Below are 72,089 nucleotides of genomic sequence, written 5' to 3'. Positions count from 1 at the left end.
CATTCAATCATTCATTCATCAATCCATTCATTCATTCATTCATTCATTCATTCATTGGTCCATTCATTCATCAATCCATCCATCCATTCAATCATTCATCCATCCATCCATTCATCCATTCATTCATTCAATCATTCGTACATCCATTCATCCATCCATCCATCCATCCATTCAATCATTCATTCAATCATTCATTCATTCATTCATTCATTCATTCATTCATTCATTCATCCATTCAATCATTCATTCAATCATTCATTTATTTATTCATTCATTCATTCATTCATTCATTCATTCATTCATTCATTCATTCATTCATTCAATAAAGGTCTATATTTTTTATAGTATGTTTTTTCAACATGCTGTAAACTTCAGTGGACTTGCAAATATTTTAAGACAACTTTTCCTTCCAATAACAAAGGGAAGACAAATCGTAAGAATGCTATGTTCAAATCTGATTACATTTACAGTCTCAGTACTTTGAACATTTGTATACAAATTAAAGATTTGGAATAAACTATGACACACTGTAATGTAGGAATTTGGAAAGCACAGACAATAAATCTTATTCAAAGTGTTCACAAACTTTTTACTATGCAAAGTCAAATAAAAATTACAGGACAAATCTATTGTAAATAAAACAGTACAAAAAAATAGAAAATGGAAACTTAAGCTTTGTTACACTGGGTCAGAAATATGATGAATCTAATGTTTTTATTAACACAATATTCACAATGTACTCTTAACTATACCTCTTACAGGAATATGACTGGAGAAAGTATGCGTCCCCTAACAGCTCACTGTCAGAATCCTTTGAAGCTAATATGCTAGCTAGTTTGAAGAGACAACAACTAGAAGAAATGTTAGAAGACGATGATGATCGCAAAGCTGATCATATTTCAAGTAATGATTTGAATCAACATAACTATGGTGATGATGATCTGAGCAGTTCAAGTGATGACACTAGTTTTAGTACATGGAGGGGACCAGTAAGTATAGAGTGTTTGTGTACATCTGTCTGTCCTGCTGTTTATCTGTCTGTCTGTCTGTCTGTCTGTATGTTATGGTTTCTGGCTGTTTGACTGTTTCTCTGTCTGGTTGTTTGACTCTGGCTGTTTGTCTGTCTTTTGTCTGATTGTTTATGTGTCTGTCTGTCTACCTACCAGCTTGTTTGTCTGTCTGTCTGTCTGTCTGTCTGACTCAACTGTAGGAGATCCATTCATTCATCCATGCATGCGTTTATGTTTGCATGCCTTTCACTTGTCTCCAGCACCAAAAATGATGATATACCGTGTGTGATATTATAGACTACAAAATATAATTTCATATCTTATGTTAGAGACACCATTCTTTGTTTTCAGAATTCTCAGTGTCTATAAAGACAAGAAAATCTGGTCTGTATATGTAGCATTTCTTAATGTTTAATGTGCAATGGTTATTTCAGGCTCCAGCCATGCTGGCACACCACTATCAAGATGAAATGCACCTGCCGTCCTCAATACAGGGGGATACTCTGTTCCAATCTAATCCAAGGTAAGTCGTTTAAATGTTGTAATCAGTAGAAAATCGTACAGAGTTTAATAGTTACCATGGTTGTTTCGTCTTTTGAATTGTGATGTTGTCACTGACATGTTTATTTTATAGTCAACTGAATTCTTACATGGGTAATACTATAATTTATAGTTACCAGTAAATGTAGGGTATTTCTAAGACATGACATATTTGTCATGAGTAGTTTCTAAATATGTATGGTCAGCTGATCTATACCTGTGTGTTAGGGGCCTTACTGCAATGTGAAATGAAGTACATGCTGTGAGCAAAATATATCTACCCTTCACTTTAGTCTAACGAGTATAAATTTATGTTTATATTTTGATTTATATAATAACATATTTCTTGAGGTCTAACCAGACAATTACTAAACTCTTCAATAGTTGAAGTTGATTCCAATATCATTAATATTAGGGTAATCCTTACAAATAAGTTTAGATCACTTGTCTGCTGATTAAAATATTTAGATCTTTGTTCTGTAAGTTATTGTAGATTGTCAAATACATATACATTGGTGCTACTGTACCAACCATAACTATACATTGACCATCAGAATGTTACTGATGACAGTATTGTAGTTTGTATATCTACAATCTAGAGTTATTATTGATTTAGGAACACAGTGCTTGAATGGTATGATGGTTTATACCAAAAAGAAAATACCAGGCTGCAAAGGCTAGGGGATTCAAGAAGTCATGAAACTGCCAAAAACATAACACTAAGAAAGTTCTTATACATGTAGTACGTATTTTCAATGGAGAATATATTGTACATGGTTCCAAGAATCAATAGGACAGTACAATATATATAGTGTAGTTACTTTGGAACGTAGTAGATGTATGGAAACGTCACATTCATTTCCAATATATATCGTTTCAAAATAGCTATGTTGTACTCTCCTACATATCTTCAATTGTTGAGAATACATTGTATAGTAGGATGCAAAATGCAAGGCCGTATACAAGAGGTTATAGTGTTGTTTTTATAAGATCCTACTGTACAGATTGTCATTTTCTATTTGCCAATCACTAATGTCATATTGTATGTTATCTTTTCATGTATAGAGAATGGAGTAATGCTTTCAGTCCACCCATTGTACTTCCCAGTGAACAAATGAAGACAGTACAACAACACAATGCTGCTTTAGCATTGAAAAGTAAGTACAACTCCCAACAAACCAAGTTGTGGTAACAGCATACACCTAAAGTTAAGTGCTGTGTAGAAGCATTTGGAGAAACTGTTATCATGTTCAAATCCTATATGTTGTTAGTTGTCTTGGTCTAGATGTATAGTTTTTTTCTTACTACAACTGCTGGCATCAGACCATGGACGAACAGAACCTGTACAAATTAACAGGGAAAGTTAACAACTGAATTGGATTAATAACACTTGGTACAGTATGTTGAAAATACAGAGACTTATATTACATTTCATCATTTGATAAGAACAGCTGTATGCCTCTTTACATAATAGTTCATGTACACAAACAAATTTGAAGTTCCCCTGACATTTCATGCACACATAAAGAGGACATAAATAAAACTGTTCTTATCAAACCATGAAATGTAATACAAGTCTCTGCTGTTCCAACCTGCTGTGCTAAGTGTTATTAATGCAATTCATTTGTTTTACTTTCCTTGTTTATAACAAGTTTTGTTTAGTTTGATGTCAGCAGTTTTAAATGGTTCACTTAGACTAAAACATTCCCATTGTTTATACTCCTGTAATCATAAGCTAAAGAGTGTACACAACAACGAATCTGATAGTTTTTAGTTCAGTCTGATTTGTCAGAAACTCTGTTAAAAGAATGACATTTGTTGCCTGTATTGGTAATGGTTAGTCTACATTGTACTTATAAACACGTACGTATGCTTTCCAATCAATGCCAACCAATGCCAACTGATGGGGTGTCGGTGGCTGAGTGGTGAAACCACTTGCCTCTTACCACTGTGGTTGGGGTTAAAACCAATTAGGGTTTGATTAAATTTACCATGCTGTAAGTAAGAAGAATGTTGTTTAGTTTGACTACCAACCAAAGCAGGTTTTCCTGGGGTACTCTGGTTTCCTCCTGTATAATAAGGGATGGCCCTCAATGGACTTCTTGGGAGACAAGTGTTTATAATACTTAAAAGAACTATCCAGTATAAATAAAGATTATCTATTTTTTATTTATTCTGATGGCTTCACATTTTCACTAACTGATGTTTGCAATAATGTTTAATCTAGCTGTGAAAGATTTTAAAGCAATTATTAACACTAATAGAGTGGTATGGAAAATGCTTAATAAACTGCAAACTTAGAGATCTTCATATTTCATATAAAAATACAGCAAAAATGGATACATTTCTTCTGTTCTTCAATCATGAAAGTGTTACTGATAATGTTAATATTTTTTCATGCTAGGTCCTTTGAAAGATGATAGCCGTAAAGATGATTCAGGAAAAGGAGAGAGTGATGGTGAAGAAGAACTTGAGTTATTGTATGATCCCTGCCTTAACTGTTACTTTGATCCAAAGAGCTGTAAATACTATGAACTTGTTTGAATTGTGACCATCATAATACTTCAAAAGACACATGGTGAAAATACAGTTGTAGCCACAGGTGGTATGTTGCCACAGTTGCAGTGTATGGCTGCATGGTTGTAACCAATCATAGCTGCCATAGCTAGCTGTTGCAGTGTATGGCTGCAGGGTTGTAACCAATCATAGCTGCCATAGCTAGTTGTTGCAGTGTATGGCTGGCTGCAGGTTGTAACCAATATAATGGCATGGTTGTAACCAAATATGTCTGCTACATGTATAGATGCTTGTGTGTGATTTCAAAGTTGCAAAAGTGTATTGTTGCCAAAGTCACTGTTCAGGGTTGAGTCATGTCATACCTATGGTGATGATGATCTGAGGAGCAGTTCTAGTGATGGCACTAGTTTTAGTACAACTTCAAATTTGTTTATGAACACGATCTATTATGTTGCAAAGTTGTAACCATAAATTGCTACCATAGTTGTCAACGTGTATGGCCGCAGAGTTTTTACTCGTGTACATGTATGGCTATCACAGTTGTTGTGCAAGGTTACAATGTATGTCTGCAATAGTTGTAATATATATGGTAAGAAAATGTTCAGACACTCACGCAAGTTGTTTATGCTTTTAAACCAGGTAGTTTGATTCATTGTATGTTTGTTTATACTCTCTAAATCATGTCCTATCAATCTGTGTACATGTATATTGTTCCCTATCTCCTCAAATGTTGGTAGTCATGTTTGTTCGGGCCCTCTGGTATTGTGAAAAAAACAAAATGTGTATCGTGTTTAAAAAAAAAAAATATATTATATATAGGGAAAAGAAACTGAAAAAAAGGACTGAAAAATTTCACACCCTGACCTTACAAAAAGGAAAATATTTTAAACAGACTGAAGCATTTAGAAATAGTAAACTTTAAGGCTTTCTTTAAACAGTTCTTAGCTGGTTCTGCAGTGTTAGGTTTAGGTGTATGAGATGAATGCTGGTATCATACCAATAATAATCATGGTATACCTGACAGAGTTTTCTACACCCTAGCTATTATTCACTGTTAAGCTGGGTTCTACACCTTGATTTGCTCCCACACTATAACTACTACTAAGTTCTTGAAATGTTTATCTATCTATGTACGTACTGAGAGTGGAATTGAAATATATAAACATAGCTATGCATAGTATTGTGTTTAATGCAGATTGTACAGAATTGTGTGAGCAGCACTTGCAGCAGTGCATGTGTACATATATTTACACAATCAAAAGAAAAAAAATGTTTGATGAAGTGCCCTACTCATCTAGACTTCTATAGCGTGACCTAGGCCAGGTCTGGATTAACATATGCCAGCCTATTGGTACCAAGACTGTGAGAAAAGACTCATTAAGATAATAAGAATGTTTTGTTGGCCAATACTAGTACTTTGGTGTGTATATTACAGACATTGCTGAATAAATGTGCTATATAATATAACTACACATTGTCAATAATTTAGGAAACTGGCCATCACATCTATGATATTGATCATACAGTCTGGTATTTCATATCAAAAGTGAAAAGTAAAAATTGTGAAGGATAAATCTTCTTGTGTATGGCTCTATAAGAATAAATAATCATGGACTCTGAGTTCATAATATCAATTGAACATTTCTACTGCCACAGTAAAAATATTTCTTGGGAGGCAAATCCCCAATATTTCAAGTTCTGTGTGACATGTGAAGCCCCGTTTTAGTACATGTACACCCATGGTGCTGCCGATGAGACATCAACAAACATAAATTTATGATTTGCTTCCAAGACATTTTTTTGGCACTGTGGCTAGAAAGTTTTGTTTGATCTATGATATAGGTTTAAAAACAAAAAAGTTTGAATGGAATGTACAACAAACTCAGACATGATGTTGATATTCAAGTATTAGATGACTCTTTATTGAAATATCACTACATGTAGTCTTCAAACTGTCTGTATTTTCACCTTTCGTAATGGGGTTGGATGGGAAATCACCATTTGTACATTATTTATTAAATTTCATGTTGCCATGATGCTTTTAATGTAATTTATCAAAAGACTGTTGAATATAGTAATAATATAATTATTTCATTGTTGCTGTGTAATAATGAAATTATAAATGCTTCTTAGTATTTGATAACTTTAATTCAGACTTTGGCCTGAAATCAATTAATTATACAATGTATATAGTAATAATAATAAAAATTGTATTTGTACATAATGTGAATTGTAGAATAATTGCTAAGTGAGACACTCTTAGAAGGGCTTTACAAGGAGTTAAATGTGTATGAGTATACATTATGTATACACATGTAATTGACTTTTTAATGAAATAAATCTTGATCTGTTTACTTTATTGTCAGAGCTGAACTGTGCTAGTTTACATTGCCTCTGAATTTTTTGGTTTCCATGTTTTTTTAAAATTATATTCAACACCTTGTAGATAGAGATTTTGGCTGCAGTAGAAGAATGGCCATTGACAAAAAAATCTAATTTTGCAATAGGTGTATATCCCTATCAAAGTATTGTAGTCAGGAGGCAATTCATCTCCTAGCAGGCAAATATAGGACTGACACTTACACTGACACAGGCACACACACACAATAGGTGCCAGGAGAAGACAATGCAGCTGTAAATTCACAATTCTCTATAGCAGTACATTGTACATGTATGGTGCTTCTTTCTTTGCTGCAGTGAAATATTTTGTGTAACCACGTCACCCAGGGCCACGTTCAATCATCTACTGCATTGCTCCATGAAAAGCAAGCATAAAATAAAGTATTGATTGTATTTTTTTACTAGGAATACACCCTCTGAGTCTGAGTAAAACTGTCTAATATACAATTAAAGACAATTTTGTGTTCTATTTCATACTTAAACAATTGTTCAACAACTCTGTATTCAAAGTTTGAAAGTATTTTTGATGTGAAAGGTGATGGTTGTTGTGGTGTGTATTGTTGACATGGCAACCGCTGTACTGTTTTTACACATACCAGTTTATAGCTTACCGGTACTATCTACAACATTATTCCAAATTCAACAATGTATATTTCATTGAGCAATTAGTATACGCTGTAGCTTCACTACAACAAAGTCCATTGTTTAATGTAACCAGGGAAACAGAACACCCACCGTACACTTACTGATGAGTACATGTAAAATACTAAAATCTACAAAACCAAAAAATGAGTATTGACATCTAAAATTATGATTAAACTTTGACCATCAGTGCTGTGCTTACTATGAAATGTCAAAAAAAAAAACCCATAAACTACAATCTGATCTTATCAGTATCCCAACATATGGTATAGTTCAGACACTTACCAATGAAGTTATACATTACTTGTTTTATTGAAGCTACAGTAGTATACATCTATTTTGAAATGGTTGAAGTACTAATACCATCTTCATGATCTCATGGTTGTCATTTTTTTCATTCCTATCATTATGTCACCATTTTGTTTCTGGATAAAACACTCAAAAGTGAACGGTTTTGCACCTTGCAATCATTTATTTTCAGTTGTGAAGGAAAGATTTTGTCATACCAAAATATGAATACATTTTCTAGGTAATATTAGAAAGGATAAATGAATTTGCACTTATCAGCATTATACAATATCAAAACCAAAATCCTCTCAAGCTTGTCCAAAGTTTTGTATCATTTTGTTGGATTAGTCTATTTTACTGAGGAATAGGGTTGTTTAACCTTGGGAAAAAGTTACGAATGACATACTGATCAGAAAATGTCCTGTTACATGTTTGTAAATAAAATTGTTTAACTGCTAACTGCAGTGAATATGTACATGTACTTAGATTTGAAATTTAAGAAATCATTACAAATATTGTGTTGCAAATAAGCACATTTTTTTGCAGCAAGTTGTGTACAAAAATATAATGAATTTATGTCAAGAATTGTCAGCAAGTTAAAATAAAGTTGGGAATACTTTTTATCAGTGAACCTGATCTGCATTGTTGTTGTTGTTGTTGACTGTCAGAGTGATTGTTCAATAGTGATAAAGGGGTGAGATCAATAGTTCAATGTAGGATAAAAAACTAAATTCTTATACTCAAGGCCTCAGTGTCCCCCCCCCCCCCAACTAAATTGGCCAAAATTGAAAATTGCTTCAAACCGCACAATCTATGTCAAATCAGTATGTAGTAGTATCATAATGCTATGAATATAAAGTCAGTATGTAGAGAGGAAAGAATAGCTTTTTTGTTGACACTTTACTTTATTTTAGTGCCATGCATTTACTTAGCAAAAATTCTTACATTTCTCAATTGTGACAAGTCACATTTTGGAAGAAGTGTTTTGTATTTAGGGGTACAAAACATCCATTAAAAGTAAAATCAATTTCATAGGATGAGAACTAAAATGGCTCAATTCCTCACCCCACCCCACCCTAAAGTAAAATAATTAATTTAGTTTTTTATCCTACAGCACCAGAATCCACATTTGTGGAGTGCAAACAACAATGAATCTTTCAGTCCATAATTTACTGCATGCTATACATGATCTTTATGAGTTTTCCCTATGAGCCATAACGAGCCCACACTTGTGTAAGTGTGGACGAAAAGATGTCTATCTTATCACCATATCCTACGTTTTCGCTTCAAGTTGCTATTCTGATATGTAGTTGCATCTATATCATTCTTCATTTCCTTCAATCATTTGAATGAAGATATTTCTCAAGGTTGAAATCTGCACAATTTCACCGCCATCAATAACAGAAAACTGGAGTCTCAGTCTGCAGAACATAATCAGAAATCACCATTTACAAATGACTGTGTACAGTATATAAATTATATACTAAAGAAAATATCATCATCTATTGGATTGACACTAGTACTGCTGTTAATGTTAGTGTCCCTGTAAATGGTGACATCTTGTGCACTATTTGCCAGGGGCTCAATCCAAAACTTTGTTGACATCTCTATGATAGTTTAATCGTACCAATTCTTTCATATGCTTCACAAATTTGGGCAACTGAAATTACAGGTCTAGAAAGATTATGTATGTCTCTTTATTACAGGTTTATTTTAGGTGTGAGTAAACATACTCAATTTGAAGGAATTAGAGCTGAGTTAGATAGACTGCCATTAAAGATTAGTCTTCATATGTCTGTGTTTAAATATTGGAGTAAATTAAATAGTTTGCCAAGTAATCACACATTCTGAAAATACTGAATATATAAATTCACCATGGGCAAATTTTATTCATCAGAAGTTACAATCATACTAAAGTGTTCAAATAATTTGGAGTTAAATCATATCATCAGTAAATAAGGAAAAAAATTATCCAATGAATATTTGATTACTTGGATTTTACACTACGTAGAAATTTGTCAAAATGGAAAAAAAAGTAAACCAAGATTACCTTTAAATGAAAGAATTTGTCACAGATGCAATAATAATGAAATAGATGATGAGTTTCACTTATTATTTTCATGTAAGGAACTCAAATCTGAAAGAATTGTAAGTTTAAAATTTCTACTTTTATCACTATATCACAAAAAGAAAAAGTGTTAAAAATGATAATGAAACACAATTATCTTAATCTTGCTTTATTTTTTAAAAACACTGCTATGTGCCGATTCTCCAGTAGATCCATGCAGTAAGTTGATTGTATACTTATCAATTGTGAACCTTTTATATTTCATTTTGTTTTTCAAAATTTGAATCACACACACACACACACACACACGCACACGCACACACACTCACACACACACACACAAACACACACACAAACACATTTCACCATGCCATGCCAATAGTACTATTGAACCTTAGCTCAGTAGTGCTAAAAATCATAACATTCACATCCTGTTCAATAGGTAGCCAATATCCTATAGACTAACACTAAAGCAAACGGATTGTTCTTAAGTAGAAAACCAAATGTAGTAATTGAAAACCAAAACATACTCAGGTAGACACACCATAGTAAACTTTACCCAGAACCTTCACGTACATTGAACATGTCAATACCATATAACAATAACAACACTATGATTATCCATTTTCAATTTATTTCTGATAAATCCTCAATTTTGTACACCTCAGAAAAATTTGATCCATAACATTTCTTTCATTCATATCGTCTCTACAGTACAAAAGTGTGATGTAAACCCTATACCTAAATGACTTGAAATATAAAACATTAATTTGTATTCAAAGACTCAACATCATAAACCAGTAAGCTGTTACTACACAGTAGAATTTAGATAGTTGATGTATATAATACATTCGTATTTGTTTATTATAGATGTTACCATGGAAATGAGGTAGGTATATAGACTCAATTACACATTATGGTATTTTTGAATTGTGTTGATAGTGACAGTGTTTGTATATAAAGTGATATATTTCATCATCATCATCATCACATAGACAACTTTCATCAAATGTCGTTTAATAGTTAATACTATACAAAGTTTGGTAGCAGTACTATGTTCACACTTTGAATTGCATAAAATTTGGTGTCGTGTCAGAAGAGTTTATCCTTTAGTGGGGGGGGGGGTGTGACGACATGGGTTAGCGTCAGTATGATGAAGACATCTGAGAGATTCAGATGACAGCTACATAGTTGCTTAATATCAGACTTCAAAAATAGCACCAATGGCATTGTAGCACAACTGTACAGTTTTCAAAATTGTTTGTCCACATGCTGATCCATGCTAGGTATAGGTGTTCATTTGCTGAATGTTTGTCCAGTTGCACATCCGACCATGTTGTTATCTTTACAATATATTATGGCTGTTGCTATGGGCATGGTCTTGTTGCTAGGCATATTTGCATACATTTTTTGAATGTTTATTCAGTAATGTCCCAACACAGACACCACACCATGCATAAGTTGTCCACACACACATGCGCCGCACCATGCCTAAAGCACTACTGAACCTTATCAGTTCAGTTGTGCTAATAAAATGTAACTTGAATCATAACAACTATTGCTGTTGGTAAAACTTTACATGGTTACAGTACATGTTGTAATCTGACTTTGGAAAAATTACAGAGATGTTTACTTGTGTCTGCAGTAAAATATCATTTGATGTGCATGTATGCTATCACTATCAATGTCTTTCTGTATCTGTCTGTCTGTGTGTGTGTTGTTGTTATTGTAAGTCACTGTGGGAAAAGAGGACATTCAACATTTTGGTGTCTAATTGACTTAATCAAAATCTACCTTATTTCTGTAATACTTCAGACAAGCTCCATGTACACTACATTGCTGACAAAACTTTGTATAATGACTGTTTAGCTTTAATTAGCCAAATGTACATCACCATTCTAAAATGAAGGCTTATAATTGTATTGTTTGTGCTCATTTTTCTGATATCACGTCCTGAGATGACACACACTGTCATATTTTCCCAACCAAAGTGTTGGTGCTGACCTTTCAGTTATTGGGATCAAAATATGAAATTCTTTGGTACATATTAATTATTGCAATGAAACAGTAAACACTGAAATTATTTTTTTGTCATGCATAAGTTGCTGTTCATAGGCGGCTATAAACAGTTGTATGAAATTATAACTAAAACAGCCAAAACATTATTATCAAATGCTGTTTAGTATATTATGGAATCCCATGATTCAAGATGGGTGCCAGTGTGGTGTACTCTGCATGGGTATTGGCATGTGTGCTTGCAGTTCTCTGCAGATGTACTTTCATAACTGTAGCTGGTGAGTGTGCAGCAGAAAACAGCACAAGTAGGAGTGCCAATACCACTGAGTACCCACACTGGCACTCTTATGGCATGAGGTTCTATTCTTATTATGTAAGTAACATATATTTATTTAAAACACCAAACTCTCTGAACAATAAGATTGCGCGTTCATGTGATTTTGTGTACATAATATACATGGAACAATCAAGCCATAATTTGCACACATGTATGCATGGCATAATAACTATATGGCATTATGACCACCTAGTACACCCATTAATTTAACTCTTAGAACGTCATGTACTCATACATGCATGAGGCTGTATGGCTACCCTATGTCCAGTATTCTTCAAAAAATCCATAGAAAAATCCACTCAAACTTGGAGGGAAAATTTGAACCTTTTAGAAACCCAATGTGATTTTCCTAATTCACACACATTTTACACTTGATATTTAATGTTTAGCTTCTTAAACTTGTGGCAAGAATATTGATAAGTAGGCATAAAGGCCTTATGTGCATATCAATAGGGGTTGGATGATAAGATGCCGCTCATTATGCTAGATGACTTTGACCATGTAACACACTCACAGAGCTCATAGAATACCTATGAAACTGCTGTTTTAAGGTGTATACTATTACTGATTTCATGTCTCCTAATATTGGACCATGGTATTATTAATATACAGGAAAGAAATCGGTCACACTGTATTTTTGAAAATAGTTGCGTTCTGGGGTCTGTTTTCGTGAAAATGTTGGTTTGATCTACATTGGAAAGTGTTGAGACACTGACCTGGGATTGAAAATTAGCCCATTAAATATAAAGTTTATAGGTGTCATGTGTTGGGGTGGTTCTTGGGCTATCACTGTCGATAGATAACACACCAGTATGTGTACACATGTCTTAGATGTAGGGACTCCAACATTATGTAAATCAAACCATAAATACATGAATTCTACATGTCCTACATGGTCAATCAGGAATGTGATGATAAAAAGACTGAATTTTCTCCAAGCTTTTTCTGTAGATAATCTGATTCAACAAATTTAAATCAATCTAAATTTTGTATTTTGGACTTGCATCAATGGGGAAAAAAGTTTTGCATTTTGTGCATAGGAAAATGTTATAAAATATCAACATATACAAGACAAGTCTAAGTCTAACTCAAGTAATCTACAAAAGGTGAACCCAGCCAGGCAACAAGGAACTGATGATTAGTCTCTAACAGGCTTCCCACAAATGCAAAATGTATTTCAGTTTTCAAATTTAAAACACTTACTAATTAAGTAGGTTTCTTAACTCAAGCAAGCTAAAAAAAGGTGAACCCATGCAAAACATAACTTAATACACTGATGTTGCTAAGAAATCTAAGAAAAGGCTTGCAGCTACAAAAATGAATCACAGTTGTCAAATTCTAAGTGAGTATATGAAATCAGCCAGAATTTCAAGCTGGTTCATGCTAGCTGCAACCAAGCAGGCTTTTTCAGTGATACATTAGATTTAGTGACGAAAACTATACAAATGAGTTGAAATAAAAAATACATGTACTACAGTTTCTGTAATTAATACATATAGTAACACCAGGTTTAAGCTAATTTTTACTTTCAAAAAATTACATGCAGAGTACTGAAAAACACAATGTAATTTACAGCTTTCTTCTATAATCAATACCAGCTGAAATATAGATATAGAGATCAAATCAAATGACACAAAATGTACATGGACTAGACTTTCATCATTACATGTACTAATTCAAGTTTCTCCGATAGTAAGTGCTTTTTATTATTCATGCATAAAAAAACAAGTATTCATTCTATGATTTGAATTGAACAAGATCTTGTAAACTATCACCAATCATATAAAACATTGAAACATAAAATATTGATTTGGTATTATATTCAGGATCAGAATCAACAAATTATGAACTTCAAATCATTCAAACATTTTCAACTGTTTCAGCTTTACCACAAAATCTGAATTTCCATCTACTGGAATGCAATTTTATCCTCCTGAGTTTTTGAGATAGTCTTAGTGAACAGGATAATGTATAGGAATCTCAATTATCAAATAAGAACTTCAACATACAATGCTTGACATTATCTTTTCACAGTATGAACACAAGATACATATAGCACTAATTCATTGTACATGTATCTGAACTTTGATATAAATTTCATAACATATTTACATATTTCTAGACTGAGCGATTTGTTGTGGGTGCTGTTTTGTACGTTAGTACTTAAAGAGAACAAAGCACAACAATGAATCAATAAATCTAACATTATTCCCTGTCACTTGGTACAGTCAAAACATTTCTCAACAATTTTGAATTAAACTGAAATCAATGCTCCCATCATGTGATAAGAAAATCTGACAAGCTTCATCAGACATAAACTTCATGAACACCTCTAAATACATAATATGATGCAAAAGTTAGCTACCAGTGAATTACGTCTTTTAACTGTTCCATTCCCTGTATGTTGCATTGTATTGTTATAGACACAGATAAGGAAAGCCAACTATGCAGATCCAGGAGTTAATAAACAGTTTGCATATGTTGCAAATATTAATCACACAATTTTTAAGTTACAAATGTAAGACGGTGCAAATTTGACACTCGGTGCACATATAGATTATCTAACTGTATTTTATATTCCTGATCTCCTTCTACTCCTAATACCATGATATAGTGTTGATGTTAGTCTGGACAGAACCCTGGCCGTGGAATAAACCACCAAACTATTGATTTTCAATATACTGTTTGTAGCTTTTTTTCCAAAGTGCATATCATGACCAAATCCGATGTTGCTTGAGTGTGGCATACTGGGGGTATTTGCACAAGTGCTTGCAGTGTTCACTGTGGTCATATTTTCATGAGCATACCAAGTGAAAATGCACCAGCAAAAAATCTACTTTGAAAACAATCAACTTAATTCTTCAATTTTATACATGTACTGTAATGTTAAAATTAATTATAACTTAATGTTCTGCATGGTTGGCTTTGATTGACTGTATCATAAGAATTCCTTCCCTGTATCAGATCCACTTTACTTTGAGTTTGTCAAGACATGATAGATGTCGTTGAGACTTGAGTCTACACACTCTAAGAAGGCACCAACATTTTGAGACTGTGGGTACGATGTAACATTACATCCTGATCTGTCATTGCCCATCTGATAGCCGACTCCTAGACCATCAGCAACAACAGGTGCAAAACCTCCAAGTAGAATAGCTGAACTAGCGACAGTGCTGGTTGACAGAATTATGTGAGTGATGTCTTTGTAAGCTGGATCTTCAAATAAGGCAGGAGTGTGACCACTTTGTTGTGCAAGCCATTTAAGTGCAAATAGATGACGGTCCCAACCTTGACCTAAAAAAGACAAAAACGTGAAACATAAATAACTTGATGAGAATTATAAAGCTTTAATCATTACACACACAACATAATTTGTTAATTCTTGTCACTTGAACTAGGTGGTGCGGTTTAATATCATATGTTACTTTCCAACCGTGGAGCATAAAATAGTTAAATGCATTCAATTATGCAACCATGTTAAACACTGGCTTATTGTAATAATAATTGTTTTAAATAATGGACAGAAAGATAGACGAATGTAAGCCAAAGTAGTAGTCCCATCAGCGCTTAGCCAGTTGGGGACTAAAAATACAGGGCTATTGCAAGCACACACAGATCAGAATTCTAATTATTACAAGGTACATATTTTTATCTTCCTTATCATATTGCTTTGTGAGAAAATTCCAACAAAGAAAGTCTTTGGAAACACATAGCTGCACACAAACTACATGTAATTTATAAAATTCAATTCACATCAGATATTACAGGAAACATCAAAGTAGTACTTGTAAGTTCGATAATCACTGTAATATCAACTCATTTGAGGGTTTAAATTATACTAAGGGTTATATGTCAAAAATTGCAAAAAATAAATGACTACTCACTACTACTTATTCGTTTTTTTTGTTTTTTTTTAAAGCACTAATTATTCCTACCAATCCTTAGAATTCAGGAACATTTATTTACAGAATAAACAATCCATAACACTGTGATACAAAAAGTGACTGTAAACTGACTTGTTCTACTCAAAGAATGAACTGACAATGGCAATGCTACCCATGATTCTTTGCAAGTTGACAGTAACCAATCATGTCATAGCATTATATACCCATCATGCATAGCTGTACAATAGAACAGACTCAATTGTTGACAAATTTCATCATTGACAAAGATTATTCCATTTAAATAGAGGGTGGACAAATAGTATGGACAATCACCATTCTTTCACTGAATTCAGAAGGAATATTCCATTTTCAATATAGTATGGACAATCACCATTCACCAATGATTCTTTTCATGGAAAGTGATTGATGATGTCATTACATTCTGTACCCATCATGCACTACAGTCCAATAGAACAGAGTTACTTGTTTACAAATTCTATCAGTGACACAGATTATTCCATTTCACTATAGGGTGGATATTTATCATTTTATCACTGAAAGAATATTTCTTTTCAAAGTAAAAGTAAAACAATTCACACCAAAGACAAAACAGTACGTCATAGCATATAATTTACTTGAATTTGTTACTGCTAAAGAATTAACTTGATTTGCAGTATAATTTGAGACGTTTTTATCTCCATTTATGGATATTAATATAATAATTTGCATGTCCAGGAACGGTGTCTTCTACTTAGTATTTTATATGTCAAGACATCGATAGCAATATCCCAAATGAGTATAAGACCAATCTACCCACAACATTCTCAGTCTAACATTTTTGTCAGAAAATTACAATTTTATGATCACTTTCCATGAAAAGAATTGGTGAATGGTGATTGTTCATACTACTATTGAAAGACAGTCAGAGAAAAACAGACAGTCAGAGAAAGGCAGACGAAAGGAAAGACACAGACACAAACAGATAAACAAACTAAGAAACAGATACTATAGTTAGAGTCAGACAGACAGACAGACAGACAGACAGACAGACAGACACGGCCAGGCAGATAGGTTGACAAATTGCTATGACAATTGTATAAACTTCTTTTCTGTTGTGCCAAGAAAACTAAAGACTTATATTAATAAAACAATTATGATGACATTGATATAAATTATAATTGATGCTAAAATTTATCAAATGTTAAAATTCATATAATATTAATATCAAATCAATCCTTAGCTAGTAGAAATTATGATGGCACTGCATAGTCATCTATTCTAAGACCTATTCTAATTTCAAAGTCTATCATTTTCTTTAGTACTCAATATATTCAGAAGAAAAGAATTCTACAAGACTATACTTACTGGTACTTGCTGTAAATTAGTCCTACTATTATCATTATAACTCACTTTTCAAGAATAAAATAGTCCCTAACACTACAAAAAGTGATGTACACTGAAGTACAAACTTGTTCTATTCAAACAAAGAATGAACTGACAATGACTATTCTACCCATGATTCTTTGCAAGTTGAAAGTGACCAATCATGTCATTGCATTCTATACCCATCATGCATAGCTGTACAATAGAACAGACTCAATTGTTGACAAATTTCATCATTGACAAAGATTATTCCATTTCAATACAGGGTGGACAAATAGTATGGACAATCACCATTCTTTCACTGAATTCAGAAGGAATATTCCATTTTCAATATAGTATGGACAATCACCATTCACCAATGATTCTTTTCATGGAAAGTGATTGATGATGTCATTACATTCTGTACCCATCATGCACTACAGTCCAATAGAACAGAGTTACTTGTATACAAATTCTATCAGTGACACAGATTATTCCATTTCATTATAGGGTGGACATTTATTATTTTATCACTGAAAGAATATTTCTTTTCAAAATAAAAGTAAAACAATTGACACCAATGACAAAACAGTACGTCATAGCATATAATTTACTTGAATTTGTTACTACTAAAGAATTAACTTGATTTACAGTATAATTTGAGACGTTTTTATCTCTATTTAATGAATTAATATAATAATTTGCATGTCGTGGAACGGTGTCTTCTATTTAATATTTTAATGTCTAGACATCGATAGCAATATCCCAAATGAGTATAAGACCAATCTACCCACAACTTTCTCAGTCTAACATTTTTGTCGGAAAATTACAATTTTATGATCACTTTCAATAAAAAGAATTGGTGAATGGTGATTCTCTATACTACTATTGAAAGTCAGTCAGAGAAAAACAGACAGCCAGAGAAAGGCAGATGAAAGGAAAGACACAGACACAAACAGATAAACAAACTAAGAAACAGATACTATAGATAGAGTCAGACAGACAGACAGACACACAGACAGACAGACAGACAGACAGACAGACAGACATGGACAGGCAGATAGGTTGACAAATTGCTATGACAATGGTATAAAGTAAACTTTTTTTCTGTTGTGCCAAGAAAACTAAAGACTTATATTAATAAAACAATTATGATGACATTGATATAAATTATAATTGATGCTAAAATTTATCAAATGTTAAAATTCATATAATATTAATATCAAATCAATCCTTAGCTAGTAGAAATTATGATGGCACTGCATAGTCATCTATTCTAAGACCTATTCTAACTTCAAAGTCTATCATTTTCGTTAGTACTCAATATATTCAGAAGAAAAGAATTCTACAAGACTATACTCACTAGTACTTGCTGTAAATTAATCCTACTAAATCATTAGAACTCACTTTTCCAGAATAAAACAGTCCATAAAACTACAAAAAGTGATGTACACTGAAGTACAAACTTGTTCTATTCAAACAAAGAATGAACTGACAATGACTATTCTACCCATCATTCTTTGCAAGTTGAAAGTGACCAATCATGTCATTACATTCTATACCCATCATGCATAGCTGTACAATAGAACAGACTTAATTGTTGACAAATTTCATCATTGACAAAGATTATTCCATTTCAATACAGGGTGGACAAATAGTATGGACAATGTCCATTCTTAATAGAGTATGGACAATCACCATTCTTTCACTGAATTCAGAAGGAATATTCCATTTTCAATATAGTATGGACAATCACCATTCACCAATGATTCTTTTCATGGAAAGTGATTGATGATGTCATTACATTCTGTACCCATCATGCACTACAGTCCAATAGAACAGAGTTACTTGTTTACAAATTCTATCAGTGACACAGATTATTCCATTTCACTATAGGGTGGATATTTATCATTTTATCACTGAAAGAATATTTCTTTTCAAAATAAAAGTAAAACAATTCACACCAATGACAAAACAGTACGTCATAGCATATAATTTACTTGAATTTGTTACTACTAAAGAATTAACTTGATTTGCAGTATAATTTGAGACGTTTTTATCTGTATTTATGGATATTAATATAATAATTTGCATGCCCAGGAACGGTGTCTTCTACTTAATATTTTAATGTCAAGACATCGATAGCAATATCCCAAATGAGTATAAGACCAATCTACCCACAACTTTCTGAGTCTAACATTTTTGTCGGAAAATTACAATTTTATGATCACTTTCAATAAAAAGAATTGGTGAATGGTGATTGTCCATACTACTATTGAAAGACAGTCAGAGAAAAACAGACAGTCAGAGAAAGGCAGATGAAAGGAAAGATGCAGACACAAACAGATAAACAAACTAAGAAACAGATACTATAGTTAGAGCCAGACAGACAGACAGACAGACAGACAGACAGACAGACAGACACGGACAGGCAGATCGGGTGACAAATTGCTATGACAATTGTATAAACTTCTTTTCTGTTGTGCCAAGAAAACTAAAGACTTATATTAATAAAACAATTATGATGACATTGATATAAATTATAATTGATGCTAAAATTTATCAAATGTTAAAATTCATATAATATTAATATCAAATCAATCCTTAGCTAGTAGAAATTATGATGGCACTGCATAGTCATCTATTCTAAGACCTATTCTAACTTCAAAGTCTATCATTTTCTTTAGTACTCAATATAAAAGAATTCTACAAGACTATACTCACTGGTACTTGCTGTAAATTACTCCTACTAAATCATTAGAACTCACTTTTCCAGAATAAAACAGTCCATAACACTACAAAAAGTGATGTACACTGAAGTACAAACTTGTTCTATTCAAACAAACAAAGAATGAACTGACAATGACTATTCTACCCATGATTCTTTGCAAGTTGAAAGTGACCAATTATGTCATTGCATTCTATACCCATCATGCATAGCTGTACAATAGAACAGACTCAATTGTTGACAAATTTCATCATTGACAAAGATTATTCCATTTCAATACAGGGTGGACAAATAGTATGGACAATCACCATTCTTTCACTGAATTCAGAAGGAATATTCCATTTTCAATATAGTATGGACAATCACCATTCACCAATGATTCTTTTCATGGAAAGTGATTGATGATGTCATTACATTCTGTACCCATCATGCACTCATTCCAATAGAACAGAGTTACTTGTATACAAATTCTATCAGTGACATAGATTATTCCATTTCATTATAGGGTGGACATTTATTATTTTATCACTGAAAGAATATTTCTTTTCAAAGTAAAAGTAAAACAATTGACACCAATGACAAAACAGTACGTCATAGCATATAATTTACTTGAATTTGTTACTACTAAAGAATTAACTTGATTTGCAGTATAATTTGAGACGTTTTTATCTCTATTTATGGAATTAATATAATAATTTGCATGTCGTGGAACGGTGTCTTCTATTTAATATTTTACTGTCAAGACATCGATAGCAATATCCCAAATGAGTATAAGACCAATCTACCCACAACTTTCTCAGTCTAACATTTTTGTCGGAAAATGACAATTTTATGATCACTTTCAATAAAAAGAATTGGTGAATGGTGATTGTCCATACTACTATTGAAAGACAGTCAGAGAAAAACAGACAGTCAGAGAAAGGCAGATGAAAGGAAAGATGCAGACACAAATAGATAAACAAACTAAGAAACAGATACTATAGTTAGAGCCAGACAGACAGACAGACAGACAGACAGACACGGACAGGCAGATCGGGTGACAAATTGCTATGACAATTGTATAAACTTCTTTTCTGTTGTGCCAAGAAAACTAAAGACTTATATTAATAAAACAATTATGATGACATTGATATAAATTATAATTGATGCTAAAATTTATCAAATGTTAAAATTCATATAATATTAATATCAAATCAATCCTTAGCTAGTAGAAATTATGATGGCACTGCATAGTCATCTATTCTAAGACCTATTCTAACTTCAAAGTCTATCATTTTCTTTAGTACTCAATATAAAAGAATTCTACAAGACTATACTCACTGGTACTTGCTGTAAATTACTCCTACTAAATCATTAGAACTCACTTTTCCAGAATAAAACAGTCCATAACACTACAAAAAGTGATGTACACTGAAGTACAAACTTGTTCTATTCAAACAAACAAAGAATGAACTGACAATGACTATTCTACCCATGATTCTTTGCAAGTTGAAAGTGACCAATTATGTCATTGCATTCTATACCCATCATGCATAGCTGTACAATAGAACAGACTCAATTGTTGACAAATTTCATCATTGACAAAGATTATTCCATTTCAATACAGGGTGGACAAATAGTATGGACAATCACCATTCTTTCACTGAATTCAGAAGGAATATTCCATTTTCAATATAGTATGGACAATCACCATTCACCAATGATTCTTTTCATGGAAAGTGATTGATGATGTCATTACATTCTGTACCCATCATGCACTCATTCCAATAGAACAGAGTTACTTGTATACAAATTCTATCAGTGACATAGATTATTCCATTTCATTATAGGGTGGACATTTATTATTTTATCACTGAAAGAATATTTCTTTTCAAAGTAAAAGTAAAACAATTGACACCAATGACAAAACAGTACGTCATAGCATATAATTTACTTGAATTTGTTACTACTAAAGAATTAACTTGATTTGCAGTATAATTTGAGACGTTTTTATCTCTATTTATGGAATTAATATAATAATTTGCATGTCTAGGAACGGTGTCTTCTACTTAATATTTTACTGTCAAGACATCGATAGCAATATCCCAAATGAGTATAAGACCAATCTACCCACAACTTTCTGAGTCTAACATTTTTGTCGGAAAATGACAATTTTATGATCACTTTCAATAAAAAGAATTGGTGAATGATGATTGTCCATACCAGCGTGCGAAATTAACGCCGGTCCTTCGGCCCGAGACCAACAGATTTCCGTTCGGACCGACAGTTTTTCAGAATTACAACAATGTATCGGTCCTTATGACCGACTGAAATTTGGAGTAAATAATAACATTTATTCAAAGATATATCCAATTTTACCTACATGAATCTGATCTTGTGTTACCTATTTTACTCTCGACATCATCTCGTTCAAGTCAAGCGACACAGAGCTAGCTCGCTACGTGTTGTTGTCAATGTTGATATCATGTCTACATATGACGTAGCATACAGCATTTACATTATGAAATTATGTTAGCAAACACATAATTGACCGAATTTCTCCAATTATTTGTGTCTTGACTGATCAGAACGTCTTAGACATCCAGACCCATTTTACGCATTCAGCACATGCGTCTTTTCCCACCATGATATAGTAATTGTTGTAAAGTTTACTGTTCTAAGTGTATGAAACTTTTAACGTGTTTGAGACAGTTCCACGTTGTATTTATAAAGTATGTGGCGATATTTAGAAGGCAGCAATGAGCTTCCGAAGAAGAAGACGAATTTAAACAGACACTGTTTTTTAAAGGCTGGTATTAAAGCTGGTAAATGTTAGCAGGTTTCCCGATCAATTTACCTGGGTTCCTCTTGTGTGTGGCCATGATCAAAACAAACTGACGGAAAACATATAAATTACTCTGAAAATGGCGTTTTAACTAATAAAGAAGGCAGGCACACTTCGTAAAATATCTTCAGTACGATAGGTTTTTTTTTGTAGAACAGTAAAAAAAATGCGTAGTCTGATTGCTTTCAATTTGATTCATATGATAATGTATGTCCTGTCATGTTGTAATCAACGTATAAACTTAGAAATGTTGCATTTTTATTTGTTGCCATTGTTTTATCTGGAAAATTACTGCATCATGCCAAACACGAGTACATATAGTTGATGACACATTATAGTACAGTTACCATATCACGCTCCCACGTCAAAAAAACTTGCATTGTAAGACATGTTTAGCCATACTTCTCTTCATCATGGTCCGATTTCTTACACAAACAGTCGAGTCAGAGACGATACTCAATACACCACTGTATGGTATACGGATAGGGCTTTATGGGGGGGGGGGGGGGGGGCTTCAGTACATATTTGAAGGAAGAAGAAACCGCTATGTGTCACTTTTGTGGATGGAAATTGAAATAAAGTGAATACACAGTTTTCAAGAGGGATAGTTATGCGACAAAACCTTCTGCCATGATGAAGTTGTGGGTCTACTTTCACTAAGAGTTGGAAAGCTACATCAGCTGTTGCCACAGACGATGAATATGACTTTGGATATGTGATTCAGAATTTAGTGAATCGTACAGAGAGGACGGAGAGGACTGTGATCTCTTAGAGATTGCAGATAATGCATATTTAATGATTCATTCACCCATATTATCTACAATCTATGGATATGTATTTCTATGGTGTAATGAATACATTCAGTCTCAGACCACTATAGTCTATAGGAACAGATTATGCGAGAATGAATATTCATAGTTTCTGGGTTCATAGTTACAAATGACAATCTCTACTCATAGAGTCAAATATTACTTGGTAGTGAATCAAAATTTACTTCCAAGTTATTTGTTGACTCTGTGAGTGGAAATTTTATGAAATAATAGTGGATAGTGAACAATTCGTTGTACTCTCTTTTACTTTAGTATATCTAAAGATATGTTGTATCATATTAAAGTTCAAAATCACTAAATCTGTAAATGGAGGGTATATAAATATAGGTCGTGAACGTGAACTGCATTGAGTATGGACCAGCAGATTTCCTTAAGGACCAGCAGTATTTGCTACATGTCGGTCCTTATGACCAGTAGTCATTTTCCCTTAAGTTCACACACTGGTCCATACTACTATTGAAAGACAGTCAGAGAAAAACAGACAGCCAGAGAAAGGCAGATGAAAGGAAAGACACAGACACAAATAGATAAACAAACTAAGATACAGATACTATAGTTAGAGCCAGACAGACAGACAGACAAACAGACAGACAGACAGACAGACAGACAGCCAGACAGACAGACAGACAGACATGGACAGGCAGATAGGTTGACAAATTGCTATGACAATGGTATAAAAATTAAACTTTTTTTATGTTGTGCCAAGAAAACTAAAGACTTATATTAATAAAACAATTATGATGACATTGATATAAATTATAATTGATGCTAAAATTTATCAAATGTTAAAATTCATATAATATTAATATCAAATCAATCCTTAGCTAGTAGAAATTATGATGGCACTGCATAGTCATCTATTCTAAGACCTATTCTAACTTCAAAGTCTATCATTTTCTTTAGTACTCAATATATTCAGAAGAAAAGAATTCTACAAGACTATACTCACTAGTACTTGCTGTAAATTATTCCTAGTAAATCATTAGAACTCACTTTTCCAGAATAAAACAGTCCATAACACTACAAAAAGTGATGTACACTGAAGTACAAACTTGTTCTATTCAAACAAAGAATGAACTGACAATGACTATTCTACCCACGATTCTTTCAAGTTGAAAGTGACCAATTATGTCATTGCATTCTATACCCATCATGCATAGCTGTACAATAGAACAGACTCAATTATTGACAAATTTCATCATTGACAAAGATTATTCCATTTCAATACAGGGTGGACAAATAGTATGGACAATCACCATTCTTTCACTGAATTCAGAAGGAATATTCCATTTTCAATATAGTATGGACAATCACCATTCACCAATGATTCTTTTCATGGAAAGTGATTGATGATGTCATTACATTCTGTACCCATCATGCACTACAGTCCAATAGAACAGAGTTACTTGTATACAAATTCTATCAGTTACACAGATTATTCCATTTCATTATAGGGTGGATATTTATCATTTTATCACTGAAAGAATATTTCTTTTCAAAGTAAAAGTAAAACAATTCACACCAAAGACAAAACAGTACGTCATAGCATATAATTTACTTGAATTTGTTACTACTAAAGAATTAACTTGATTTGCAGTATAATTTGAGACGTTTTTATCTGTATTTATGGATATTAATATAATAATTTGCATGTCCAGGAACGGTGTCTTCTACTTAATATTTTAATGTCAAGACATCGATAGCAATATCCCAAATGAGTATAAGACCAATCTACCCACAACTTTCTCAGTCTAACATTTTTGTCGGAAAATGACAATTTTATGATCACTTTCAATAAAAAGAATTGGTGAATGGTGATTGTCCATACTACTATTGAAAGACAGTCAGAGAAAAACAGACAGTCAGAGAAAGGCAGATGAAAGGAAAGATGCAGACACAAATAGATAAACAAACTAAGAAACAGATACTATAGTTAGAGCCAGACAGACAGACAGACAGACAGACAGACACGGACAGGCAGATCGGGTGACAAATTGCTATGACAATTGTATAAACTTCTTTTCTGTTGTGCCAAGAAAACTAAAGACTTATATTAATAAAACAATTATGATGACATTGATATAAATTATAATTGATGCTAAAATTTATCAAATGTTAAAATTCATATAATATTAATATCAAATCAATCCTTAGCTAGTAGAAATTATGATGGCACTGCATAGTCATCTATTCTAAGACCTATTCTAACTTCAAAGTCTATCATTTTCTTTAGTACTCAATATAAAAGAATTCTACAAGACTATACTCACTGGTACTTGCTGTAAATTACTCCTACTAAATCATTAGAACTCACTTTTCCAGAATAAAACAGTCCATAACACTACAAAAAGTGATGTACACTGAAGTACAAACTTGTTCTATTCAAACAAACAAAGAATGAACTGACAATGACTATTCTACCCATGATTCTTTGCAAGTTGAAAGTGACCAATTATGTCATTGCATTCTATACCCATCATGCATAGCTGTACAATAGAACAGACTCAATTGTTGACAAATTTCATCATTGACAAAGATTATTCCATTTCAATACAGGGTGGACAAATAGTATGGACAATCACCATTCTTTCACTGAATTCAGAAGGAATATTCCATTTTCAATATAGTATGGACAATCACCATTCACCAATGATTCTTTTCATGGAAAGTGATTGATGATGTCATTACATTCTGTACCCATCATGCACTCATTCCAATAGAACAGAGTTACTTGTATACAAATTCTATCAGTGACATAGATTATTCCATTTCATTATAGGGTGGATATTTATTATTTTATCACTGAAAGAATATTTCTTTTCAAAGTAAAAGTAAAACAATTGACACCAATGACAAAACAGTACGTCATAGCATATAATTTACTTGAATTTGTTACTACTAAAGAATTAACTTGATTTGCAGTATAATTTGAGACGTTTTTATCTCTATTTATGGAATTAATATAATAATTTGCATGTCGTGGAACGGTGTCTTCTATTTAATATTTTACTGTCAAGACATCGATAGCAATATCCCAAATGAGTATAAGACCAATCTACCCACAACTTTCTAAGTCTAACATTTTTGTCGGAAAATTACAATTTTATGATCACTTTCAATAAAAAGAATTGGTGAATGGTGATTGTCCATACTACTATTGAAAGATATTCAGAGAAAAACAGACAGCCAGAGAAAGGCAGATGAAAGGAAAGACACAGACACAAATAGATAAACAAACTAAGAAACAGATACTATAGTTAGAGCCAGACAGACAGACATTTAGACAGACAGACAGACAGACAGACAGACAGACAGACATGGACAGGCAGATAGGGTGACAAATTCCTATGACAACTGTATAAACTTCTTTTCTGTTGTGCCAAGAAAACTAAAGACTTATTTTAATAAAACAATTATGATGACATTGATGTAAATTATAATTGATGCTAAAATTTATCAAATGTTAAAATTCATATAATATTAATATCAAATCAATCCTTAGCTAGTAGAAATTATGATGGTACTGCATAGTCATCTATTCTAAGACCTATTCTAACTTCAAAATCTATCATTTTCTTTAGTACTCAATATATTCAGAAGAAAAGAATTCTACAAGTCTATACTCACTGATACTTCCTGTAAATTAGTCCTACTATTATCATTAGAAATCACTTTTCCAGAATAAAACAGTCCATAACACTACAAAAAGTGATGTACACTGAAGTACAAACTTGTTCTATTCAAACAAAGAATGAACTGACAATGACTATTCTACCCACGATTCTTTGCAAGTTGAAAGTGACCAATCATGTCATTGTATTCTATACCCAGCATGCATAGCTGTACAATAGAACAGACTCAATTGTTGACAAATTTCATCATTGACAAAGATTAATCCATTTCAATACAGGGTGGACAAATAGTATGGACAATCACCATTCTCAATCAAGTATGGACAATCACCATTCACCAATGATTCTTTTCATGGAAAGTGATTGATGATGTCATTACATTCTGTACCCATCATGCACTACAGTCCAATAGAACAGAGTTACTTGTATACAAATTCTATCAGTTACACAGATTATTCCATTTCACTATAGGGTGGACATTTATCATTTTATCACTGAAAGAATATTTCTTTTCAAACTAAAAGTAAAACAATTGACACCAATGACAAAACAGTACGTCATAGCATATAATTTACTTGAATTTGTTATTACTAAAGAATTAACTTGATTTGCAGTATAATTTGAGACGTTTTTATCTCTATTTATGGATATTAATATTATAATAATTTGCATGTCTAGGAACGGTGTCTTCTACTTAATATTTTACTGTCAAGACATGGATAGCAATATCCCAAATGAGTATAAGACCAATCTACCCACAACTTTCTGAGTCTAACTTTTTTGTCTGAAAATTACAATTTTATGATCACTTTCCATGAAAAGAATTGGTGAATGGTGATTGTCCATACTACTATTAAAAGATATTCAGAGAAAAACAGATAGCCAGAGAAAGGCAGATGAAAGGAAAGACACAGACACAAAGAGATAAACAAACCATTATAATTCTCTCCGATGCTAAAGTATGACCAATTGAGAACTTCCCAACCTCGAAAATCCGAGGTTAGTTAATATGCTAAGCTGTTAGAAATGTGTTAATTGGCCTCATCATCTATATCAACAGAAATAAAGAAGTGTCGGGTATTTGCATAATCTTCTTTTCCATCTTTTCATTGTATGCATGGTGCGCTCAGACCACTATAGAAAGAGGTTGTCTTGCTGCTAGACGTTCGGGCTTCTCCCGACGAAGTTCGCTGTGACGGCGAACGCCCATCCTTGTCGTATTGTAAATTCGGAATAACACCTGAGGTCTAGCAGCTAGACTAGGACATGAGTAGCTGTGGCCAGATTCATAGGAAGTATTTATAGTAGGAGCACAGAAACTTCAAAGGCTTATTTATTCTTTATTGTTTAGTATAATGTCGTAGCGTTATTTTACAAATTGTGACGCGAACTTGGCCGCTTTATATTGAACACGCAGGACAATAGCCACCTTAGCTCTGAAATATGATTTGAGAACTCTCTGTCAGCAGTTGTGTCGCAGTTCTCTGAGTGCACATTTCCAAACTTTGACCCGTCTTTTTTACACCTGACCCCATGAAGACGCGACATTACACAAATATCCATTATCGGATAAAATCTGATTTTAGACTCTAGGTTAGATGCTTGCTCTGATTCACTTTTTATGATATTATCCTATAAAAAGTACTCTGTACGTGCGAAGAGTAATATTAGAGTCTAAAATTCAATTTTGTTGGCGTCTGTCAAATCGCTACCTAATCTTGCTGCTAGATGTTCGTGCTTTCTTTCGATACTAATTACTATAAGCGAACGAAGTTCGCAGTTAGGGCTTGCCTTGGATGTTCCATCCTCGATAGCGATGTTCGGTCGTGTGTCGTATTGTATCGGAAAACATCCGAGGTCTAGCAGATAGACTAATCGCTACCATGAAAAGAGGCCAATGGTTTGCGTGATGTTGAAAATAAAACATCCATATGATTATTATATTGAAACGGCTTAGTGAATACACACAACTAGCACTATAAACGGAGATGTGTTCCAACTCAGACTCAGACCACTAATGAATATTTTCAGTGATCTGAGGTTACACAGACAAGGAACACAAAATTGCAGTCCCGTGCTTTTAAGTTTTATAATGTTTTGCACTCGCAAATCCGTGATCAAAGAATGTACACTTGCTATTGGATCCAGGATGAATAAAGTTTAAACGTTGTAAACCTTTCTCGAATATATTCTGACAGTGATGTTGAATTTGAGGGAAAATTCTGTTAGATTACTGACTACATAGCTCTTCAATGTAAGTGTGAGCAGTGAAGTGAAAACAGCTAGTGTACTTCCCATTTCTCGGACAAGGCAACATTATATCGCCCTTCACATGCTATTGTTTGTAATTGATAAAACAAAAGGCGTTCTATGGAATATCATATCCCTTCGTCGCTAAAATTAACAGAGACGAGAAAATGACGGAAATGCAAGTTATCGAACATTCAGGACAAACACCTTTTTCAGTTAGAAAAACTTCCCTTTTTGAAATGGAGATTATTCCCCAGCATCATTTTCACAAACATGCGAAGAGGCCTTGATTGACACAACATTGTACAGTCATGGACACAGTCTATCTGAGAGACATCCCTTACTGTTCACAAATACAGACATTTCTACTAGGCTACATCCATTTCGTAGGGTCTATGATCCATCTCAGACCGGTTGACCACTAGTGGTCTGAGGGTCATTGTCGCCCTGCTTGCATACGGAGTAAGTCGCCTACAAAGAGACAGTTGTGAAACCTGGGCTTACCTGAAATGCTAGTATAGTAGTAACTAAAGATTTAACGCATCTGTGTTCAAATATCAGCAATAAATCGACTATTTAGTAATTTTACCTCGCCTTGGCTACAAAAGTACTAGTCCCAGTCCGGAGGACCAGAAATCCCGAAATCACAAGTTCAATCGTAAAATTTATGCCCAAGCGGACGCCCGATCAAATGTGGCGGAGTTTGTAAGGCGGGACTTTGAAATCAGTCGGAACTGGAAAAGTGATCGTACCAGCGACTACTATCGTCAAAAAGATGTAAAATGAGTACATATTCGACCGATTGCTAATATTTGATAGCTTTATAAAAAAAATTATATGTAATTATTTTGTTATTGGTGCGAAAGTATTTTGTTTTCGCACTCGCTATAGGACGGTTACTTTTCGTAGGACGGTGCTGAGCGAAACGCGTGCACCGTCTGCAAGCAGGACTGTGAGCCATGGTACAACATCTGAGCACAGACAAGGAACACAGTTTCTTGTCTGTGATGTGAGGTACAACTACTGACCATTATCGGATTGAGAGGTGTCAACGAGTTCCAGCAAGATGCTTAGTTTAGACAAACAAGTTTTATTTACACATAGCCCCAAAGCATAGGCTGGTGGCGTTATTCACCATATGGGTACAGGTGTAAGAAGGTGCTAAAAGGTGTTACTTTTAGCATCGACAGAATTGTAATGCTAAGAAACAGATACTATAGTTAGAGTCAGACAGACAGACAGACAGACAGACAGACAGACACGGCCAGGCAGATAGGGTGACAAATTCCTATGACAATTGTATAAACTTCTTTTCTGTTGTGCCAAGAAAACTAAAACAATTATGATGACATTGATGTAAATTATAATTGATGCTAAAATTTATCAAATGTTAAAATTCATATAATATTAAATAATTAAATCCTTAGCTAGTAGAAATTATGATGGCACTGCATACTCATCTATTCTAAGACCTATTCTAATTTCAAAGTCTATCATTTTCTTTTAAATTACTACTCAATATATTCAGAAGAAAAGAATTCTACAAGACTATACTCACTGGTACTTGCTGTAAATTAGTCCTACTACATGTATTATCATTAGAACTCACGTTTCCAGAATAATACAGTCCATAACACTACAAAAAGTGATGTACACTGAAGTACAAACTTGTTCTATTCAAACAAAGAATGAACTGACAATGACTATTCTACCCATGATTCTTTGCAAGTTGAAAGTGACCAATCATGTCATTACATCATTTCTATACCCATCATACATTGCTGTACAGTTAGAGGATTATTCCATTTCAATGTACGTGGACAATCAGTATTCTTTCACAGAAGGAATTTCCATTTGAATAGAACAATTCACCAATGATTGTTTGCATGGAAAGTTATTGATGATATCATTACATTCTATACCCATCATGCACTGCTGTCCAATAGAACACAATTGTTTACAAATTGTATGTGTGGATTATTCCATTCAAATATAGGGTGAACAATCACCATTCTTTTTGTAATTCTGTTTATTGTAGCTGATGATGTGGTTACTTTACCCATCACCTCTTCCTCTCCAATAGCTCTTAGTTTATTATACAAGTGTCACTAATTGTACAGGTTATTACATTTGATTACATATTTTGGCAGTCATTGATCTCAATATAATTGTTTGTGAAACCAATGAAGATGTCAATACATACTTCCACTATTACCCATTAATTTCAAGTCATGATTGTGTTATAATTAATAGTACTTTCACCATGACTTCTACAACCATGATTCTTTGTTACTGCTACATATTATTAGGCTAATATAAAGGTTCATATTTTTTATGGAAACTATTATCTATTGTGCACTTAATCTCTTTTGTTAGGGGGAGGGGGTAGAAATAGAGTATTATGACCTAACTTTCTGCTGGTATGTAGTTATGTGAATGAAGCAACCAAACAACATACTTTGGTACGATTAGAGTTTGCAACTGCAACTAGTCAGTCTTATTCACGCTATAGATGGTGCTGTTTATTATACATATTATAATCATGGCATGAAGTGACATGATCAGTAATTAGGAACTAAATGAGCTTACCCATTGCAGCATCCTTTGTCAACTGGTTGTGTTTAGTAGAGCAGGCCTGTAGGAGTTTATGTTTCTCTTCATTACTAACTCCAGATTGACTGAAAGCTTCAGTACATGCCTTGGTTTCTATAGTTCCTGATCTCAGTGTCTCAGTACGTCCATGTTTAAAGGCTGCAGTACTGCATGATTCATAGGTAGCAACTGTTCTACCTGTTAGTTTGTAGTAAGCCATCTGGGTATTCAAACAAATCACACAGTTTCACAATCATATTTAAAAAAATCACAAGTCACACATCTTGTGGTGATAGACGAGTCTTCTCTAGTGTACTTGCATTTTTTTTGCTGAGGGTATTAAAAGGATTACCTGAAAATTTAGAGATTTGTGAACTTTAACTAAAATAATGTTATAAATGTTATGACATGGTTTAAAATAGATTGCTACACATCTGAATAGACTGGCATCGTGAAATTGATGTATGGTTGTACAGATTGGTATGAATACATATTATGATGAAGATTCCTTGTCAAACTACTTCCTTGAAATAGGTCATCTTTGCTCTTGGTTCAAAGATAATTTTCTTACGTTGAATATTGCAAAGAGAAAAGAATTAGTTCTTGATAATCGTAGAAAGTCAGATACAATCGTACCCATTAATATTGACGGTCAAAATGTGGAAATAGTGTCATCGTTCAAGTATTTGGGTTCTCACTTAGATCAGGACCTCAATTTCAGGATAAACACCGATAGTATATACAAAAAGGCTCATCAACGCCTTTTTCTTTTGAGGAAACTCAAGAGCTTCGATGTTAGCACACATATTCTAGTTTCTGTTTATCACTGCTGTATTGAGAGTGTTTTGACATTTAATATTGTCTCTTGGTTTGGTCACCTTTCCGTTAGAGATAAGACAAGACTTTCGAGAATTGTGAATATGTGTAGCAGACTTGTCGGGGTAAGGTTCACTGAGCTTGGAGATCTGTACAAACAGGCTCTCCGTAGGAAAGGTCTGTCAATTCTAAAAGACCCATCCCACCCACTATATGACAGATTTCAGTATCTGCCTTCAGGTCGCCGGTTGCTGGTGCCTAGGGCAAAGAAAAATATATTTAAGAAGTCGTTTGTCCCATCTGCTGTCGCTGTTTTAAACGCAAATATGCCGAAATCACTGACAAGGAGCAGGGCTCCAACACCTGTCAGTCGAGACTTTTAGTCAGTCTTGGACAGTTTATATTCAATTTGTGTGTATTCCGTCTTTTTACTCTGCTGTTTCTGTAAGTTGTTTTTGTCGTTATTGTCATTGTAGCCTGGTGCCGAAGGCAAATTTCCATTGTATTGGATAATAAAGTATATATATATAAAGTATATATATTATCTGTTCAGAAATCTAAGACCTTTTAAACATGGTATTATGGATGCGAATCCATCATAGGTACAAACCTGGAATGAAATCTGCTCAGAAAGGTAGCTACACCATGGAAAGATGGTAATACATGGTACAAACCTGGAATGAAAGTTGCATCATGGCATCAGGACTAACGTTATACTGCTTGAAGACACCTTTGTTAAGTTTTCTATTTTCCATTGCTTGAATTCCCAGTGATGATGTACTGTTGATGAATTTCTTAGTAGCTGCTTCTATCCCTTCCTTGATTGCTGGAGTCAAATTCCATTCTAACTGTGAAAAGTAAAACAATACTACATCTGTGAATATCAAAATCCATTTATTTTAAGATTTGACACAAATCAAAGATTGCTTCATTACTAAATTAATCATTAAAGAGAAAACTTTTTTTTCTTTTTTTTTAAACCTAAAAAAACCCCACTCTTTTGTACATGAAATGGTGGGCCTGGAATTAAGAACATCAATTTTAAGTTTGTTGCAAATGTCAGCTTGAAAGTAGACCTACTACTAAAATCTGTTTATTCACTGAAAATTTAGGATATCTTTGATTTATGTGGCTGTAATCATGTGAACATGTGATTTTGCATACACAGAGTGCTTGCATGCCTATTACATGTACAGGTATGCACTGTAGTACAAATACCAAATAGGTATATGCAGTATGCACGCTGATGCAAATAATCACAGGTACAAATTGATAATTTACATTTTGTTCATCATGACCACTACATGAGTTCCTCTTTTCCACCTCTCCTCAAGTTTGAATCATTCAACATCTTTAAAAAAAATTAAATCATTCTGTCAGATCTAGTGTGGACAGAAAAGACAAGTATCACTGAATAGATTGAAACTTGTCTATCTCGACAAGAAAGAAAGAACTTGGGAATTTACATCTATTAAGTTACTGTAAATAAATCTATCTATGTCATACATACTGTTTTAACAGTTTGGGAACAGTCTATTGCTGCAGGAGTGTCACCTGGTGCTAAAGCTGGTCTCTCTGTTGTGTCTTTGTAAGTTTCATTCATGAATCTGACAACAGCAACACCATCTCCCCAGGCATGTTCGAAATTCAGTGATGCTATACCATCCTTGCAGATGATGAGTTGAAATGATTTATCAAGCCACCTAACAGGAAATTTGATTTATTTAACAATTAACATCTGACTATAAGATTGCACATACAAATTGTAACTGTATGACTGATTCTGTTGACCAATGGAAGTCATCAATGTGGAATGGTACTAACAGACACAGCATTTACACCAAGTAATAGTGTACACCCATTTTTGGGGCAGACACAGTCTAAGCAGTGGATGAGACTCCATTGTGGTCATCACATCAGTGAAAGATACTGTTAAGTTAACAACAAGTAACATATCAGAAACATAAAATGTAGATAAGTTGTCTATTACTGTATCTCACCTATTCACACCATCACCATGTAACATTGCTCTTGTTAATTTAACAGGGTCTTCTAGACCAGGTTCATTGTCATCTAAACACAAACAGAAGACTGCAGAATCTACTAATTTCAGTGTCTCAGCATTGCCTGCATCCTCCAAGTTTTGTCTAAGTGATGCCCATGTGTTACGTTCCTCGGATGTTAACATTCCAACAGGATACTCAGCTGTTGGTCTGTTGTCTGATAAGATGTATTCCAGGTTGGCTTGTACTTCTGAAGCTGGTACAATGGTACCTAGGTGTATTAGGAGTAATGTACAATGTAAATAACATCAATCATGGTTAAATTTAACTCCATTTTACCCAAAAAACCATAAGATTATATTTTGAAGAAATATCTCTCTATCGTCATAACTTGCAACATTTTTCTACCAAACAGTGATTTGATTTATGTCCACTTCCTTCTTTTAATAGTTGGATATATTTTTATCGTTTTCAAGTGGGAATCTTTTCACCAATTTTACTTTAATACCATGTAATTAGTACTATTTCACTCTGTACTTTATTATTCCATAATTATACATATGTAGTTTGGAATGACTAATCCACATACCATATGTAGGTAGTCTTTGTGTTCTTTCACCTACAGTCCCTCTATCACATAGACTATGATAGAGGGACTGTGTCCAATCCAGGATATGTTGTTGTACATGCCATGTGAGTGATCTTTGATAACATAATTCATTACTACAGAATTTACCCAGAAATCTTAATAATCATGGCTGAGCAGGACAGGCATTTTTTGTGCCAAGACATCTCTCATCCTGCATAGATCTATATAACTCTACATTTGTATTATTTGGTTTTTAGTTTGAACTTGACATGGTAAACCATAACCATTACAAAATGTGGAGACATTCTTACACTGGAAAATTTACAATATTAACATTACCGTGCATTAAATTCAACTGATGTAAATCCTCAAATCCAATATCTTGATATACATGTATGTACATGGTAAAGTAATAAAGAACTCGTGAATAGCTTACCATCTTTAGCAAGTACATCAAATGTATAGAAATGACCATTCCTCATGACTAATATATGCCTAGCATCGGTATCAAGTCTCAGTTCATCTTTCCCTTGGTGAGGTATTCTAGTTGAGTTGAACAGATTCTTGTATTGACTCATATCAAGTGGAAACGCTTTATATAGATAGGCTGCATACCATGACAGTGAACTTGGTACCCACCTGCAAAAAAAACACAATCATTCAAAATGAAAATTTTTGATTACTTTTTAATGATAATTACATTATTTTGTAAAGTATTCTTCCATAATAAGTTCTTGTTTGATTTCATACAAACATGATTGAATAGGATATGATATGAAAATGCAGGAAACACTGGTTCATTTCACTTTAAATTATTGTAACCTTAGTCGACATTTTTATATATCAGTTTTCAACTACCCATACATAAAATTATGCTTCAAATGCTGCCTGTGATGCTTTTCATCAAAGCCGACATTAATTTGACAGTGATTTGCATTGACAACAGGCCAAAGCTTAAATATGTTATCATTATTACAAGCCAACCATTCAACCATCATGACTCAGAGTCTGTATTTTAGCCAAAGGTGGATTAACAACATTGAGCATTACCTACCTGACTATTTTACGGAATGACTCTGTGTCACTTTTAGCAGGGTTGAGATGATAGACTTCTGGTTCCAGTTTACCAGCCCGGATGGTTTTCAGGAATCTCATAGCTGACACTATCATATTAGTTGATTTCACAACCTGTTGACAGGGAGATATAACTTATTGGTTTACCAAATGATACCTACTTTTAATTAATAAATGACATGTTTTCTTGAATGTCAGACCATTGTTGTGGTTGTCTGCCAACTGCTGATCGCTGTCGCCTGAGTTGAGATTTGATTGACTACCTAGTCTATGGTGAAATTCACATGTCAATCACCTGGAGTGAATGGAACACTTTACAATTTTATGTAAATTACAAGCAGGTATGACTCTTAAGTTATGAATGACCTCATGTGCTCATATTTTTGATTCACTATCTTTTCAGAACAGTAGTTTTTGTCAAGTGTCACACATTGACTTTTGTTCTGAAAACTAAAAACTGGAGAGTTGACTTTTCCCCCAAATTTGGTGTAGTTAAATTTGCTTATTTTGCTGACAATTCAATTCAAAGGTTTTGAAGATCTGTTAAATAGAGATTACGACAAAATTGGTACTTGATCAATAATCAAACAGGGTACACAGGTCTGAATTATATTTCTTTGTTTGCAAAATTTAGATCTTGACATAAAACCATGACATTTTTTCAGGACTCCTCAATCTGTCCTAGACTGGAAGATACATTGTATGACTCCACCCTCACCACCAGCCTGCTCTATCCGAAAAGAATTAACCGATGAGTGAGGGCACTCCATCATGGCATACCTTACAGACTAAATCTCTCGATGGTACCTACTCACAAAACAGTGTTTTAGGTATTCAACCTAACTGTAATATTCAAGACTCCAGGGGCTGGGTGTGGCTATGGGTAAGTCCACACATGACACTTTAATAAATAAACATAACATAACATAACATAACTCTTGTCCAAAGCATCTAAACATCTGCTTTTTTTAATGCCAACTGCAAAGTTTATATTAAATAATACAGAATGTACAACAAATTTACAGCCAAGATGTATATCTGAAATGATAGTTTTTAATAGCCATGTTCCATACATATTTAAATGTAAAAGGTAAATTTTGGAAAAGATGGGTAGTTTCCTTGTCAAAAATGTTTGGTATATCTATTAACAGAAAACACATTCCTAATAGAAATTTAGACTGATTTGAGACTAACAGTTACACTAACCTGATTGTTGTACTCCGCTCTACTATCCATGTTAAAACAAATATAGGGATTAAAATTGAGAACAAGTGGATCTCTTGCTTCCAGGTACATATCGAACCAAGGTCCTGTCAAGTTACAAACAATTATAGTTATACATCATAGGTATCATAACAACTGGTGTCAAATATTTTGTACAAATCTATGTAAAAAGTCATTAGACATTTTTAAAGGAGAATGCTACTCCAGGAAATAGAGGCATTTCCATAAAATATGGGTTCTGGAGAATAATTTCATGATTGTACATCACCTACAATTACTTGAGATTTCAGAGAAACATCAATTTCATCTTGTGCATTTATAGGCTGGTTGTCTTTGCTAGGGGCTATTGAATCATGGGAAATAGTAGAAATAATGTATTCTATGGTTGAACACTGATTATTCATGCATACATAAATACTATACCCTTCAGAAAAAACTTGGGACAACTGTCAACAGTCTACAACTAGTGGAGTAGACTTGTTATCTTTAAAAATGCCATTAGTCTCTGATTTGACTATGGTTCTTTTGACAAGGTTGAATTACACTTGTGTACCACTCATTGCTGGAGACCCATGATTCAATCTCAGGTTCTCACATTAGTGCCAGCTGATCACTAGTCAAACAGATTATGCAGGATCATTTTTTTTTTTTGGGGGGGGGGGGGGCTCTTGAGCAACTTTTTTTATATAACACTTACAAAATGTATTGAGTACTAAACAAGAAATGTGAGTGTACTTTACCTGTGATATAACCAAATGTGAGTGTACTTTACCTGTGATATAACCAAATGTGAGTGTACTTTACCTGTGATATAACCAAATGTGAGTGTACTTTACCTGTGATATAACCAAATGTGAGTGTACTTTACCTGTGATATAACTTGTATGTTTATTCTTTTTGTCAATAGCAATAAGTTCATCATTCAACCCTATTAAAAATAATGAAAATAACACAAATAGCAATAATCAACTTTAATATTATCATTTTCCCATCAAAATAATAAAACAATATTTTACATTTATATGTAACTATTATGAACCATTTTTTGCACATCATAAAAGTTCAAATGAAGTGAAAACATGTCTTTACCATTCATTCAAATTTTGGAATACCAGTATTATCACTTTCACTTTTTTCTTCAAATTTAAGTTTCTAGATGTGCTCATAAGTCCCTCATACACAAGGACTTCATGAAAACTATATCAAGATATTTATTTGCTGTAATGCTTGAATGAAGAAACTGGTTGAATGTTGTGAGTGCTTTCCACCTCAGAGGATTTGAACAACAAGAAAGTAGATTCAAGGTTAACATTTCACACAAAAGACTGCACATAAAACAAAATGCATGTCCTTCAGACATCAAAAACAATCGAAAGTTAATAAACTGAAGTTTTTTATGTAGTTAATTTTAGTTTTGGAGTTACTTGAAAGAAGAAACAAAGTAATGTTCTACTTTTCCACCTCAGTGCATTTAATCTAAGAAAGATGATCCAAAGTGAATAAAATCATTTTTGTACAAAATAATGTGAATGTACACTATATCGTTGGACATCTGGAACAAAAGATAACTTCAATGACTTAAGGAAAATAATGCCCTCTGTCCAAGCCATAGGAAATTTCCCTGAACTAAAAACTGTGTTAAATAAATTACAGACTCGGAAAAAGAAAACATTGTAAAAGTATTCAAACACAATATTTCTGTTTTTAAATCAATGCTGAGAACTGAGTAATGTCAAAATATGGATTCATTTTGGATGTGTACAATTATAGTTTCCTTAGTATTACTAGGGAACATGGTGAAACTAAAATTATGAGTTTTCAAGACAGATTTCCCTATGTACAGAAGAAAAGAACTTAGAAGGTATTTCTTTCGTACTTAGAAACTTGCTGTGACAATACAAGATCCCTTTACTTACCTTTTCCTTCACCTTTGATAAATTCCTCCATTAGTTTGCTTGTTTTAGCAAACTGTTCATCATCCAGTAGCACTCTCTGTGACTGCAAGTACCTATTATGTGTGTCTTCTAGTTTAGGAATTGGTAATCTTGGAAGACTTGGTTGGAAATGCATGGTAGGCACAATACTATGATGGAGGTATTCGATTGATGGTGAGGAAGAACTAATTATAAAGTGACAAAAAAAAATTGAAGTTTATAGTATTCAAACCATTGTAGGTTTTAGAACAAAAAGTCGCACTTAGTACATGTATGTCACTATGTCAGTATACCACAATGATAAAAATGTTCAACATAACTTCAAGTTTACTTTAAATTTGTACAATTCTCCTAATATAACTAAGCTTATAGAGTAATATTTTGATTAATCAATCATGTTGCATTGACAGGCTTTGTTGAATTGTCCATCAGTGGAAATGTCAGTATTTAGATTTTTTTTGGACAGATATTGACATTTTATTTGTACTGTTTACATGTGGATGTCGAACAAGAGTTTACAGTACCATCAAAGACTACTATAAAATATACTTAGTCTAGTAAACAAGTAAATCAGTTCATCAGAAGGAAACAGTTAATGTATCCTCCCAACAACAACGAAAGCAAACCATTCTAGCTACATACATGTATATAACTAGTAGCATTACTAAGCAACATGCACATACCTGTAACACTTTCTGTCACCTTTCACTCGCTGTAAATTTCCACTGAAAGGGGTCTGTCAATAAAACATACATGTATACAGAATTTATATTTGATACAGAACACCAATTTATATACAAATTAAAGTCATTTAAATCACTTAAAACTTTGCAATATGGAAGTTCTAGTTTATATTATTTTCTAGTGCCTTTGAAATTATTACAAAAATTTGGATGTTCACTGGTTCAACACATTTCGACGAAATTGTATTTTTATCATATTTCCATGCTATATTTTAATAATACAGTACTTGGCGGCCATTTTGTAGTTGATATCGATAATATGGAATGGATTTAGAAATCTTTCTGTTCTTTATTCAAAAAAAATTGAATAATGACCTCTAAATTTTTTACGTGATTTGATGAGTTGGAGTTTTTTGTTACAAAGTAATGTTAATTTAAAATGTTTAAGACTCATGATGGAAAATATGTCGTTCATTTTTCCAAGATTTCCAAGATATGTAGATGGCAGAACATAGTCCAGCCACTTGGTATATAACAAGTTTGAACCAATCATTCAATCTGTTTAGACATTATGACTTGATTATGAAATGTGTTATGTTGTCAATGTTTTTTTAATTAATTCTATCAATGTTTGTTGATATGCTTTTATTCATATTAGGCCACCGACCTTTACATACAAAGATTATAAACTAAAATGTGTACAGTAGTTTACCATCATATCTAATTATCAATGAAGCTCTTTTTTGAAAAGCAAAGTAAACATATCATGAATTTTGTCTAATTAAATGTCCATGTTTTGCTGTTAATATATATAAAACTTATAAAGAACGGGTGGGTCGAAAAAATAATCTAGAATATACTTCCTTCTTAAGTCATCATATGTTGGACTGGCAAGACAAAAGTGATATTCATCTTCTACAAGTTTGTCTATTTTGATAGAAAGGGCACAATCGTTCACTTCTAGGGGGTTTTGATTGGTTACAGTGAATGTAATACTATTGTATGATCACGGCTCCTTTTTTAGTAAGTACACATTTCAATATGTGTAGATGTACAAATGTACATGTACGCAGACTTGCATGGACTGAAAAATACATTTTTAATTTACATATACATGTATTATTTACAAATGTACACGGATTTGTGAATGCTGAAATGTACATGTACATACATCTTCAAATGAAAATTCCCCTGTGTTAGCAAACCATAGTATTGGGTTTAACTTTTATATTACTGCATATGATACATACATTGTACATACATGTTATAATTTACAGATGTACATGTATGGTATGGTTGAAAATAAGACTTGGGGATTTCCATATATTAATGCATGTACATAAAGTACACTTAACCTTTAGCTACACAATGTCGAAATTGACTGAAAAGCTCATTTTGGGTCAAGAGGTGAAAATTTACCAACAAGTATATGCTTTCAACAGGTACTGCTACTGGTCAACTTGTTCAAACTGAAGTTACAGATTACAATTGTCAACAGAGTGTTGAGCACAAAGTACAAAGTTCCCACACCATTCACTGGGATGGATACACCATGTTTTTTTGCTAGAATCAGGTATACATTCCAAATGTTTTCAAATTATTTTGACATAGTCTTTAATCTGTACATGTTAAATCTGACCTGATATGACCTGACATGTAATTATTACTGTATTATGTGATAAAGGTCTGTTATCTGGAGATGTCATAAACTATGAAACTATGCCATGATGTAGATAAAGTTGTTTCACTGGGGAGATCATTGCTCAATGCAATATTTGTAGCAGAGCATTATTCAGATCACAGAAATGTGTACCTTGTAACTTGTGACAGTGACACACACACACCTACAGTTTTGGCTGGATTTTATTGTTTCCTTTCTTAGTTTGTTGTTGTTCAACTTGTACCATTAATTCATACAAATGTACTCCATTGATTAAATTTGTCACATTTCTGTGATCTTCAGACACATATGATGAATAATGCTCTGCTACAAATATTGCATTGAGCAATGATCTCCCCAGTGAGACAACTTTATCTACATCATGGCATAATTTCATAGTTTATGACATCTCCAGATAACAGACCTTTATCACATAATTATACAGTAATAATTACATGTCAGGTCATATCAGGTCAGATTTAACATGTACTGTACAGATTAAAGAGATTAAAGATATATATTTGTAACACAGAGTGTGTTTGTAGTGACTGGGCTTAGTGATAATTTTATTTTTACTTTGATAAAATTGTACAAAAACTTTCTGATGCCCCACAAGAAACTTTATCAAAAAAAATAAATAAACGAAATGGATATCACGAGTTCGGTGGTAGAATTGTAACTGTGTTACAAATTAAGGTCAAAATAAAATGTTAATGTCATTATAACATAGTTCAACTGACATCTCTGTATTTTACCTGACAAGCTGCTACGCCGTTCCATTTAACTGCTGCACCCAAAGATGGTTTAGCACTAACAATCCGTTGTAAACCAGCCATTTTCTCCGTTGCCGTTGCCAGTAATTTCACCACTAACACACCGGTAAATTATTGTGGAAAGTAGTTTAACCCTTGACCTTTACTCTGAACATAAAACTCTCTAACTTAGTAGGAATATTCATATGTAAATATCTTGAGTTATCGAGTACATGATAAGATATCGTGGTCTTCAAATTTTCCTTTGTACAATTTATATATCTCATTTAAGTGCAATGTAATGTGCAACGTTATATTGTTATTTGGAGCCCTATCTTTCATTACCTAGCCTGTATGAGGCTGTAAAATAAACTTTGGTAAGTTGAGGAGTATGAAGGTCATGGGTCACGATACGATCAAAATCAAGATGGCGTCGATTTCGGAATCACAAAAACTCAACTATAGTATTATAAAATGGTCAAGTTTTTCCGCCAATTATCTTCCTGAGTAAGTTAATAGTAACTTGATGTATTTGTTATTTCCACATTTAATTAACGAAGGTTGTTAGTTGTGAATGTGTACACCATGCTTGATTTTGCTTTGGAGTACTCATCTGACAGGACGATTTCGTTCTTGATTCGCAGTCCGCCATTTTCAAATTTCTGACGCATCACGACGCAATGGCCGTGAACGATAACGTCACAAATTTAAAACTGCTTTGTTGGACCGATCATATAGTGTAGCAATACATATGTCTGCTGTGTTTGACGCTGATGTCAAACTTTTTATTCTAACGACAACGTAATATTTGATAGTTCATTAAATTTTGAATTTAACATCGTTTGCTACACGCGGTCAGCGTGTTATTGAAGTCCTGCTTGCATACGGAGTCATTCGGGACGCGATTCTGACAATTGTCCATCCTTCCTCGGTCATGTTAGTAATGTAGACCCGTGCACCGTTTGCAAGCAGGAGTAGTTATTGAAAAATGTACATCGTAAAATTTAGCGTGAAGGTCTTAATCAAATTTTGCTCAATAACAACATAAACAAAAGGGTAAATCCTTAATTCGATAACTCTCTGTATGATTGTAGATTCGAGATGATTTCACGTTTTATTCACATATCTCCACAGCAACATCCTTTGCAATAAACCATCCGACCAGTCTTCAAGATGGTCATCTGAGTCCAACTACCCTCCACAGGTAATGAAACAACTTTTAAAGAAAGTGTGAATTTGTTTTTTCGCTTTCTGAAAAAACAAGCATCTTATTTTCCATATTTTAAATATTTTGCCTCAAGGTTTAATTGCATACAATGTACATTGTATGTGTAATTATAGTGGAATATATTGTTACTGTTGTATGTTCAATTTGTCACCTTTTATGAAAACTATACATGTAGTGTTGTGAATGTTGGTGCAATTTTCACATCCATGTTACTTATTGTAATTCACACAGTATTAGATGTATATGTATATGTTATGATAATGTCTTCAAGAAGTTAAATAATGGCCTTTTGAAAATTATTTGATCCCTTGAAAATTAACCCTTTAAATATGTCTACCATGTCACTATCAAACTATGTATATAATTATTGTATGATCACAGTCTGTATAAATTATACTTTTAAAAAACATGTGGTACATAGTATGCATAGTATGCTATCTAATTTGTTTGATTTTCTTGCATTTATACTATACTGCCAGTTTCTGTTGTTGAAATTGGAGCGAACTGCTATTGTGGAAAGTATAATATTTGGCAAGTATGAGAAGACACATGTGTGCAACCTGAAAAAGTTTAAAATTTATGGAGGTTTAAATGAGGACAACATGACGGAACTTTTACAAAGGTATGTAAAATAAACCAGCTGTTACTGTGTACTGAAGTCATTCCTATCTCAACTGATTTAAACATCTGCACTGACATGTTCATACATAACCTTACTTTGAATCAGGACAGATGAATTAAAAAATATATTGTATATATATTTTCAGGCAAGGATAGAGAAAGTTGGGTGACGGATCAACTCGTCCCAATTTCAACTCGTCCCATTTCAACTCGTCCAATTTTCAACTCGCCCCATTTTCAACTCGCCCCAACTCTTTACAATATAATTTACCTGTGCATATATGAAATCGAAGCTAGTAGTACTCAGTTTGGAGGGTCTGTGGTATCTCGTATTCCACTAATGAAGTACCACTTGCACTGTAAACACATACAGTGATACTACAATACTTAGTTGCGTTAACTAGGGAGAGGAGACACGTCGCCAAAACCCATATGTGCGGAGCTCGTAAGCGTGTCAGTCACTAATATTCTCCCTGGTTATTATCATTATTATTTCTTATTTGGGTTGTAAACATTAAGTCCTAATGTGAAAAGTGATATTCCATGACTGAGGAAAGTTGTTGTGCTAGTATAAGTTCTAGATCTACCAAACACTTAGCCAAAACCCACACCACTTTCTGCTACGAAATGTTACATTTGCTACGCTTCAACTGCTACGTAGGTAAAATCATGTAAATGTTTCGGTCCCCGTACTTCGAGTCCATGTATCGTTTAGATTTATAAACGTTTCCTAGTGTTGTTGGGGCGAGTTGAAAATGGGATGAGTTAAAAATGGGGCGAGTTGAAAATGGGGCAAGTTGAAATGACACAAGTTGAAAATGGGACGAAGTGAATCGCAGTCAGAAAGTTGTGATTGTTGGTAATGATGTCTGATTGGTTATTAATGTTTAGTTTGAGTGATTAATTAGTTGTTTCTTTATTTTCTTCACAGTGGTCTGAAGAATGATCATGTCAAGGAAACTTTTCAGTTGAAACATAAAGTTGAAGATCATGTCTTTCCATGTAGATACATCAAAATAGGTATGGTGTAATGTACACCACACACACTCACATTTATATTGTATATACATACCTACCTACCGGTACCTACCTGTACACACACACACACACACACACACACACACACACACACACACACACACACACACACACACACACACACGCATACATACATTCATACATGCATGCATATGTACGTACGTACGTACGTACGTACGTGCATACATAAACACACAAACATACATACATACATACATACATACATACATACATACATACATACATACATACATAAACTTAATAAACACAGAAACATTCAGAAATACCTGTTCCAAATTCAATACAGATATTTGAGAAATGAAACATTTGTGTAATTATTATATTATTTTGATTGACTGCATGTATAGAGAGTGATGGTAAACATACACAAGGATATTTTTACAGTCAACTGACATGCCGTGTGTATTTTATTTGATTTCAGTGCCTATCATGTCTTGGGGTCCAAGTTTTAATTTCAGTATTTGGTATGTAGAACTGAATGGTACAGACAATCCAGACTTTGTACAACCTTGTCTCATGTGGTATAATCAGGTAATCAACCTCAAATTTGGCATTATTTGATAATTTCACATGTAAGAATTGCATTACTATTAATAGTCTTCAATTACAAATACAGCTGCTATTTGTTTCACATTCAATGTTCTGTGGCTATCTTAGCAGTGAGTGATCCAGACCTGCCTCATGGGAGTAAGCAGACATGTATGTGTATTAGATGAACAATGCATATTCCTGACTTATCTGAAATGATTATTACTGTCAGATAAATAGTCATGAATCATGAATTGTTCATCTAATGTCTGTGCATGTCTGCTAAATCCTGTGAGGCAATGAATATGAACCAACGTTTCAAAGTAGCATTTCTAGGGCAATTGTGTGATATTTTGATATATTAAATAATAAAATGATTCTCCAGAACTCAGAGATTACAAAAATGGCTTCATTTCCAAGTCTCAAGTTATAGTGGTGCTCAAAAATATTTTGATTTCTACTTTTCTTGTTGACTAGTATCGTGAAAGGGAAGCTATAAGGCTTTGCCTGAAGCATTTCCGCCAGCATAATTACAGTGAAGCATTTGAAAGTTTACAGAAGAAAACAAAAATTTCATTAGAGGATCCGTTGTTGACAGAACTTCACAATGAATTGGTAAGTAAACACTTTTATATCCAGTCAAAGGTAATTTTTATTTTCATGTGGTTAATAACAAGTATAAGTTGTAGATTACTCAGTGGTCCTAAAGGATTGATTTCAATTATTTAAGATGAAATACAAGATGTATACACCATAAAAAGTCAATGTTAAAGTGTTTTCTTTAGATAATAATCGATAAGAGCCTAAAAGCGACCCAAATCAAAATAATGTAAATTGATACTAAAAAAAGGAAAATAAAATATTCCACAATTCATTCTGTGAAAAGAATAATATGTTCATGTGCCTAGATTTTCTCTGACCTGATTATTTGTATTTAGTATATTTGTGCTGAATTATGATATTGTGATATCCAGTCAGCCATCCATCCATCCATCTATACAAATGTAGTGTCCAATTTATTAATATTATGATAATCACCAGATTGTTGGTATGCTGTATACTTTTCAGGTTCTTCAAGGAGACTTTGATAGGTGTGAAGAGATTGTGGAGAAAGCAGTAAATGATGGTTTGTTTAATCATTACATTAATCAACTGGACTATCAGCCCAGATGGACACCCATTGTTCCATTGCATTCTGGTAATGGGGATGAAAACAGGCCTGGAATGAGAGGGGGACATCAAATGTCAATTGATGTAGAAACTGGTAAGTTTGATGACTGTTGTATTCTTGGGGAAAAGGTGGATTTGGTATTCATGGGGATGGAATATAAGCTGGGAATAATGAGAGGGGACATCAATAGTATAATTTAGGGAGAAATAGGCAAGGTTTAGTAACATTATTGTGGAAACAACTATAGTTTGTTGTTGTTGAAGGAAGAGTCTAGTAGCATTGTGTCTAGACAAATGATAATGATAAAATCCTGAAAATTTAGTGTAGATGTTATAAGACTTCACCTCTAATTTGTTGACAAGTTTGTTGAATTTTCATACATGAAGTGTTTCTTTGAGATTTGCGAGTTGAAATGGTTCCTACAGGCTACCATTGAAAATACCATCATTCATGAGTTGTATGCATTCATACTGTGGTATTTTATTTTGATACTGTTTTTTGCAAGCAAGTTATGAGCCACACTTGAATTTATGTATAACTACTAATTAAATGTGAAGTGTTTTAGTAACTTGCATTAATGCACAGTTGCCTTGCATTAAAAAAAAAATATGTTCCTTATGTACATATATGTATAATATGTAACTGTATATACATGTAGTATATTGACTGATAATTGAGTTATGCAAATTGACTTTATCTGTGTCTTAATCACACAGAAACTATTTACATGTTTGGAGGCTGGGATGGAGCACAAGACTTGGCTGATTTCTGGTCTTATAGTGTATCATCAGGACAGTGGACAAGCATTTCAAGAAATACAGAAGACGAGGTATGTACAGTTCTAATGGTCACTCAAGTTTTAACACTCAAGTTTGAAGTATTGTGGTCAATGTACGCTTGGTAATATAAAACAGTAGTCTTGTCATGACTCAGGAATTTACACATTAAAGCATGGTCATTGTAAAAGTTGGCCAGTTATAAATTGCCCCTTGACTAAAGTACAGCAAATAAATGAAAAAAAAACTATCCTTACAAAATAATTGTAATAGCAATTCTAACTAATTAACTATTTAAAACTCAATGTTTGCTTTCAATTTCTCCCAAAATGTAACCCTCTCCTCCACAATGCTGCCAATATAGAACCCAATAATTAACCTGAGAGTATTAATAGACATCAGCAAATGTTTTCAATGATTAAATGTCTAATGAACTGTCATATACATTGTTGTAACTATTTGTTTGATATGAATGTATGTATGTGTTACCAGTAACTTTTGTTATTTAATTTACAGGGAGGTCCAAGTGCCAGGTCTTGTCACAAGATGTGTCTAGATCCACTTAGAAAACAGATTTTTACTCTTGGAAGGTACCTTGACTCTGGAATGAGGAATAGTCAGTCTCTCAAGGTACAGGTTTGATTTAATCAATAACATGGAAATGTAATTTTACCTTCAAAGATTATTATACCATGGGCGAGTCAAGTTGAACAAAAAATATGGGATATACATGTATACTCTGTTTGCCCTACTTCATGACAACGCCCGTGTATGTCAATGTTCTGCTGTGTTCGAATTATGAGTCAAAATGACTCAAAACATTTAAAATTGCCATTACTTTCCCCAATTTTTCTATTAAATTACTGGCACTGATATAATTATGTTATTATCCAAACATTTTCTTCATTCAGCCAAGAAATACTCTTGACCTAGGGGGTTGTCACTACTCGTCTAGCAAATTATAGTGACAAAGACCCCTTAGGTCACTCATATTTTCCTTAGCTGAACAAAAAAATATATTGGGGAGTAACATCTAATTACGCTACAAAAGTGTTTGTTATTTAAACATAAACCTTGTGGGTAATTTGTTGCAAAATCTAGAGATCAAAGCTGACTTCAGTTTTGGTGATAAATTCAACACAAATCAGTTCTTCTAAATAATAATAATAATGATTTATGAGTGAAATTTGCTGCACAGACAGACTTATACATGTCAAATCTCCTTTTGAATATGATGCAGTCTTTTGAGTCTACTTTAATGACAACATGTGTAATAATAATTTTATAAAAAAGAGTTAGCAAAAATGTGAGTCTTTTATCGGTCTTCAGCCATTGAAAATTACCTACATTTGCAAATGCCTTTGACAAATGTTATTTTTCATTTGACTATTAATCATTGAACATCCATATATATAATTGATGGACCAGCTCTGATATACTGTATTTCTACTTGCCTTGCAGAGTGATTTTTATGTGTATGATATCCCAACAAATAAATGGACATTGATTTGTGATGACACGGGTGGTGAAGGTGGTCCTAAACTCATATTTGACCATCAGATGTGCATAGATTCTGAGAAGTCAACACTTTATGTATTTGGTGGCAGAGTACTTATGGGGTCAGTATACAGCTTTCTTTTTTTTTACTACAACAACAAAAAACCCAGATTTTTTGGGTGATTTTCTCATAAATCATTTTTGGTGATAGTTTGAACTCTGTCATTGTTCAAATGTGAGTGTAGCACTTGTGGTCATGTTCATATTATGGTAATGCCATGCATATAACCTATACAGTATCTACATTGGAAAATGTGAGTGTAGCACTTGTGGTCATGTTCATATTATGGTAATGACATGCATACAACCTATACAGTATCTACAATGGAAAATGTAATTGTTTAACAGTATAAAAGTAATTAAAGTTGTATTTGATATTATATGACATTTTCCCCTAATACTTATTACTCCCAAAGATGAGTTTACAGTGAAGACCTTAGATGGAATTTGTCCATTAAAGATTTGTTGTATACTTTTGCATGGAAATAAAAAAGAAAGAATAAATTCCAATCTACATTTCAACTTCAATAAATTGCATTCTAACAAGTTGTATGTAATCTAAGCCAATCTGACATGCCACTCATGCACAGCAATTTTGGGGGACAAACCAAAATTTGGTGTTTCCCTTTCACTTACTAGCTGTATGTTTACAAGAAAAGCCAGTTTCATCTCATTGACTCACCACAAACACTGTCTTCCATTTAGAGAGGACACTGCTCACATGCACTGAATGAAGACACAAGCAGAATGTACTATGCATGTACAATACACAATGATCATTACGATACAACTTACATATTTTATAGGTATATTATCTTTAATTGTGATATACTGTATTGTTGTTTTTGTACCATCAATGATTAGTTCTACTTCAGAAGACAGAACACAAGAACCAACTTTCAGTGGTCTCTTCTCATACCACATACCAACAAACACATGGAAAAGTCTTCGAAGTGACAGCCCAAATGGAAACAATCCCCAAGATGTTAAGTCAAGGATAGGTCATTCCATGCTGTTCCATTCTGTAAGTCACTACAAGCAGTGTTTTTTGCTAAGGCTGGTAACAGAAAGGGATAAAAATGGCAGTGTTGTCCCTATAGAGTCTATTGTAATTTTGTTTGGGAACCCAGGTAAAATGACATGGGAACCCCGGTAGATTTTACCTACTTAGCAAAAACACTGACAAGTACATTCAAATTGTCAGTTTTCTCATAAAGAAACAGAAAATTAACTAAAGCAGAATCAATTAGATTTGTTATGAATTCTAGTTACTACATTTATACATACATGTGCCTATCTTTCGTAGGAACGGTGAAATTAGACGGTCTACATGTACATGTATGTGCCTCTATGACGTCAACTAAGAAAGCATCACTGTACCATATCAAGGATGCCATCAACTTATGCAGCTGCCTACATAAGACCGTAGACAAACGGAACTTGTTACAAACAGGGAAAATAAACAAATGAATTGGACATTTGGCTAGCATGTTGGAAATACAGAGACGTGTATTCACCATGGTTTGATAAGAACAGTTTTATGGCCTCGTTATGTGTACATAAAATGCCAGGGAAACTGGGAATTTGTTTGTGAATGTGAACTATTATGTAAAGTGGCCATAAAACAGTTTTTATCAAATGATGGAATGTAATACAAGTCTCTGTATTTCCAACATGCTGTGCCAAGTGTTATAATCCAATTCTGTTGTTTACTTTTCCTGTTTGTAACAGGTTCCATTCGTCAACGGTCTGATGCCAGCAGTTGTAATATTGTACATGTAGCATGTTAATGTCATGCCTAACAAATGAATCATTTTTTTAGTTCTGATTACACAACCCTGTTGAGTTATTTTCAGTTGACCTGAAACATTTTTAGAAAAAGTTTTCAAAAATTACATGAAAATAAAAGTAATTATAAGAAGAATAACACAAAAAGTAAAGTTAACCCCAAGATGTAATTGAAAAGTAAAACTTATGCCATCACTGTCTTTTTTTTTTGAAAGGTTTATAATCAGAGCAATCTCATTAAAATCCAATGTAGTGTACATGTTGCAGTTTCTGTTTGGCTGTTTCATTTACTATCGTTTGCTCTTTTGTGAGCACTTGTTACAAACATCTGACACAATACCATAGGTAAACGTTGAAATTGAAAGAAAGAAAATGACCAAACAACAAGGATAACAGAGCGCTCTGAAGTACTGTACTTGTATGTTACGGTGTATTATTCATTTTCATTGGTTGAGTAAATTCACTCAGCACTCGCATGTGGTTCGGGAAAACCTATGCTATTGTGTCAGATGTATGTAATGAGCACTCTCAAAAGAACAAACGACTGTAAACATAACAGTCAAAAAGAAATCGCAAAGTGTACACTACACTGGATTTTAATCAGATTGTAATCGGAGCTATGTTTTATTTGACCTAACTTGATAAGTTTAATGTGGTACTCTTAAGATATTTGACATGGGTCTACCTTTCTACTGTGTGTCTAACAACACCCTATGAATATACCGGTACCATAATTCTTATAGATATGGACATTTTCTGATTTTGTTTTATGTTTATTTTATCCTTAGGGCAATCATAAATTATACATCTTTGCTGGTCAGAGATCCAAGGAGTATTTGAATGATTTCTTTACCTATAATCCAGAAACAGATGAAGTCGAGATTATATCAGATGGACATAAAAAAGATGGATCCCATGGTAAGTATTCCCTTAGGCTTTATTCCATTGCAATCCTTGCAGACACCAGTCTAATATACATGTATCATGTCATCACATGGTGGCAGTGGACAACATATTATACTATATAGAATAGCATAATATGTTGTAGAATATTGTATGGGCTTTCATTTTAAAATGACTGCATGCAGATGTATTTGTAGCAATGATGTGGCAAATATGCATGGACAGGTGCTGTGTAGAGGGAGCTCTGTGATTGGTCCAACGAGACATCACAACTTCACTAGGTCATCATAAAAGACCTTGGTTCCATTCAGAAGACATTTTTTTTAATGACAAGTCATTGAGCAACTTTATAAAATCATTATTGTAAGTCTGAAGTGAAGTAAAGCAAAGAAAATATGTGAAATTTGTCATGGAGTATAGAACATCGGTATCAAACTGTTACTGTAATAACTGGAGACTCCAAGACTGGCAAGTCATAGACACTAACTTGATTAATTAAAAAAATTATCTCTAATTCATCCAACTGTTTGTTATTGCTGCACACAATATGCTGAAAATGATGAAATAATTGTGATATTGAATGTAATACAAGTCAAATAAATATCAATGTTTTGATTTGTACAGTGCCAGCAGCTGGTTTTACACAGAGAGCTACTATAGATCCAGATATTGATGAAATTCATGTACTTTCTGTAAGTATACGATTCTCACACTATTCAAACACAATGACTTGTAAACTTTCTGTAAGTGTACGATTCTCATACCATTCAAAAACAATGACTGGTAAACTTTCTGTAAGTGTACAATTCTCATACCATTCAAAAACAATGACTGGTAAACTTTCTGTAAGTGTACGATTCTCACACTATTCAAAAACTGACTTGTGGAAAGTTTTTTTCATGGGGTTAAATGTTCAAATTCAACAGTTGATAAGCTCATTAATGTTTCTTCTGATCTGATACACACATAACTTCCCCTAATTTGACAAAGCTGTCTACACCGCAATTTTCAAAAGCTGTAGAGGGTGTTTTCAACTCATTACTTCCAAGGTCTAAACTTTGTGACATGTGAAAACACTGATTGTTTAGTGATTATGGTTTTCTCTTTGTACAACAGGGTTTAAGTAAAGACAAGGAAAAGAGGGAAGAAAATGTCAGTAATTCATTTTGGGTTTATGACATTTTGAGAAATAAATGGTGAGTATACTTCAAATCTAAACAAAACACAGAAGTAATTTGGTATAGGTCCTAAATACAAGTAGTCAGATGTAATGGAATTGTCTTTTTGATGAGGATTGTCGACCAAAACAGATCAAAAGCTCAATGTTAAAAGGCTTTGAAGTGCTTGTACATTAAAACCTGACTGTGCAAATCATTCTCAAATACTGTTTTCAGTCAATTATGGAAATGGTGCCACAACATGGTTTGAGTGAATTTTCACTTTATGTTTGTGTATCCCAGTGAACAATATATATATTTACTTTCAAAACCTTAATATAAGTTAACTACATTTTGTTGATAAGTATAGATCCTGCAATTGATGATTTCATTATCCACGTGTCTTCACATTGCATGGTTATTATATCTCTGCTGGTTGTTGATTACTTGTTGTACATACATGTATAACAAATATTCCAAGTTTGAACCTTTCAATATAACTCTCCAGACCAAAAACTGTATATCTCAAAAATTAATAGCTCTGCAATATAGACAATCCACTAGGTGTGTTATGATTCACTCCTTTGCTGTTACAGGTCATGTATATACAAGAATGAGAATAGCAGTGCTCAGTATTGGACCAAGATGCAAAATGTTGAACCATGTCCAAGATTTGCTCATCAGCTGACTTACGATCATCTCCACAAAGTTCATTATCTCTTTGGTGGAAATCCCGGAAAACCCAATCTTCCCAAAATGAGGCTTGATGATTTCTGGTCACTGAAGGTACGTACATGGATTTTTATTTCAGCGTCTGTCTGTGCCATCTTTATCACATGCAATAATGACTACAGTAGCATCATAAAGTGTGCTAAAACACCTTTATACTACATAGTAACAGTTTCCTTGTTACCATCCTACAAAATTAATTTTCAAAGTTGGCTATAAGTATAAATTAGATGATAGCAAATTCCTTTGTTACTAATTACTTAAAGTGAATATAGAATTTGAAATCATAACTGAGTGTAAGTAACAAGATGGAGGAATTGACCATCAGTACCCAAGTATCCAAACTGATTGTCATCAGAACTTCCATATATATCTACTATACAAACTGTAGATGAAAAATATGCTGTTGCCATTTGATGATTCAATATGTAAACAAGAGCACTGTATAATGTTTTACCCACAACTCCCTCTGATTTGTACTCTCACATGTAAGCTTCAATTCAGACAAATCTCACCAGTGTGCAGGGTTTTGTGAAAACACTTAATTTGTCATTTTCGAATCATACTTTTGTAAATCATGAAGTTCTATTTGTCAGATCTGCTGTATCACACACACACACACACAAACAACACACACGCACGCACACGCACACACACACACACACACACACACACACAAACAACACACACACATGCACACATGCATGCATGTATGCAAGCACAAACACACACAGGCACATACACGAGGACTACCTGATGACCTCCCTAAGGACATTCTTTGCATTTTTTCATCTACAGCTGTGCAGACCAACTAAAGAGCAGTTACTCAGGAGGTGCAAGTACTTGATAAGGAAGGACAGATTCCAAGAGATTTCAGCAAGGAATCCATTACAAGCCTTGACATATTTACAGAAAGACTTAGCTGCCACAGTTAATCACAAAGATCCAAATGAAACAAAAGAGGTAGATATGTTTTCATTCTCTTTCTTTATAACTTATACCAAACTGATTTTTTAAGTGTTAATAAGTTTTAGACCTGTATTAATTTTATCGTCGTAGTTCACAAGTTGTAGACCTTTAGTACAGCTGATTTAATCTAACCTCAAATGAAAATCCACAGAGTGGTATTGATAGATTACTAGTATTGGTTTCAAACTTAGTCTCCAAGTTTGGAAATGTACAGTAAATTAATTGCAGATATTATGATATATCACAGTTGAGTTACTGATAAGCAATCAAAGCATTTAACTGAACTTTATACTGAGAGTTTACTGGTTTTCTGTGACTAAGTATTGCAGCTTTCTTTTCAAAGATTTATCCTCATCAATTTCTTTCTTTAATAAGTCCATGTTATGATGTTAGTCAATGTAAATACAATCTACCTGCAAATTATACTTATGACATAATGCACATGTTCAAAGTAGAATTACTATCGTAGCAGCCATATCATTGAAAAATACAATGTACACTGGACTAGTATTTCCAAACAAGGCAACTACTTTTAGTGTGTACACCCTTGTGTTTAGTTTACTGCTGATATTATCTCTAAGTTTTAGTGTAACTTCTACAAATATCTGTCACTGTTGGAGTAAATGTAGAGACAAAGTTGGAAACCAGTTCTAGTAATCTAACAATATCTATGTAAACATTTTCGGTGTAGGTCAGATTAAATTAGCTGTAATTATGCTGTTTTGTTCACCTTTCAGTTCCAGTTATTGGCATCTACCTTGTTTTCCAAGACCTATGATCTTCCTGATCATCTGAGTACCGTGAAAAATAGTGAAGGTTTTGAGAACTACACTACAAGGACATTGGTATGTATTGCATGGTTGTAGCTATCAATTCCCTTTGAGTATGTTGTCAGCAGTGCGGACTCTAATAAAAGAGACAGTGTTTTAATTGTTGTTGGTCAAAATGGTAAAATCTTTGATTTCATGTGAGTCAACACATAGTTGTGAGATAGGGGAACATCAAAGTTTGGTATGTCACAAGAAATGACTGCATCAAAATGGCTTAAAGGGTACATTGCTTGTAGAGTACATGTACTATATGCTAGTGTATACAGTGTCATGCTAGAGAGGGCCTAGGTACAATGCAAGGCTTTCCATTATGATGTAAAAATTTATCACCATTTTTAAATTTATTTTCACATAACCATCTACAATGTAAGTATAAAAACAACTTGGTAACACACAACAGGAAGACTCTTTATACAACAGAATATTGCATGAAAATCAAATATGTTTTTCTTTCTGTAAATGTTAACTGTTATTCTTGTTGATTATATTTCCATGAACTCACATGTATACAAGACTTAGTATATATCCTGACATTATTATGTATATATTGCTATTTCAGCTGTTTGATACACTTGTTAGCTACTTTCCTGAAGATATGGCACAACCAAAGGGTAACCTTGTTGATCTCATCACATTCTGAACACTTTTACAGTACTTTTGACGTCAGACATGAATTACGCCAACTCAAGCCTCCAACAACATGCAAATATTGTGTTAACATCACATTCTCATCTGAAATGGACCCAACTACTGCCAACAAAAAACAACGTAAAGAGTGCCCTCACTGGCATGATGAGGAAATGATAAACAGTGCCCTCACAGTCATGGATTGGATCAGACATGTAGAGCAGCCTTGTCAGGCATGGATGTGACCTCTACAAATGGTTCACTCACAAGTCTGGTTCAGTGGATGCACATATTTGGGGTTTTGCAGCAATATATTTACAATGGGGGTTTGGCAGGAGAACTGCAAAGGGCATTCTTTTCAAAGTTCTACACATGTCTCACTGATGGAAATGATATGAGTACCTAAAACTGCAAATTCAGCAATGAATTCAAGTGGATACAAATAGTTTTTCCCCAGCATGTCTTTTTTAACAATATTTATAGTAAATCTGATTACCCACAAGATGAGTGTTACAATCGGATATTTAGTTGAAAGATAGTTGGTTTCAACACACAGGCAGATAGGCAATTATTTCATTGACCTTCACTACTGTCAAGTGTTTGACATGCAATATTGATACAGACTTATAACATACACTTACAGCCTAGGAAGTTGGCGGTAATTTGCAGGCAAATTTCTATAAATGCCTGCATTCAGCAGGTGACATTGTAAATTTACTGGCATTTATAAGGTAAAATTTCAACTTTGACAAATAAATTGAAGCTTACTTGCATATTGACTATTTGCATTAATACAAATATTATCATTCAACAAAATTGATCATTAATTTCATTCAACAGATAAACATGGTATTTGTCACAATGAATGCTGATAGGAAGTAAAATTTCATATATAAATTTCGCTTTGCGCAGTAACATTTATTTCCTTATATTTTAAATATTAGGAGCTTTTTGCTCCCAAACTTAAAAATTGAGGAGCAAATTGATCCTAAATCATCTTGGCTGAAAGTGTTAACTTCCTAGGCTGATGTATGGCCAGTATAAAATAACCATGTCAAAAGAGATAGGATACTGCAAGTGCTGATTTTACTCATTTTAAATGAGACTATATTATCTACAAATTTTGCAGGGATATTGTGCTAATAGATCATTTTACAGGGTTTGACGTTTAAACAAAGTGTTTCTTTCTCTCTGTTTATCATTATCTATGTACTTAATGGGTTACTAACATTTGCAATGCTATCAAATCATTGGACATACATGTACACAAACTGCCACAGGTGTAAGCGCCAAGTGTAGATCAAATGGCCAATCATGTCCAGTGATGCATATCATGTTTAAGTGAAGGGGTCTAACTCTATTCCTTACCTTGCACCTAACCCCCTAACTTGAAAACAAATTTACCTCTATTGTACAATTTAAACAATCCACTGTTTCATACTCTTGCCTATGGTTATGTAGACTCTAAGATATCACACTGTTCCACTGGCAATAACCTTGCCTCTGAGGAGTTGGCTGATGTCTGTTAGGGTGTCCCGACACCATGGACCTTGCAGACTATAAGGATTTTATGCTTAGATAAAACTGCAGTCACAGATTTCTTGCCAATCTTACATTAGTGTGTGAAATGTGGCTGGCAGAAATATTTGCAATGTGTTGCTAATCTCACCAGAATCACTGTGTAACCTGAAATACTTGATGTAAGGTTTTCATGATTTAATAACCCCTTAACATAATTTCAATAACATAATGAACAGAGATTGTGGACTTGAGCTATTTACTGCCTTGATCAAAAACAATTTTATTTAGTATTGGAATTTTTCAAGTCAAGGTTGTAATTTACAACCAACATTTAGAAATTTATCATTCATGTGTATGAGTTGTTTACACAACTTTATTGATGCCCATTAAGTTAAAGCATTTATCTTTCTGACACGTTTTGGACAAGTGTTGGTTTAAAATGTATGCGTTTGCATTTTGTTACTTGCAAAGTATATTCTATGTTGTCCAAGCAGAGGATAATGGGATGCGATGTAAGTGTATAACGTTGAGGGCAGTAGAGATAACAAGTGTACAAACAAAATGTGACCCATGACCTATTTGTTGATGTCAATCATGGTGCTATATTGAAAGATTTTTGTTTTTTAATTTTGAAAAGTGTATGAGTATTTATGGCTAATAATGATAAGGAGGTGAAGAGTTAGTTATGTGTGTATACTGCATTGATACAAAGGGTGTAGTTTACGAGTGTTATCTATGGTGTACATGTAATATAAGTATATTGTCCTTGATAACCTAGCTAGGACAGTCTGTAAGTCAATGGACTTACATTGTAAGTCTAGCCATAGACCCTACACATGTAGTCTATGGTCTAGCAATATCTTGACAGAGTAGGCTGGAGATTATTTACAGGCCACACCCCATTAATGATTGACACTTAATCTATTACTGACCACACCACTTGGGTGATTGACATTTTTCCCTTTATGACCACACATTTGATGATTGACAGTATGTCATTGACCACACCCCTTGTATGATTGACAGTAAATTTATTACAGACCACACCTTTTTCATGATGTGCTACTGAGTGCAGCCATATTTTAGGGAAGACATTGACACTCTTAACATTCAAGCATAGCTTAAAGCTGTTGAAGTAAACAATTCTTTTAACATCTTGATGTACCTGTTATTTTTGCAAATTCTGTGACTGATAAATGTAGAGGTTTTACTTTATTACCATTTCACATTACATGCACAGAAATATTTTTAAAATCAACACATGAATGTGACTGCTGTATGTGATGACATGGTTTGTCATAAATGTAATGACAGACAGATTTGAGTGGTATGATATACCACTACAATGAATGTTTATTGTAGGGACAGATTTAGTCTTGGGGGAGATTACACTGCATGTGTGTAAATGCCATGGTATTATTGTAATTTTTATTGACTGTAGTATAGTGTAGAGTACAGCTAGTGTATTTTCATATTTACATTTTTGTAAAGATGACACTGTATTCATAATAAATGGATAAATAAAATTGGTCTTCAATAAGACATGTACGTTTTTGAGTCTTATATGATTCATTTGAGTAGCAGGACCTGTAAATTTTTCTTAATATTTCATCAGTCTGATTTAATTGATTAATTAATTGAATTATCTCATTACAAATCATTAATGGTATTGTGTACACAGGCTTCAAGTTGATGTCTGTGTACTACCAATGAGGTGGGGGGGGGGGGGGGTTAATACTGTTATGTAACACACACGGTAGAATCAGGTATGGCCATGATTCATTAAAGATGGTTAAAAATTACAACTTTTAACTTTTACCTTTTTTACACATGCTTTAGCTAGTACAACGCATATCAAAATCCAAAAATATGATTATATTCACTGACTTCAGAAGTTGAACGTCGCCTTTAAAAGAGAAAAATAAAAGTAAGGCCTACTTATGACTGTCAAATAGAGGGCGCAATTCAGAAAACGGTAAACATCAGTACAGCGAGCATTGCGATATTAAACATTACCTGGCAGAAGTTCAGAAAGCATGGTCACGTCATGCATGCTGTGCTTGAGAAAGCCGTTTTAGTGTCCTTGCATCATGAAACCAACGCTGATGGCGCTGTCCTTACAAAAAGGATGCTGTCTTGGCATTGATGGACATCGGAATTAGGTGAATATGAGGGTGACTTTGGTATGAAATGCAAAACAATATCAAAGTCATTGGTTTGATTGTCTCTAGAGATGGCATTAACGATTTTATGTTCAATTCATCATATCACACATATAGAGGGTGTATAAACACGAATTAAATCACACATAGACAAGGTCCATAGACACATCGAAACGTCGCAAGCGTTTCAAATTTACCATAATTCCAAAGTGACGATGTATTATAATTTTGATCGTATATACGTTATTTATTGTCAAATTTATCATTAATGTCTCTTTCATTAAATTCACTTTAAAATACAGAAAATAAAACTAGTATAATATGAAAATATTCTCAAAAATTCTTCTTAAGTTAAATGCTATAAAAGTTCGTATAATTAATGTTTGAAATGAGCCTTGACAGAGGCGACTGCACTCCTAGCTCTATTGACAACTCTCCTGAACAAACCCCTACAAAAATAAAATAAAAGATTTACAGTTAGTGAGTTAAACAGGAAGAAAGAAATATTTGTTGAATGTTTAAGGGAACTGTCAGAGTTTGTTGTCAACCATTTAATAGTACGTATATTGTTACAACAGATCAAGTCTTGTCAATCATGTAAAACCTTATCTACATGTTGTCTACAAAATATACATTTTCGTGTATGGTATATATTGTATTGAGGTCAATATATAGAATGATATTTTTTTCAAAATAATAGTAGAAGAGCACATATTATATTCCTTGGATTCCTGGATGCAAACTTTTACGCCAGCTGTCAGACGGAATTTTGTTGTGGAAGTTTTGTAAAAAAAAAATCAGTCACTGTCATCGAGTCGGCGCCCTTCACCTTCGGCACCTTTGTTGAGGCAATTCTAGTCTATACTCACTTGTGTTGTCCGAGTCGGGTTTGTCGTCTTCTGATTTGAAAGCATCCATTTGTTGGTGTCAAGACAGTCTCGTTGTCAAAAAATAAGTCACCGTGAATGTCAGATCTAAGTCTTTTGGTGACAGGTGTTGATGTATGAATATCACTGAAATGAATAATAGCGATAGATAAGATTAGAATGTCACCATCGTATCACGAAGTTTCTTCTTGATGTATCTAAAATCGTCCTATGTGATGTATGAAAGACTCTCTGTCATTGGATGGAATGAAATGCTTTGTGCTTCACCGCGTACCGCTTCAAAACACATGGTTTAAAAATGTTCTCCTACCAATTTTAATTCAACTATCAGTTTCATTGCGTCCTTCTTGAGTTTTTTTTTTACAATAAGGCAACATCTTGTACATTAAATTGTTCAAGACCACAATGTTCCTTCAACCACGGATGCAGTATCCAGACTTCGTCTATGTCCGTTTACGACCTGTCCCTCACCTTCCTATATTTTCTCTTGCATTTAAAAAGAATCCTTTCAAAGTGATAACCATTTCATGATATCACCTGATTTGAATTCTAGTAAACGCATCATAATAAGATTGTTAACTTACCAATCGAGACTACGTTTTCTTGGATTAGAGCACATTGGATTTGACAATACCAATGGTCTGTATGGTAAAACTTGTGTACATGGTGCTTTGTTGTGATTGGTTGACGCTGTGTCACATGGTGTGACTACAAGAGTTGATGTTGACGGAGTGGATTGTAAGTAATATGGAGAGGTTGTAGACCAAGGGTTGTGGTATTCAAATTGTAATCTGCTAGAATGAAAGTTTATCAGTGTTATAATCTGATATATTTTGTAGTGCAAAGTATTCTCAATATCACGATGATGAGAGTAAAATTATTAATAAGTTTGACTGAAATTCATATTCTTTTCAGTAGTTGGCGTTTGTCCTGTAACAAATTAAACTATTTGGAATCGGTAATTTGGGAAAGTATCATAACATAACTAGAATTAATCGTAGACATTACTTGTACCCACCTATCACTATACTCAGCTTCATCTGATAACGAGAAATCTGGATACGTTGTACCCCATCTTGTCATGGGGGATGCAAAGTAAGTACACGGGTCATATCTACGAGGAGTCTGACAAACACTGTCATTATTTGGAGTCTGGAGAATGGAAAGATGGATGAAAACTGATATTATATTATATCTACAACAAAATACCAGGGCTCGTAAATGGGAAAACAGATTTCACCGCGTGGTATAATAGAAACAATAGATTTGGGCATTCAATATGGAAGATCTTGTAACGTGTACGGGCATTCAATATGGAAAATCTTGTAACGTGTACGGGCATTCAATATGGAAGATCTTGTAACGTGTACGGGCATTCAATATGGAAAATCTTGTAACGTGTACGGGCATTCAATATGCCGATATGGAAAATCTTGAAACGTGTACGGGCATTCAATACTAGCATGCCGATATGGAAAATCTTGTAACATGTACATGTCACTTTTATAGTTAATATTAAACAACGACATAATTAACGTGCTTGTCATAATTCATCTATTAACTTACATCAATTTCTTGATTGTTTATGAAACTTTCTGTCTGTGTGATGAATAATTCTGGTATACATTCACATCGCTGAGTAAAAGATAGCAAGAAAATAAATATCAATACTGACAACAACAACTGTAGAAATGACAGAAATAGGATATCATAGGACAGTTATAAGAATTATATTTTAAAACTATCTTTTAAACGTGTGCGGATACGATAGATGAATATCGCAAGTGTAGTAGACCTACATAACGTAGAAATGACGACAAATATCCTTCTTATAAAGGCTAATGGTTTACACAACTTCACGAAGTGCCATTTTCTGTATATATCTCACAGTTACACTGACTTCTACATAACTCGTCAATAGATTTTTTTTAAATATCAATTTGAGTTCTACAAATGTGGCCATTGGCCTAGCTATTCCTCGTAAATTGTATTGCCATCAAATTCAATTTAATCCGCCTATACTTCAAAATTACTTATTACTTGTGTGCTCCATTCTTACCAATTGTTCATACTGATTCGCCGAAAGGAGTTCACGAGGTACAATATCTGCAATTTCTGCAGCTACTCGAATGATATCTGGGGTGAAATAGATAGCAAAGGGTACACTTTTAATCAGACGTGGTTGGTATAAATCAGGACAGCGTATGATGAAATTGTTTCACCATAATATCATCGTATTGTAATCAATATTATTACTCCAAAATATGTCATTTATATATACATTCCCTTTAAACTACTCCTACCTTTAGTCTGAATCTCTGTCATCATGTGTAGTATAAATATTTCAATTTTCTTGGTAAATTAGTCGTCAAATATCGTAATATATACAGAAAACTTTGTCAGCAATCGTTAACGTTAGTACGCTGATAAAAGAACTACCCGGCATGCATTCTGGTAAACAAAGCGTCATGGCAACATGTTACCGAGCATCAGTGCAGCGGAACGCGCGACGCCCCTTCACTCCGCTCCGCGTCGCGGTCAAGAAAGATGATGAGCGCTCGTAGTAGGATTCTGTTTTCAGAAAATGTGAATGCATGTCTTTTGGACATTCCCGTGATGATGATTGTGTTCGACTATTCGTTGTTAATACATGTATGTTGCGAATGTAAAGAAATTAATGTACAAAACTAAGTGACAAGTCTTGAAAACTGTTATCTTTAGTACAATTTTTTTTATTAATTTACACAAACCTAACTGATTATAACCACTGAGACGTATTGTATGACTTGTAAATATATTTAATTTGACTGAATAATTTCTAATACTGCTACGTAACAGCATTCTTTTCTAAGTTTTTGAAATCTCTGAATATTTATTTAATAGTCAATGCATATGCACAAAACCAATAGCACTTTATTTTCCTAACAGTAACTGAGGGAGATTCCACTCTCTTTCTCATTGCAAAATAAATAATTGGGATATGGCATGTGCGTGTGCGTGTTGAACTTTCTTCAGTCCCACCACGAGTTTACACGTACACATTCCTTCTCAAGTTTTTTGTTGAGTGCACGTGGCGCGCCCTCACTGTACACTAATTATATAGAGGTCAATGTATAGGTCACCATTATTGATACATTGTCGCGAAATTTTCTACGCCGCGTAGGCTACGCGAGGCTTGGTTTATTTTCCATATTTTGACCACACACATTTGGGTATAAATTATAGATTACACTTGATAAATATGTGAGAGTGTATTTATATCCTGAGATACAGAGCTAGATAAATGATTATGTACAAGCTTTGCAACAAACAGCGGTAGTTTGTTATTGAGAGAAATCGGAAAAGAACACGGTAAAAAGGAGATGGTTCGCGGTCAATATAATACTTCCTAAACTTCTAATCGAAATCTAAAAAGACACGATTTCTCTTTATTCATCTGCGCATCAGTGTGTGAAATTTGAAAATGATAAGTCCATATTTGACGAAATTGAAACGATGATAAATATTTCACCTGTTTGTGAACTCCGCGCTCATTGTAAACCTATTTTAAGGCCAAGAAAAAACATTGTTTTCTGGTGAGTTTGAATCACTTAAATACCCTGCCTCGGTCTTCTTTTTTCTTGTGTTTGTGCAGCCAATGCAGAGTACAGATCCAAGGAAAACACAAAATAAGGTTGGCATGAAACCCCTGAAAACAGAGTCTTTCTCAGTAGTGAGTGTTGAGCTAGTGTAGAGCACAAGTATAAAGTTGGCGCCAGATTCAGATTCGGATCTGAGGCCATCTGACGCTCAGTATAACGTTCATAAGATAACGCTACCTGAATCTGAATCCTTCAAAGAGGGCTAGTCCTGACACTGCTGTGGGTAAAATAGGATAGTAAGATTATGATTATTAAATATTACCAAAATATTCAAAAGGAAATAAAGAATGCCTTGGGGTTCCATAATTGAAAGATTGACTTATAATATCATACACCCTGAGTATTGACTCACCAGTGGGTAAACGTATATGTTTATAGCCTCATAAAGTCATATCATCAAATTGAGTCCGCACCAACGACCAGCGCCCTCAACGGTGATCACAATTTCAACCTGTTTCTGCACTGCTTATGGACAATATCTACCACTGATGAACATGTACAATGTCTAATCATTGGTATTTTAACAGTTTCAGTGAATATATTGTGGTTGTCTGATCGAAAATAATACTCTAGTTAAAGCTAGTACAGTTTTAACATGTTGACAGATACAACACCTAGCTTTCTCTCAAGATTCAACTTGCCACTACCCTACCTACAGATAATATTGACCACTAATTAACAGTTACTATGTCTTGTCATAAGTATATGACCAATTTTTAGTGACTATATATTTGGTTATTTGATGAAAAGAATGCCACAGATGCAACTAGTAGTAGTGTTGGTTTAACAACACGTATAAAATAACTTAGAAAACCTCATACCTCTTCACAAAATACAACTTACACCATAGGCCTACACCTCACACTAAGACTAATATATATCTCTATCGAAACATTCTTGTGTAACATTCTTCAAAAGTTAATTATCAATATCTTTGCTATAAGATTATTGTGCCTACTTGAAAAAAAAATATTAGTGTTACTTCATTATCTTATATTTCCATTCTTACAATTGCTCATATTGATTTGCTGAAAGGAGTTCACGAGGTACAATATCTGCAATTTCTGCAGCTACTCGAATGATATCTGGGGATAAAAGGGATAACAACGGGTACATATTTAATCAGATACGTTTGTTATAAATCGGGACAATCTATATGTTGAAATGCGTTGGCCTTACCAGAATGTACAGAGTTTCATCGTTTGAACCATATTCATATTGTAATCAATATTATTACATCAAAATATGTCATTTATAGATAAATCCCCTTTAAATTACTCTTACCTTTACTCTGAATATTTGTCGTCATGTTGTAGAATAACTATTTCAACTCTCTTGGAAAGTTACTCATGAAATATCATAATAGATGCAGAAAACTTTATCAGTAATCGTTAACTTTAGTACGCTGATGAAAGAACTACACAGCATGCATTTTGGTAAACAAAGCGTCAAGCATGGCAACGTGTTACCAGGCACTACATTTTGTTAAATGACATAACCGAACATACTGAGTTATCGACTGTGCTGATTAAATTATCGATCGTGAACATTGCCTTATCAGAATGAAGTTTGGCCTAAATGACATGCCACAGATGGCGCTGTGACTAATTGTCAAGTACTAGCTATGCTTAGTCCATCATGACGACATCGTAAATACGTTAAACTGACATGACCTAAGATGACCTTAGTTATACCTCTATTATATTTTTGATTGCGAAGAGCACCATGTACATGATGTAGAATATATTGTCAAGTAAGTTCTTTACCACAATCGAACCAAATGAGCATCTTTTGTGTAACTAGTCAATCCTACCATGTGTGCAGCGGTGTTTTTAAATTTTCAGTTATGATTTTCCTCGTATTGTTCGACAATGTTTTACCACCCTCGTCGAAAGAGGGGTCATCTGGCGTAGTTATTTAACTTCGTCGCCATTTTGACTGGATTGTCTAATGGTAAACACATATTACGATGACATATTTTAATTGAAATGCTTACAACAAGATAAGGAGTTAAAATCGGTTGGTTCAGAATGAACACGATACGATGTTCAACTAAATCCAACTGAAATACTCGTACGTATGGCAAAAAAATGAACGACGAAATCACATCGGACATTTACGATCCATGTAATCATTAACTTTGACAAATGTCTACACTTTGGAAACATTTCGATGTGTTCAATCATTGATACGTATATTACGATGATTATTTTGATTGATTTTATGCAGACAAGAGATTGATGGATCCATGAAAAGTTGGCAATTAATACCCATTACACTATAACATTTTTGTAGTAATGGTAAAGTATACTACTCAACTTCTGACGGTTGTAAGGAATTTTTATGGACTGTAATATTTACAACCGTTGTACCACCACTGGTCAATATGTCCGGTAACAAATCTACTGAACCCAGAGTAAATGCAAACAGTTTGACCAAGCCACTACCAGAAGGTAAAATAATTCTATACATCTCTCATACACAGTTTTCTAGGCTCTCACACACCACTTTCAAGAGAAGATATGACATGTCAACTTATACGAGTAGTATAGGAGCACAGATTGGATCCATTTTAAAAGGACACCTTCTTCCATCTACATGTTGCTGCTGCATTTTTTCCTGGTACTATTATCTTCTGAATCTCAATGCCAAAAATCCATCTATAACTTCATTAAGTTCTTATATATTTTTTAAACCTAGGAAAGCACACGTTGGACACACTCTGGAATGACATTACAATTTCTAGACTATTGTCTTCTCTGCCAGAATCCAAATACCAAATATCATCTATCAATTCTTTCTTATACATATCTTTTTTTACACATAGGAAAGATTTTTCATACCTGTTTTAGCTATCTTTCATATATATATCTTAATACATAGGAAAGTTTTTTTGGCAATGTTTTTGGATCCCTAGATTCCCAATACCAAAACTCATCTAGGAACTTCAATGGAACGACATAAAAATACAAAATTCCAGCACCGGTCAACGTGAATTTCAGCCATAAAGTCCTTTTAATATAAATTTTATGTTGCTGACTGCTAATATTTTATTACATCAGCTACTCAATTCTCTTTCCATCTAAAGTTTCATAATTTCTCTAAAACATATTCTTATATTCAAAAGAGGTACAAGGAGGTACATAAAGTTTAATAGTAAACAGATGCATCACACCATGAAAACAATTAGGAGTATGAACCATCAGTTAGGCAGTTATGAAATTAACAATGTGTAATTGAGTTGTTTTGATGATAAAAGATATTTACTTGATGATGGCATAACATCAATGGCATATGGTCATTATACAATTTGATTAAAACATCTAGAAGGAAATTGTATTGGAAAATAGTGTCAGAAAAGATATTGACTACCAGATGGTGATTACGAATAAACTTTCTTATGCATTAAAAATACATAAGAAAACTTTTTGTATATTTATGTTGTTCCAGTGAATTCCTTGATGGGTTTTAGTATTGGGATTCTAGGGATCCAAAAGCATTGCGAAAAACTTTCCTATGTGTAAAAGAAATATCAGAAAGATAGCTAAATTTGGTACTGAGCTTCAGGCAAGGGAAAACTTCCTAATGTATAACAAAGATACATGTATATAAACATCAACATTCAATCAGGATTACCGTACCTGTATCTTCCTTCATCATATATTATCAGATATAACAGGAATGTATAATTCATCGACGGAAGATTCTGGCGTGGTTGATGTCGACGTTGAACGTTTCGGTGGGATTTCATTGCACGGTAACTAGCAACTCACTCTTGTCAAATATATGCCATTCCCCTTTATATCTTACACAATCCAAATGTAAATGTAGATACATGTTTAGGAATTTCCATATGACATTACTTGCTTATAGGTGAACGACACTCCAGCAGACAGAAGTGTTTTTTAAAAAAAATAAGTTTTAGCTTCTGGAGATAGATATCATGATTTCACATCACATGAATTTCATGCGATTACAAGAAATAGCAATTTAATTGTAAATTTGTTTCACCTCTATTGTCTAGAAGTGGTACGCTGTTGCCAAGGGTCTTAGCAGGCATGAATATGAATTCTATGAACCATGCATATATTAACTGCAGATAATACGCACTTAGGAGAATGAATACTCAGTGTTCGCATATAATACAGATTCATGTCTAATAAGGCCCATGAGATAACAGTGTTTTACTATCAATTTAGAAACGATAGCCTCCCAGTAAACAAAACTGGGTAATAATGTTGTCTGTCTATTTTCTATCAACTCAGGTAATTCGTCTACACAACCTTCGAAAGATTCTGTTCTAGCCGACGGAAATACATGCATGGACATCGACAGACACGGATCTAATGGTAAAAACTGAGTATTGTATTTTAAATGCATCACTATTAATAGTTGGCAAGTTATTAACAAATACAGACAATGTTTTTTACTATTTGTAAAGATAGATATAGTAGATATAGTAGTGATTTTTACAAATGGGTTACCTATGTCTTAAATTTATCAATATTTCTTTTCAGCAAACAAAGATGACATTTCACCTGATGACAATATTTCACTTCACGAAAATGTAAACAAGCCAGCATATAAAGGTAAAAATCGGATAATGGTGTAAGTTTCTGTCTTACATCAATGTCATGTCCTATCAAATGACAGCGAACGAGCCCAGGCTCAATGGAATACATATAACATACTTTCGCACTTCATTGTACGGAATCACTGCGGCTTTATTAAACATCAGATAATAACACCAAGTAGTCTTAGCTTGTACTACAGCTAATCAATCAAAAAATATGCGTCGAGCGACTGATATAATATCGATTTTTCCATCTTTTATGAGAACTACAAGCATTCGCCAAGTAAGTCAATAACTACTAAATCTGAAAAAAATAAAGATGGTGTTTTGTTGATTTCGTAGAACGTATTTTATAAATCCTTTTACAAGCAGGGATAACAAAAATTTACTGAATACAGGAACTGAAGACGTTAGGTTCAGAATTGACTAACTATAACTTTGCCATAACTGTGAACCGATGTTCAGTTACTGCTTTCGGCATCAGAGAGTATGTGACCTGGATATGAACAACTTTAAGTCTAAACGTGCTCGCTCGCTCGCGCGCGCACGTGTGTGTGTGTGTGTGTGTGTGTGTGTGTGTGTGTGTGTCTGTGTGTGTCTGTGTGTGTGTCTGTGTGTGTGTGTGTGTGTGTGTGTGTGTGTGAGATTGATCATTTTCTCAAAAACGGATGGCTCAATTCATACGAAATTTGAGCTTATGGTAATGGGTAGAACTGGTTAGGTTTTGGTAAACAATTCATGAATATTAATGAGCAATTTATGGTTTTCGGTAATTATGCTACATCTTAAGAATGCACACTTCAAATTCAATATAATTTGGTACATACATTGATGTTAACAAAGTGCATGTATCATATGAAGTTTGATAATATAGCTTGTAGTTTTAATGGGTCATTTGTATAATTAATCATTTTGAGTTATTAAGCTATAACTGAAAAATCATGGTACACACTTCAAATTTTAAATCATTTGGTACATACTTCAAACATAAGACAGGGCACATGTCCTGCAAAGCCTGTTGATATAGCTTTTAGTTTTAATGAGTCATTTGCATAATTAATGATTTTCAGTAATTAGGCTATATCTTAAAGCACCATTCAAATGTAAAATTATTTGGTGCATACATTGATGGTATCGGTAGCAAAGTTCCTGTACCATATACAGTTTGATAATGTAGCTTTTAGTTTTAATGACTCATTTGCATTATTAATGATTTTCAGTAATTAGACTAAATTAATTTAAGAATGCACTTTCAAATTCGATATAATTTGCTACATACATCAACCATACCAAGTGTTTACACTTCGCGGTGAGTGAACTTGCGCGATCACAGAAGTAAGTTTAATTTTACCCCTTTCATATATAGTTGGCTAAACATGTCTACATTATCGATATTATCGACATTTTATTGTATTCTGATAGACATATCTCGGGGAAACAAGTGCCTGTGGTCTAATACACTGACGTTGTTCTACCATTAGATTTAGAGTTAGTGGGTGTCAGGCACACATAGTGTGCAACATATTTATCAGTGTGGTAGATCAAACTGATTTGCACAGGTTTTAATAACACACAAGCATTTCAAAGTTTTGGGGGGTTTTTAGCGTTGCGCCCTCGATCTCTCTTGGTCGACGATCCTTATCAGAGAATGTGAACCTGTTGGCATCTACGTACACAGTTCAGGTAGTCAAGTGTATTGTTAACGGTATGCTTAAAGTAATGTTGATGAATCAGAATTTCCGTACAACTAAATCAGTATAAATGACGAAACCGATATATGGCAGGAAATTACATAAAAGCTAATTGAGTTGAGTGCAGTTTAATGTCCGTGCCGAAACACGGACGGAAAACATTGAAGGTTTTATTGCTGTCATTACAATGGTGCATATGCTGACAATGTCAGTCATAATGATCAGAAAAAATATACAAAATAAAGATGAAATTAGGCAAAAACCTTTTAAAAAATAGAATAAGAACCGTAATAAATACAAATGACAATTCAGGAAAATATTTCTGTTTTACTTTCACTGCATCAAATATCACGGAATAGATTTGTATAAATCCCTTCTTTCAGATAAGACCACGTGACCCCCTCCTCAAAATTGAAATGTAAAAGAAATCAACCAACATGCAAAATTAAAAATGACACATTCTGTCAAGAAATGATACGCTCTCTTAAGCACCAATAATGAAACATTATTCCAAACAAAATAAAAAGTGTATAATTGATATCTCTCCCCCTCCCCCTTTACGTAGACGATATGAAGGGTGTTTACGTACAACCATTGGGAGACTAGTGCAAAACGTCTATCCACACAGTTAGGACACTGTTCTTATAAAAGTGTACTATATATGTAGGCACGCATGCCATTTCTCTACTGAGATAATATTCAGACAGCTGCAGTTATGAAATCACCAGACGTAACAAATCTCAACGTTACGCTTGAGAACATCGTCAATGTAAATGTACATAATGTCAATAAATGTAACACGGCTATGTTTTCTGATCGCGATCGGTTTTACTATCCATCGCCAAGACCCTCAAGTCATCTAGACACGCATTTGCGATGTCTCTCTGTCCAATTTGCACCAAGGCCTCGATAACTTTATCAAGCATCGCCCCAGCCGCGCCTTGCTTTCGTTGCCATGCCAACAGTATCTGCATCACTTGTTCCTTGTCGTTGTTAAGGTGGCTCTCTCTCAGCGT

General features: G+C 33.8%; 4 protein-coding genes across 4 annotated transcripts in view; 2 read left to right on the top strand and 2 right to left on the bottom strand.

Moving 5' to 3' along the window:
- The window catches only part of LOC144437680 (protein CFAP20DC-like), a 21,158-nt gene extending 13,152 nt beyond the window's left edge, over nt 1–8,006 (top strand). Inside the window, exons 16-19 of the mRNA XM_078126688.1 lie at nt 762–989; nt 1,445–1,533; nt 2,616–2,707; nt 3,955–8,006. Of these exons, the coding sequence (XP_077982814.1) occupies nt 762–989; nt 1,445–1,533; nt 2,616–2,707; nt 3,955–4,094 (549 nt within the window). The 3' untranslated portion in view covers nt 4,095–8,006. The remainder of the gene's footprint in view (nt 1–761; nt 990–1,444; nt 1,534–2,615; nt 2,708–3,954) is intronic.
- Nucleotides 8,007–14,609: 6,603 nt separating this feature from the next.
- Nucleotides 14,610–42,786, bottom strand: LOC144441297 (carnitine O-palmitoyltransferase 2, mitochondrial-like). The gene is made up of 12 exons (XM_078130858.1): nt 42,659–42,786; nt 40,244–40,296; nt 39,543–39,745; nt 38,495–38,554; nt 37,609–37,712; nt 36,383–36,516; nt 35,765–35,967; nt 34,737–35,010; nt 34,247–34,439; nt 33,411–33,584; nt 31,918–32,140; nt 14,610–15,112 (listed from the first exon to the last, which is right to left on the bottom strand). The coding sequence occupies exons 1-12, from the start codon at nt 42,737–42,739 to the stop codon at nt 14,790–14,792; spliced, it is 2,025 nt and encodes a 674-aa protein (XP_077986984.1). The 5' UTR covers nt 42,740–42,786; the 3' UTR covers nt 14,610–14,789.
- A 295-nt stretch (nt 42,787–43,081) lies between these two features.
- LOC144441286 (muskelin-like) lies at nt 43,082–59,632 on the top strand. Its single transcript, XM_078130848.1, has 18 exons — nt 43,082–43,162; nt 43,790–43,859; nt 44,363–44,505; nt 45,436–45,524; nt 45,985–46,094; nt 46,569–46,706; nt 47,160–47,355; nt 47,979–48,091; nt 48,555–48,668; nt 49,500–49,657; nt 50,460–50,619; nt 52,172–52,301; nt 52,911–52,978; nt 53,403–53,482; nt 54,040–54,229; nt 54,971–55,135; nt 55,879–55,986; nt 56,531–59,632. Exons 1-18 carry the CDS (start codon nt 43,083–43,085, stop codon nt 56,609–56,611), a joined length of 2,193 nt encoding a protein of 730 aa, XP_077986974.1. The 5' UTR covers nt 43,082; the 3' UTR covers nt 56,612–59,632.
- An 11,787-nt stretch (nt 59,633–71,419) lies between these two features.
- The window catches only part of LOC144435720 (uncharacterized), a 3,967-nt gene continuing 3,297 nt past the window's right edge, over nt 71,420–72,089 (bottom strand). The window contains exon 3 of the mRNA XM_078124331.1: nt 71,420–72,089. This exon is cut by the window's right edge and continues 113 nt beyond it. Within this exon, the coding sequence (XP_077980457.1) occupies nt 71,877–72,089 (213 nt within the window). The 3' untranslated portion in view covers nt 71,420–71,876.

The sequence above is a fragment of the Glandiceps talaboti genome, chromosome 1 (assembly GCF_964340395.1).
Source record: "Glandiceps talaboti chromosome 1, keGlaTala1.1, whole genome shotgun sequence".
NCBI classification, from domain to species: Eukaryota; Metazoa; Hemichordata; class Enteropneusta; family Spengelidae; genus Glandiceps; species Glandiceps talaboti.
This window is presented reverse-complemented; position numbering and strand designations above follow the sequence as displayed.

What these genes read in the sequence shown, in the direction of transcription:
- LOC144441286 (XM_078130848.1), top strand. Translation starts at nt 43,083, where the DNA reads ATGGCGTCGATTTCGGAATCACAAAAACTCAACTATAGTATTATAAAA. An exon ending in GGTGGCAGAGTACTTATGGG is followed by an intron (nt 49,658 to 50,459) that starts GTCAGTATACAG and finishes ATCAATGATTAG; the next exon opens with TTCTACTTCAGAAGACAGAA. An exon ending in ATGAAATTCATGTACTTTCT is followed by an intron (nt 52,979 to 53,402) that starts GTAAGTATACGA and finishes TTTGTACAACAG; the next exon opens with GGTTTAAGTAAAGACAAGGA.
- LOC144441297 (XM_078130858.1), bottom strand. Translation starts at nt 42,739, where the DNA reads ATGGCTGGTTTACAACGGATTGTTAGTGCTAAACCATCTTTGGGTGCA. An exon ending in TGATGTACTTGCTAAAGATG is followed by an intron (nt 35,011 to 35,764) that starts GTAAGCTATTCA and finishes TAATACACCTAG; the next exon opens with GTACCATTGTACCAGCTTCA. An exon ending in GTTCCCAAACTGTTAAAACA is followed by an intron (nt 33,585 to 34,246) that starts GTATGTATGACA and finishes TACTTTTCACAG; the next exon opens with TTAGAATGGAATTTGACTCC.